General features: G+C 45.6%; 4 protein-coding genes and 2 long non-coding RNA genes across 6 annotated transcripts; 4 read left to right on the top strand and 2 right to left on the bottom strand.

Annotated features, from left to right (window-relative positions):
• Positions 1 to 2,290: 2,290 nt before the first annotated feature.
• Positions 2,291 to 4,235, top strand: LOC117644251. Its single transcript, XM_034383532.1, has 3 exons — positions 2,291 to 2,421; positions 3,752 to 4,090; positions 4,209 to 4,235. The coding sequence occupies exons 1-3, from the start codon at positions 2,359 to 2,361 to the stop codon at positions 4,233 to 4,235; spliced, it is 429 nt and encodes a 142-aa protein (XP_034239423.1). The 5' UTR covers positions 2,291 to 2,358.
• An 8,023-nt stretch (positions 4,236 to 12,258) lies between these two features.
• Positions 12,259 to 14,725, top strand: LOC117644472. The gene is made up of 2 exons (XR_004587666.1): positions 12,259 to 12,378; positions 14,533 to 14,725. It is a non-coding gene; the product is annotated as an uncharacterized LOC117644472 (long non-coding RNA).
• Positions 14,726 to 16,161: 1,436 nt separating this feature from the next.
• Positions 16,162 to 24,854, bottom strand: LOC117644468 (translation initiation factor IF-2-like). The gene is made up of 11 exons (XM_034383976.1): positions 24,723 to 24,854; positions 23,390 to 23,674; positions 22,590 to 22,940; positions 21,321 to 21,458; positions 20,220 to 20,324; positions 19,235 to 19,514; positions 18,840 to 19,058; positions 18,663 to 18,740; positions 18,423 to 18,581; positions 17,571 to 18,011; positions 16,162 to 16,455 (listed from the first exon to the last, which is right to left on the bottom strand). Exons 2-11 carry the CDS (start codon positions 23,519 to 23,521, stop codon positions 16,256 to 16,258), a joined length of 2,103 nt encoding a protein of 700 aa, XP_034239867.1. The 5' UTR covers positions 23,522 to 23,674; positions 24,723 to 24,854; the 3' UTR covers positions 16,162 to 16,255.
• Positions 24,855 to 25,327: 473 nt separating this feature from the next.
• On the top strand, positions 25,328 to 39,875 carry LOC117644470 (DNA (cytosine-5)-methyltransferase 3C-like). The gene is made up of 7 exons (XM_034383978.1): positions 25,328 to 25,466; positions 31,294 to 31,517; positions 38,309 to 38,461; positions 38,546 to 38,705; positions 38,791 to 39,024; positions 39,101 to 39,248; positions 39,331 to 39,875. Exons 2-7 carry the CDS (start codon positions 31,452 to 31,454, stop codon positions 39,743 to 39,745), a joined length of 1,176 nt encoding a protein of 391 aa, XP_034239869.1. The 5' UTR covers positions 25,328 to 25,466; positions 31,294 to 31,451; the 3' UTR covers positions 39,746 to 39,875.
• A 20-nt stretch (positions 39,876 to 39,895) lies between these two features.
• Positions 39,896 to 46,954, bottom strand: LOC117644469. Its single transcript, XM_034383977.1, has 10 exons — positions 45,527 to 46,954; positions 45,231 to 45,350; positions 44,417 to 44,518; positions 44,088 to 44,177; positions 43,694 to 43,795; positions 43,181 to 43,282; positions 42,576 to 42,620; positions 42,414 to 42,467; positions 42,110 to 42,331; positions 39,896 to 41,411 (listed from the first exon to the last, which is right to left on the bottom strand). The coding sequence occupies exons 1-10, from the start codon at positions 45,536 to 45,538 to the stop codon at positions 41,016 to 41,018; spliced, it is 1,245 nt and encodes a 414-aa protein (XP_034239868.1). The 5' UTR covers positions 45,539 to 46,954; the 3' UTR covers positions 39,896 to 41,015.
• On the top strand, positions 45,787 to 50,720 carry LOC117644471. The gene is made up of 8 exons (XR_004587665.1): positions 45,787 to 45,878; positions 46,315 to 46,436; positions 46,527 to 46,607; positions 46,743 to 46,875; positions 46,946 to 47,633; positions 48,096 to 48,276; positions 48,367 to 48,473; positions 48,553 to 50,720. It is a non-coding gene; the product is annotated as an uncharacterized LOC117644471 (long non-coding RNA).
• Positions 50,721 to 70,044: the final 19,324 nt, after the last annotated feature.

The raw sequence follows: 70,044 nt of genomic DNA, 5'->3' as shown, positions 1-70,044 counted from the left end.
TTTACATTCCCCTCATTGATATCGTCGCCCATCGTTGCCTTCCAGACCTTCTCCACGTACCCCGACAGGCTGGGCCGGTCACTCCCGGTGTGATGGTTAGTGCTGAACCAGTTCAGCGTGGTAGCCATGTTACTGTTTCAGCACTCCCCACCTTCCTCGACGATGTCGCAGCGTCTATGGCGTCCTTATGGGTCTCATACACTCTCATTCCAGGAACGTGACATCACGTTAAAACGAACGTGACAAACTGTCACGTTCGTTTGAGCATTGTGTCACATTCGTTTGGGTGTGAATTGGCCGAAAATCAGCTCGTTCACATTCAAACGAACGTGACACAATGCTCAAACGAACGTGACACTTTGTCACGTTCGTTTCAACGTGCTGTCACGTTCCTGGAATGAGAGTGTAGTACTCCGTGACCGCATTATCGACAGTAGTGACAGTGGACGTGTCTCCGCAGCTTTGGATGTCCATCCGGACATGATAACAGCCGCTGCCTGCAGCTGCAGAAAATTCTTTCTGATCGGATGTATCCTTCATGTGCGCCCAAGCAGCTGCATAACACGCCGGCTTCCCAACTGTCATTCCTGCTCCGACAAGGACGGGTAGCTTTAGGGAATCGTCAAGCGCAGGATCCACACCTGCCGCAATCCCAAGCTCTGTCTTCCCGTTGACAAGCAGGCGATTCATTTTGCGGACAGATGTGTTCCTAATTCACCAACAACGAAAGAGAGAACTCACGGTTTGATGGGTGTCAACAAAAAGTTGTGAGCTAAGACCAAAGGAATGTGTTTTGGCCGGAACTCCAGGAACTCATGTAATATGTGTGTGTTCATCATCAGAATCCTGTGTCGATGTTTGAGGGTGCTAACTTGAAGAAGTCTGGCCTTGACTCTGTTAAGGACTGCAGAAAACTGTTGTTGTGTTCCGAGCCCTCTGTTGAGTGCTATTTACGTAAGGCTAATGCTTAGGTCTTTTGAGTCTTTTGAATCAAAGGGCGTGCCTAAAATGGACCTGCTGTTGGATCGGCACCAATTAATTTCCCCGGTGACGTGGCATTTCTCGACGAAGTGGAGAAGGATATGTGTAACCGTCACGAATCCATAGTATACTATCTCCGAACAGCATAAGGTTTCGTGAGCTGCGGGCCCCGCCAAACAAGCTTTTGGTTGTCGATTGTCAACGACAGGTGCCGTGCCCGCTCAAGCTCCTCCTTTCTGTGGGTTTAGACCTCAGGCCTTTCACCAAGGTTATGACCACAATGCCAAAAAAATCAGTTGTTATCTACATATCATGAGTTGGCTTTTTTTTTCAGAAACAATTTGTTTTGAAAATTAAAATTACAAATGATTGTAAATTGTTTTACAATGATGTTATGAAAATTCATATCCGTTGTTTGCGAGTTCATTTTAGGGTAGTAAAGCAAAAGGACAACTTGGTGTTCATGTATATGAACACCTATCCGGCCTTATGCCAATTTTTGAACCGATTCTTCTTTTGATCAGCGGGTTTCGAACCCAGGATCTTTGACTTGTGGTGCACGCCCACGCTCTTTACCGCTGTGCTACCACCACGCCCCACGGGAGGCAGAGGTTCAGCTGCCTGGTGACTCTGCAAGCGCCCCTTGGCTACGCCTCCTCAGCCTGTTATGAAATTTACAATCGTATTCGGAAAATTGCGGTCGTGTGCTCAAAACCAACATTGTAGTTTCGCAATTTTCAGAACACGATTTGAAAATTACCAACAACTGTCATCTAAATTGCTATGAAAATTCAAAACTTTTAACAGTGAGTTTGTTGTTGTTATTTCCCGTATGAAATATCGTTTCCCCTACACTGTGGCAAAAAGGTACGGAAAATTCTGTTAATTTTTTTGCCAGGATTCTCCGTAGCCCTCTTATCAATATTCTCCGTAGGCTCTTACAGTATTCTCCGTAGGACCTGGAAGACTGTATAGTCCTGCGGAGAACACTGTGAGGTCCTACGGAGAAAACTGTGCGGTCCTACGGAAAATACTGTAACAGCCTACGGAGAATACTGACATGGGGGCTACGGAGAATTACCACAAGCTGGTTACAGAATTTTCCGTAGCTTTTTGCCACAGTTCAATATTAGAAGTGGTTGCGCCTGGGCACATTTGTTTTGTTTGTTCATATTTCTTCTCAGTATTGTTACATCGCGATATGGGGCCGTCATGCTTTGGTCAAACTTGCCAGAGACTCGTAAGTCACGAACTCTCGCTGTTTCGATAAAGCCGGTCACGATGCGCCAAGGCCTTGCCACGTGTCATGATAAATAAGCTGCCGAGTCGCCACCCGGTGTTGGTTCCTTGAGGCCAAGAGACTCACTCGTCAACACCATGTCCAAGACAGCACTCGCTCTTTTCGCCGTTGCGGCTTTCGCCACCCTTGCTTCTGCACAGGTAGGAGGGTCAAATTTATTTAACGTGTCCCAACTTCTTGTATTCAAAAGCTCCGATTGTGACCAAATTTGGCAAATTTGCTTAGGGTACAGACGATTTTAACAAATCTAGGTTGCGGGCCATTTCACGCCAGACCACCGAACCCCTAAAATTGCGTATCGCTTTCTTTTGTTTCGCTTGACTGCCAGGGACCAAGACCCTGAAAACCCAAACCCAGGGATCTAGAAAAATATCCTACAGTAGGAATAGAGCACTTCAAATTTCAAATTTTTACTCAAGTTTTTATCTCCTTATTCCATTTCTGTCTTTGAACGCCAGTGTGGGTTTTACCTAATGTTTCCTTTTCTATTAGGGATTTAAGTGGGTTAAACACTCTACTGTAACTTACGAAAATTTGTCAAAATTACTGAATATATTCTCTTTTGAAAATGCGTTGGCATGGATTCGGACCATTTTTTGTTGAATGAAGGTAGTTATTGGTCCAACAAATCCCTGCAACTAAACCATTCACTTTGAGATGTCGGAAGTGACACTTTTGTTTGAAAGATCTAAGCACCGACATGTCGGTCGCGACAGTATTCTTCTCGTATGAAGGTCTGGTTGCCAAAATGACAGGAACATGAAAAAAGTTGATTCACTGAGAAGACAGGACCCATGTGCCACTAATTTCGAATGCATTGAGTATTGCATTGGAGCCAAGAGGGCGAAAACAACGTCCGGGTTTCCCCAGGCGCACCCTGCAATAACAGGCCCAAATTTTTTCAGGATGCGCCTGGGAAACCCGGACGTGTCTTTGCCGTGAGTTTCAAGATAACGATTTCAATTTCAACGTGAAGCACTAGTACACTGTGGCACAAAGGTACGGAAAATTCTGTTTATTTTTTTGCCAGGATTCTCCGTAGCCGTCTATTAATATTCTCCGTAGGCTCTTACAGTATTCTCCGTAGGACCGCACAGTCTTTTCCGTAGGACCTGGAAGAGGTACGGAAAATTCTGTTTATTTTTTTGCCGGGATTCTCCGTAGCCGTCTTATCAATATTCTCCGTAGGCACTTACAGTATTCTCCGTAGGACCGCACAGTCTTTTCCGTAGGACCTGGAAGACTGTGCGGTCCTACGGAAAATACTGTAAGAGCATACGGAGAATCCTGACAAGGTGGCTACGGAGAATTACTACAAGCTGGTTACAGAATTTTCCGTAGCTTTTTGCCATAGTGTGGTATTGACAAAATACCTTCGAAAACAGTTCAACACGCGCTAGCGCCCCTTCGGAATGGGACCGTCCCTTTTAAATCATAGGGATTCTTTCCTTGGGCTGTTTCCTGTTCCAGAACTCCAAGTATGCAGCCGAACTAACCAAAGCTGGAGAAAACGGCGGCCGCGCTGCCCGCGGAGTTCGACCAAGACTGGGTCAGCACCAGCTCCAAGGTGCGCTCGAACCGCATCTCGGCGCAGAACGCACTGCTCAAAGGCTTGCCCTCCGCCGAGGCCAAGGCCGCCTTCAACAAGGCCATCGCCGCGCTGGAACAGACCGCCGCCAGGGGGCAGACGTTCCTCACTGCGTTCAGGAAGCAACAGGGCACGCAGTTCACCGCCCTGGCCAACAAATACCTGAACCTCGCAAAGGTGCGCTGAAAAAGAAATCTTTGAAAAGTAACGAGAAAGTTTGGGTAATGTGGCTGAGTGGAATCTAGACAGTGTAAGCACTCGCTTAAAAAGCCTCTCGTAAAGGGTCTCGAAACGGAAGGACACATAAAAGCTATATTAACGGCTTCTACGGATGCGCAGATGTTCTCTCACCACCAGATGCACTGATAGAGATTTTGTCGTAACTTAGCTACACATTTGATGCTATTTTTTGTAACGACAAGGTTTGTTGTGGGACGAATAGCTTGTTAAACCCTGGTCGTACTGGAACTATTGGATAATTTCACAACGGCATACTTGTAATAACACAAACAGCCCACCTTCAAAACCAAGTCGTTGACCAACAATAGTCGACGAAAAGTATTGTAAGTCGAAAAAGAATTTGTAGTAAATTTAGTTTTCGTGGTTCTACGTTTAATAGTAGTAGTAATTTCCATGTGACTAAAAAGATGCAGATTATCATAGTATATTTTCATTGAGCAGATGATGTCAAAATTTGCTTCGCTTTGGTTCATGGTGTATGTTCTGGAACGACTAAGTTTTCATACATCGGATTGTTTCTGAACAACCATGTTTTGAATGTTTGCATGCGCAGAAGCCGTTATTAGGGCATACTCACTGTGCTAAAAAGGTACGCAAAATTCTGTTAATTTTTTGCCAAGAATCTCCCTAGCCAGTCTTCTCCGTCGGACCTGAAAACTCGGGGTTGGCATCATCGGGCCTAAACGGATGTCCCAATGGAGGAGAGTACAAGCTTAGTGGAGGCCCAGTGGCCAGCAGTCTGCACGGCCTTTACATTCCCCTCATTGATATCGTCGCCCATCGTTGCCTTCCAGACTTTCTCCACGTACCCCGACAGGCTGGACCGGTCACTCCCGGTGTGATGGTTGGTGCTGAACCAGTTTAGCTTGGTAGCCATTATTACTGTTTCAGCACTCCCCACCTTCTTCGACGATGTCGCAGTGTCTATGGCGTACTTATGGGTCTCGTAGTACTCCGTGACCGCATTATCGACAGTAGTGACAGTGGACGTGTCTCCGCAGCTTTGGATGTCCAGCCGGACATGATAACAGCCGCTGCCTGCAGCTGCAGAAAATTCTTTCTGATCGGATGTATCCTTCATGTGCGCCCATGCAGCTGCATAACACGCCGACTTCCCAACTGTCATTCCTGCTCCGACAAGGACGGGTAGCTTTAGGGAATCGTCAAGCGCAGGATCCACACCTGCCGCAATCCCAAGCTCTGTCTTGCCGCTGACAAGCAGGCGATTCATTTTGCGGACAGATGTGTTCCTAATTCACCAACAACGAAAGAGACAACTCACGGTTTGATAGGTGTCAACAAAGCAGGCGCGGATCCAGGATTTCCGTTTAGGGGGGGCACTTTTGGCAGATGTGTATCACAGGTTGCCTACATACAGGGGCATGATCGCCGATATTGAGACGTTCCGCCGCATTGACCGTTAAAAGAGTATAGTGGGCCATTCTCGCAGCAAAGTACGCATTTGAATACTCTTAATCGAAGTGTGAGTGGATAGCAGGTTTTGAACAATAAACGTCGCGTGGTTTGCGGCGAGCAAAGCGAGCCGCAAGCTACTGACCTTTTTTAAAATTTTGGGCTGAATTTTTGTTTTTTTTAAAGGGTTTTTTATGTAAAAACAACAGAGCAGAGCGAGCCACAAGCCACTGATTTTTAAAAATTTAGGAGTGGCGTTTTATTGGATCTAGAAAGGTTCTTAAGTAACCCTACGGGTTTGTTTATGGGTTAAAGGATGGATGTAGTTATTGCCGGCGAGCGTAGCGAGCCGCAAGCTTCATACTTTCTCATAATCGAGGCTCAACTTTAACAAGAGTCCAAAGTTTTTAATCTAAAAAGCAAAGAGAAACACAGATACTTTGCGAGCGAAGAAAACCCCCAAGCCATGGGCCGTTCAAATTTAGACTGGCGTTTAGAAGAGGTTTCTTTTAAAAGACTAAAAAAATTTTCCCGATACCCGAACCAGCTACCCAGGTCCGCATAAAACCCCACCAATACTATTCTATATTCCTATTAGTTTCAAGGCTATGACTTAGACCGAATCGGCAATTACTTGTCACCAAGCCTGTTCCATGTTGCGAGCGAAGCGAGCTGAAAGCTCCGCACTTCAAATTCAAACTTTCCAATTTTTCCGCTTATCTTTACTCATTCTTTCCTTTTCTTCTCCTCTCCTCTTTCGTCCCTCCTCTCTTTCTCCCTTCTCTCCCTTTTTTCCCATGCGCGTCTGTTTTTTTGGGGGGGGGCACTCGCCCCCGGTGCCCCCCCCTTGGATCCGCGCCTGCAACAAAGAGTAAGTTGTGAGCTAAGACCAAAGGAATGTGTTTTGGCCGGAACTCCAGGAACTCATGTAATATGTGTGTGTTCATCATCAGAATCCTGTGTTGATGTTTGAGGGTGCTAACTTGAAGAAGTCTGGCCTTGACTCTGTTAAGGACTGCAGAAAACTGTTGTTGTGTTCCGAGCCCTCTGTTGAGTGCTATTTACGTAAGGTTAATGCTTAGGTCTTTTGAGTCTCTTTTGAATCAAAGGGCGTGCCTAAAATGGAGCTGCTGTTGGATCGGCACCAATAAATTTCCCCGGTGACATGGGATTTCTCGACGAAGTCGAGAAGGATATGTGTAACCGTCACGAATCCAAGTTGTTAGTATACCATCTGGGCGATTCCATGTCAAACCAACGAACGCTTGGAATTTCATCTCTCCGATTTTGATGAAACTTTTTTGGGGGGTAGGGGTCATCATAAAAAGACCCCCTGCCAAAGGGTTTTGCGATATCTCACCCCGTTTGGCTGTGGCAGGATATCAAAGTTTTAGCTTTAGTCAAAATCATGATATTTTCTTAAGTTTCCTCTTTTCTAACAGATTTTTTTTGGATTTTTTTCCATAGTGTTTTTTTGCGTAAAAAGAGCTGGGGAACACGATGAAAACGGTTTTGAGACGATTACGTGAAGTTTGGATGCCAAAATTTTCATTTTTCGTCATATTTTTTCGAAAAATTGCCATTCCCAAAATAGCTCATCTTCGATTTCGACCTAACTTTCACCAAATGATCTCCTAACATAGTGGAACAAAACCCTAAAAGGGTTTGGTCGGCCCGCCCATAGGACCTGAGAAACCGCAAAAACAAATTTTGAATAACAGGAAAAGTAGCGATATACACCGGCAACTTTGGCCCGTCCCGTACATTAAGAAACGTACGAATTTCTCCTATGTTTGACCCTGACGGGAATTAAATCTGAGTCTGGGGTTAAAATAAATGTCGTTTTCGTCATCAGCACCCTCAAAAACATCAGAAACAATGCAAAAACTCGAAAAAAAAGAATGTTCCAAAAATACCCCGCTGGGATTTGAACCCGGGTCCGAACTTCTCCGATTTGCTCGAAACTGGCACCATTGGTTTTCTCTCGTCGCCCCGATTCCAAAAATACCCCTACATGCCCTCCTAGCTGCATCCGTTGCCGAGATCCTCCTCGACCCCATGTAGACCATGATGCACCTGCAGCAGCGCCCCCGGGGCTCGGATCGGATTTGCTGCCACCGGGCGGTTGTTAGGGTCACCCAAGGAGGCTGCATACCAAATTTGGTCAAGATCGGACCACGGGAAGTCCTCGGACGAACGGACGAACGAACGAACGAACGAACGAACGGACGCACAGCATGCATCATACTATATGCCCGTCCCTCCGTCATTTTTTTACAAAAAATAAACGGGACGGGCCAAAAATCACCAAAATCGTGTATTTGAGGTGGTGGTGGTGGTGTGGGTTCTTGCTTGCGCTGCGCAGCCGTCTGTTCTGGTCAACATCGACTTCCCCGCTCGGCGTGCGAAGGAAAAACCACCCGCCAGGAGCGCCTGTGAAGCTCGGATAGGCAACCCGCAGGCCAGAGTGCGCATGTGCGTGCGTTGTGTTGCATACCTTCCATTACCATTACCACTAAGGGCTAGACCACACATGAGTTAACTGAACTTCACTTGAAAGGTTAGACCACAATCAATCGTGTGTACAAGTCTATGTATGTTCTGTTACAATGGTGAACAATTCATGTTGTAGAGGCGGAAGAAAAGGGGGGAGAGTTGAATTAGATAACGGTAAATACCCATTATTTACTCAATTTTAATTTTGTACGCAAATGAAAAAAAAAAACTTAATTTTTCAATTTTTTATAGTTGATTACTAGAAGTTGCCATCTTACTCTGATCTTGTCTGTGCTGGTTTATTTGGTGGAACAAAAATATGATAATTGAAATTTATTATTTTACCACTGTGGATTTTCCAACTGTTAAAATCTTGTTTTCAGGTTCATCTATTACTATTTAACGGACAATATTGAAGAGCCTGTGCAGCTTGAAAACGTTCTAGCAAAAGTTGATATTATTAAAGTACCAAATAAACCATATTGTGTGCTATCTAGCACAGACAAGATCAGAGTAAGATGGCAACTTCTAGTAATCAATTATAAAAAAAATGAAAAAATGAGTTTTTTTTTCATTTGCGTACAAAATTAAAATTGAGTAAATAATGGGTATTTACCATTATCTAATTTAACTCCCCCCCCTTTTCTTCCGCCTCTACAACATGAATTGTTCACCATTTTAACAAAAAGAAACATAGACTTGTACACACGATTGATTGTGGTCTAGCCTTTTCAAGTGAAGTTCAGTTGGTGTGGTCTAGCCCTTAGTGGTAATGGTAATGGAAGGTATGCAACACAACGCACGCACATGCGCACTCTGGCCTGTGGGTTGCCTATACGAGCTTCACAGGCGCTCCTGGCGGGTGGTTTTCCTTCGCACGCCGAGCGGGGAAGTCGATGTTGACCAGAACAGACGGCTGCGCAGCGCAGGCAAGAACCCACACCACCACCACCACCACCACCACCACCACCTCAAATACAAGATTTTGGTGATTTTTCAAAATTTGTTTTTGCGATTTCTCAGGTCCTATGGGCGGGCCGACCAAACCCTTTTAGGGTTTTGTTCCACTATGTTAGGAGATCATTTGGTGAAAGTTAGGTCGAAATCGAAGATAAGCTATTTTGGGAATGGCAATTTTTCGAAAAAATATGACGAAAATGAAAATTTTGGCATCAAAACTTCACCTAATCGTCTCGAAACCGTTTTCATCGTGTTCCCCAGCTCTTTTTACGTAAAAAAACACTGGAAAAAAATCCAAAAAAACTCAGCAAGAAAAGAGTAAATTTAAGAAAATATCATGACTTTGACTAAGGCTAAAACTTTGATATCCTGCCACAGCCAAACGGGGTGAGATATCGCAAAACCCTTTGGCAGGGGGTCTTTTTATAATGACCCCTACCCCCCAAAAAAGTTTCATCAAAATCGGAGAGATGAAATTCCAAGCGTTCGTTGGTTTGGCATGGAATCGCCCATCTCCGAACAGCATTAGGTTTCGTGAGCCGCAGGCCCCGCCAAACAAGCTTTTGGTTGTCGGTTGTCAACGACAGGTGCCGTGCCCGCTCAAGCTCCTCCTTTCTGTGGGTTTTAGACCTCAGGCCTTTCACCAAGGTTTTGACCACAATGCCAAAAAAATCAGTTGTTATCTACATAATATGAGTTGGCTTTTTTTTTCAGAAACAATTTGTTTTGAAAATTAAAATTACAAATGATTGTAAATTGTTTTACAATGATGTTATGAAAATTCATATCCGTTGTTTGCGAGTTCATTTTAGGGTAGTAAAGCAAAAGGACAACTTGGTGTTCATGTATATGAACACCTATCCGGCCTTATGCCAATTTTTGAACCGATTCTTCTTTTGATCAGCGGGTTTCGAACCCAGGATCTTTGACTTGTGGTGCACGCCCACGCTCTTTACCGCTGTGCTACCACCACGCCCCACGGGAGGCAGAGGTTCAGCTGCCTGGTGACTCTGCAAGCGCCCCTTGGCTACGCCTCCTCAGCCTGTTATGAAATTTACAATCGTATTCGGAAAATTGCGGTCGTGTGCTCAAAACCAACATTGTAGTTTCGCAATTTTCAGAACACGATTTGAAAATTACCAACAACTGTCATCTAAATTGCTATGAAAATTCAAAACTTTTAACAGTGAGTTTGTTGTTGTTATTTCCCGTATGAAATATCGTTTCCCCTACACTGTGGCAAAAAGGTACGGAAAATTCTGTTAATTTTTTTGCCAGGATTCTCCGTAGCCCTCTTATCAATATTCTCCGTAGGCTCTTACAGTATTTTCCGTAGGACCTGGAAGACTGTATAGTCCTGCGGAGAACACTGTGAGGTCCTACGGAGAAAACTGTGCGGTCCTACGGAAAATACTGTAACAGCCTACGGAGAATACTGACATGGGGGCTACGGAGAATTACCACAAGCTGGTTACAGAATTTTCCGTAGCTTTTTGCCACAGTTCAATATTAGAAGTGGTTGCGCCTGGGCACATTTGTTATCATTTGTTTGTTCATATTTCTTCTCAGTATTGTTACATCGCGATATGCACTGCAAACTGAATGGAAAGACATTACGCCAAAATGTGGCGAGACAAAAAGTCTCGCCACATTTTGGCGATACTTTCATGTCTCGCCACAATATGGTCAGATTCAAATGTCTCGCCAATTTATGGCGAGACTTTTTTGTCTCGCCAAAATATGGCCCAAAATTATTTAAATAGGGTAGGCAATGCATGGATTCATAGCAAAATACATAAACTACTGCATTATTCACAAAATTTACGAGAAATCATTTCTGATCACCACTGATAGTTGTTTTACCCACTGGGGACTCTCAAGAGTAACGCTGTTTGTTTCGCTCATAAAACCCAAAAGGTGCGTCTTCACATAACAGGGCCGCTCACATTCAGTTTCATTGAAATCAGATTGTACTCACAATAATCACAGTAGCACTGTGGCTATGAAGAAATTTGCAGGCAGGTTGAGAGTTTATTCATCCAATAAAGATTGTCTACAAACATGTAGGGTTTTAGTACTGTACAACTTAGCCCAGAGAACAGATGGTGCAGACTGTTGATGAACTTAACATTTTGACAGTTCTCCTTTTTCACACGCAGTTTGACAATAGCTCGAACGATTAAAAGACATCTTCGCAAACAGATAACCCAGTTGGCAACAGTCGTCATTGCTCGAAACTAGGAAAAACTAAATTATATCGTTGCAAGTCAAACAATCGCTCAGAGGCTGGCAGCCATTTTAGAGGCTATGTTTTTTTTTTTGGACAGAAGAGGTTATGGGCAGTTATGGGCGTGACGATTTAGATTCAGATTCGGGTTGGGAAATTATACGCATGACCCAAAACCCGTATTCGCAGTCACATCCTCACATCTCGTAAACAAAAGTAACCTGAGGAAATGGCCGCTGGTTATCATGTTTTCCTCCCGACTTTGCATCAATAAAATTAAGTTTTTTCTAGTTTGGAGCGATGACGACTGTTGCCAACTGGGTTATCTGTTCGCGAAGATGTCTTTTTATCGTTCGAGCTATTGTCAAACTGCGTGTGGAAAAGGATAATTGTCAAAATTTTAGTTCATCAACAGTCTACACCATCTGTGCTCTGGACCAAGTTGTACAGTACTCACAGCTACATGTTTGTACACAATCTTTATTGGATGAATCAACTCTCAACCTGCCTGCAAATTTCTTCATAGCCACAGTGCTACTGTGATTATTGTGAGTACAATCTGATTTCAATGAAACTGAATGTGAGCGGCCCTGTTATGTGAAGACGCACCTCTTGGTTTATGAGCGAAACAAACAGCGTTACTCTTGAGAGTCCCCAGTGGGTCAAACAACTATGAGTGGTGATCAGAAATGTTTTCTTATGAATTTTGTGAATAATGCAGTAGTTTATCTATTTTGCCATGAATCCATGCATTGCCTACCCTATTCAATAATTTTGGGTCATATTTTGGCGAGACAAAAAAGTCTCGCCATAAATTGGCGAGACATTTGAATCTGACCATATTGTGGCGAGACATGAAAGTATCGCCAAAATGTGGCGAGACTTTTTGTCTCGCCTCTCCAGAGGCGTAAAGTCTGACCTTTGGATTTGTAGTGTGGGGCCGTCATGCTTCGGTCAAACTTGCCAGAGACTCGTAACTCACGAACTCTCACTGTTTCGATAAAGCCGGTCACGATGCGCCAAGGCCTTGCCACGTGTCATGATAAATAAGCTGCCGAGCCGCCACCCGGTGTTGGTTCCTTGTGGCCAAGAGACTCACTCGTCAACACCATGTCAAAGACAGCACTCGCTCTTTTCGCCGTTGCGGCTTTCGCCACCCTTGCTTCTGCACAGGTAGGAGGGTCAAATTTATTTAACGTGTCCCAACTTCTTGTATTCAAAAGCTCCGATTGTGACCAAATTTGGCAAATTTGCTGAAAATAGGGTACAGACGATTTTAACAAATCTAGGTTGCGGGCCATTTCACGCCAGACCACCGAACCCCTAAAATTGCGTATCGCTTTCTTTTGTTTCGCTTGACTGCCAGGGACCAAGACCCTGAAAACCCAAACCCAGGGATTTAGAAAAATATCCTACAGTTAAGGAATAGAGCACTTCAAATTTCAAACTTCTTACTCAAGTTTTTATCTCCTTATTCCATTTCTGTTTTTGAACGCCAGTGTGGGTTTTACCAAATGTTTCCTTTTCTATTAGGGATTTAAGTGGGTTAAACACTCTACTGTAACTTACGATAATTTGTCAAAATTACTGAATATATTCTCTTTTGAAAATGCGTTGGCATGGATTCGGACCATTTTTTGTTGAATGAAGGTAGTTATTGGTCCAACAAATCCCTGCAACTAAACCATTCACTTTGAGATGTCGGAAGTGACACTTTTGTTTGAAAGATCTAAGCACCGACAGTATTCTTCTCGTATGAAGGTCTGGTTGCCAAAATGACAGGAACATGAAAAAAGTTGATTCACTGAGAAGACAGGACCCATGTGCCACTAATTTCGAATGCATTGAGTATTGCATTGGAGCCAAGCAGGGCGAAAACAACGTCCGGGTTTCCCAGGCGCACCCTGCAATAACAGGCCCAGTGGCGCCAACAGAAATTTTAACAGGGGGCGCGAGTGTTCACAGGGACCCACCCACCCCTCGAGACCCCCCCCCCCCTTTATTTTTTTTCGCAAGCGTATTTTCCGTAAGAGATACTTTAGACGGCCTTTTACAGTTAAGTCTACTTTTGCGAGCGAAGCGAGCTAAGAGCCAACGCTTTCACAATGCTCCGTGCAAATCTTTTTGTAATTACTTCAACTAACGCAACACCTTCTACTAAAAGTTAAGAGCTAAGTGAGCATGATGCCAACGTATTCAAAAGCTCTTTTTTATGTCCGTCATTGGGTCGTTTTTATCGAAGCCGCAGTTAGGAGCCTCCCTGTGCTAGGGAAGCTAGCTTCTATACACTTCAAAGTCCTGCATGTTCTTCGAAGTGTGGAACAGACTTTAGAAATTGTGCGGGAGGCCCTAAGATGCGGTTACCCGAATTGACCACACGTGGAAATGCGGCCAATACCACATTAAAATCTTGGTAAATACCACAGCAAGTGGTCAGACCCTCCCACCTCAAGAAAAAAATCTCATTCAACGAACGTTAATGAAAGCAGATGATACTCGTTTGGTTTTCTTCTACGGGGTAGTATGGGCTCATTCCAAAGATAATATTTAAAAACTGAGTCCTTTGTGCCGTGGCCTGCACCGCCGCGCCATGAGACTAGGGCTTGGCCGCGCCGTGCCCGTTGGCCCCATCTGCGCTGTAGCGGGGAGGGATTGTCAATGCTGCGCGCAGGCCGTCGCGCGCGAGGAGGGGGTGCCATTGTCGAATTCCGCGCAGGCTGCGCCGCAGCGACAGACTCATCAGCCCGCCCCGGCAGCCAGCCCCTATTATATTGTTAGGATACGCACTTGGTTTTTGGACTCTCGAGTAAAAGCTAGCTGACACCTTTATGTGTCTTGTAGTTGTAGTTTTAGGTATGTTTTTGTAAAGGTATCATCTGCTAAAAAGATGGTCTTGACCACGCAATAAGCGTCTTATTATCCGAAGAAGCGCCCAGCTTGACGCGCTGTCCAGGCCAACGCCGCGTGTTGCCAGCACACGGGACAGAGTCGCAACGAACTGGCTCTCAAACGAACATGTTTCTGAGGTCTGGTCCGAACTTGCTTTCGGGCGCGAGAGCAAGTCCGGACGGCGCATGTCCTAGGAAAACAAAAACTAAATAAAAAATAGTTTTTTCTATTTTCCGAGTCGCAACGAACTGGCTCTCAAACGAACATGTTTCTGAGGTCTGGTCCGAACTTGCTTTCGGGCGCGAGAGCAAGTCCGGACGGCGCATGTCCCAGGAAAACAAAAACTAAATAAAAAATAGTTTTTTCTATTTTCCATTTAATTTTTAATTTCGAAAATTATTTATTAATTAATTTTTATTTTGTTCTTGTTGCTGTCAGGGCAGGTACCTTCGGACCTGCACTCGGCGGACTTGTTCCTAATTTAAGAAAATAATTCGAAAATAGAGACTGGACCCATTTGGCCTTCGCTTGCACTCGATGGGACTAACTTCTGACTCTCCGGCAGCAGAGACGCTAACTTGCTTCCGCACGGACCTGCCCTCATTATAGAATAAAAGTGGAATTTAAAATACAAATCAACCTTCCCTTCGTTGTTTCGCGGTGTCCTAACGCCATCCTCCTGACCCGTGGGGGTGGGAGCGAAAATCGGCAGCAAGGGGTATCGCCGCCACCGGTCACCGCAGCCTGCACGATGGGTTGCCTACCCACCGGGCTGGACGCCGGTTCGCCCGCGTGCAACCACAGGTAAGGCGTTGAAGCAGTCACGGGGGAACTCCTTGGTGACTGACAACGACAACGTGCACGAGCACTTGGAGCATCACTCGCTACCAAATCTCGCACTGAAAGTGCGCGTCTCCGCAACTCAGAGAGGCGCAAAGCCTTTCTGAACAATGGAACACATACAAATTGAAAGTCCGCTTTCAGCACAGATGAAAGTTTTTTTTTTTTTTTCAGACCCTTTTTCGTGTACATTTCATCAGGTATGATTCTCATCAGGTATAACGCTCTTATTTTACCTATCGCCGATTTACATGAAATCTCATCAGCTGTTATTCTAATCAGATATAACCCGTAGCATTTTTATAAATATTCGCGTGGCATCAGATACAAATCTCCTAAATAAAATTTCCATCAGGAATAATGTAGTTGTTCGCCCTTACAGATAGATACTTTGGATTTTCAGTGCATCAACACTGTCAATCCAATGGCAATACTTTTGGTACTTTTTTAGGCGATACAATTAAGTATTGGCAATGAACGGCCTTACAGAAAAGTGTTGCCTTCAAAACGGCAATACACAAATGTATCGCCAAAATTTGGCGATACTTCGGAGTATTGCCACAATTTGGCAATAAACGTTGAACAAATCAAGGGGACAAGTTCTTAGTTTAATGCCGTGGTTTTGGCGATAACAAAAAGTATCGCCAAATATTGGCGATACTTCTATGTATCGCCGTTCTGAAGGCAATACATTTCCGTAAGGCCGATTATTGGCAATACTAAATTGGATCGCCGAAAAATGTACTTCAGTATCGCCTTTGCATTATTTGCAGTGAATTAAATCAATGCGCTCAAAAGCGGAGGCACACCTGAATCACCACCATACTGATATTCAGGGAACAAGACGCCATATTCAAATCTATGTGAATCGTGTCACATTCTTTTGGTGAAGTTCTAAGGCACGCACAAATAGACTATTCTAGTCGTCGTCGACTGAAGAACAAGAAGAATCACAAACCGGAAATAGAGTAGGTAGGGAGTAGGTAGTGAGCCTGTTTTAAGGAAGTAATGCTAACAAATATATTTCTTTCTTTTGCCAAAAAGTATTTGACACAAGCTTAATTGATTTTGAAAGAGTGTTGAATCGAAAAACTTTATTAATGATGTACTCGGACGGGTGAGTGAGGTTAAGTTGCCGGCGCCATTTCCGGTTTTGTGATTCTTCTTGTTCTTCAGTCGGCGACGACTAGAATAGTCTATTCAACAAAAATATCAATAAACAGCAGACAAGCAGAACGCAACATTTATTTCTGTGCCTCTTTTCTATGAGGCTGCTATATAAAAAAAATCACACCGATAAAAATAATTATCAAATAAAGAACTAATCATCGTTAATTGGTCGTTCGACCATATTCCGAAAATTTCTTCGGCAGTAAGGGCACTGCGGTCCTAGTCTTCTTGAGTCAATCCACCTCTGTAGACATTCGCGGTGGTAAAAATGTCCACATGAGTCTGTTTGGACTCTGAGGATGTAGTTGAGAAAACTTTCGTAGCATATTGTGCAAATATCATCTTCTTCAACTGAAATCAGACACAAATATTTCAGTTTAAAGTTGCCTTGCATGTCAGCAAAACATAGCACGCTTACACTGAGAATCCAAACGCTATGAGTATAGCGTCAATTGGTGCAATGCAGAAGCATTGCACATGAAGTGGAATGCCTCCCATTTCCCATGCATTAGCATAGGGCCTTTTCGGGAAGCATTGCACCAAAGGTGCAATATGGCTGAGGCATTGCACGTATGGTGCGATATCACAGCGCATTGCACCATACGTGCTATACTCATAGCGTTTGTAATCTCAGTGATATTCTTATGATGAAACGATCAGTGGAACATACGCTGAAATGAGAACATACGTAGTACGATGAAATTTAGCGTAGCGTAATACGATAAAAACATGCATACCATATGTAAAATCATACGTTATGCGATGAAATCAAGCATACCTTACGTAGAAAGTTATGCCTTTTACGTACTATGTGCAAAATTTCAGCGTACCTTACGATGACAAATCATCGTAATACGTATAAAAACGATCGTAACAAATTGAGTGTGTTGCCGCCTACCCTACAGAGACTCGGCCGATCCTCCCTCAGAGTCTCTCTATGCACGTGTCGCACCAGGGCGTCGAAGTGGCCAAGGAGATCGTGAAGCGATGCTCGCGCCTTCGGTGCAGGGGTTACGCACTTCTTCGAGATTATGAAAACCCCAGGCCTTTGTTTTCAAAACGCTTTGCACATATGGAAAGAGCATGAATTGAAGGGTGCATTAGGCTAATGGCCTTCCTCGATACTTCCTGTTTTACCCATATTAAATTGAAGGGTTTTCACCGAAAAACATGAAACCTCTAGGATATTTGGGAAAAATCTTGGCCGCACCATCCCAATGTAAAAATTGCCTCCCTTGTGTGGGCTAAATAGAGGGGACTCAGGAAGGCCACTAGGCCTAATGCACCCTAAATTTCATGCTCTTACGATCTGTGCAAAGCGTTTTGCAAACACCGGCCTAGTTTTCATAATCTCGAACAAGTGCGTAACCGCTGCACCTTCGCTCGAGCATAGCTTCACGCGCTTCCTTCGCAGAAGCCACCCCCTGGTCGCACCTTACATTTTTTAATTTTACCATAGAACTTACGTTCGACCAGCCTGACCATAATGGTAGCCGAGACACCAGACAACGCCGTGGCGACATCGACTGGGTCGCTGCCCGTGCTGACTGGGAGCTGCTGGTTTGCCAATAAGAGCTGCGCATGATTTACCCCCTCCACAAAGAGAAAATCATGCACTGCTCGTAGGTCGTCGGAGGGCATAAATCTCCGCTGCAGGCGGCGGCCGTCCGGCAGAAAGAACCGCAGAGTTAGGGCCATGCTGGTGTCGCGCGGCGGCTCAGGCCGCAGCCTTGAGGCGACTTCCCTCCGCAGGACCTCCACCTCCTGCCGGTGCCCCTCCCGTGCTGCTTCGAGGGCAACCTGGGCTGCTGCCTCTTCTTGTTGGCGCTCCTCGCGCTGGCGGTCAGCCCGGGCGGAGGCCTCATAAGCCGCATCCTGTTCCCTGATGAGGGCTCTTCTGGCTTGCACTAAACAAAGGCGGAAAAAGTTACTTGGATTAGCGACCAACCAACCGCGAACCTATATCACGGTGGCAAAAAAGTACGGAAAGTTCAGTTAATTTTTTTGCCAAGATTTTCCGTAGCCCTCTTGTCAATATTTTCCGTATGCCCTTAGCATTCTCCGTAGGACCGCACAGTCTTCTCCGTAGAGCCACACAGTCCTCTCCGTAGAACCTTACAGTTTTCTGTAAGTCTGTGTATAGTTCTACGGAGAACACTGTGCAGCCCTACGGAGAAGACTGTGCGGTCCTACGGAGAATTCTGTAAGGGCCTACGGATAATATTGACAGGAGGGCTACGGAGAATTAGCACAAGTTGTTTACAGAATTTTTCGTAGTTTTTTTGGCACAATGTAGTAATAGGAAAAGATTAACTGACATTCAGCGTCTGGAGCAGGGGGTGTGGGTGGCCGGGATAGTGGTTGCTGGGGTGATGACAGCGCGGGCCGGGGAGATGGCTCTCGGGGCGGTGATGGACTGGGCCTGGGACGCGGCGATGGAGTCCGCAGGGCGCGGTCATCCGAATCGTCCGAATCCTCTGTAAAAAGAGTCTCTTGTGAGACTTCTCCCTTTTTTAAACAAAGATTATTTTAACTGAGAGGGTTGCAAAGCACCGCACCTATGACAATTGACTCCCGGCGCTGTCTTCGCCGTGGCGGAGGATTGTCTGGATTTGAAGAGTCACTCTCTGATTCACCTAAAATTTTGAAAGATAAATAAGAATGAGAAAAAAATCGTGACCCAAGCGCGACCCCAAATACTCTCTTTCGTCTTTAATTTCCAGCACAATACTTACGAAACAGTCGCCTTTGTGGAACACCGCGTCCGATCGCCCTGCTGCCCCCTCTGCCTCTACTGCCCCGCGGCCTACCAACGGGCCGACGTGGCCGTCTTGGGGTATCACCGCGATGAAGGCGCGGTCGTCCACGTCCTCTCCGTTCCCCTCGTGGCTGGCCCCGGCCAACTCTACCTCCTCGACCGTGTCCTGACACGCACGCGTCTACCTCAGCTTGACCTAGGGACAAACACCAACAACCAAACATGAAACAATATGTACAGCCCCATATGTATGCCCTTCACGCATTTTCATTGTTTATACTGCTTTTTCAGCACTGATAATCGAGGAAAGGTAGTAAAAATTAAAAAGTCACGCCAAAAACCGGTACGACATAAAATTCAGCTGAGCCTTACTGTCCAGCATTGCATCCAGAGGTAATGGAGGAGCGAGCGGCGGTGCGGGAGAGGGAGACCGCTCGGGAACCACCACGGGTCGGCCTGGGGAAGGTGGCCGCGCCGATGGTCCCACGAGCACATCGTCCCTCTCCTGCCACGATGCTACGAAGATGACCGAAGAGCCAGACGAGGATCGTACGGATGCGGTTTCTTCCACCTCCTCTTCTACTATTGGCCGAGAGAGAGTGGGCGAGTGGGGCGATAGAGTACCAGTCTCCACGCATTCCGGATCCGATCCCTTTGAAAAGAAAGTAAAAATTATGTTAGGTCTGCCAGATAGCCAAGAAGTTAATTTTATTTATTCGTATACACTGCAAATCCAGTTGTACGGTACACACACTGGTAAAACTAAAGCGTAGTATTACCCTCTGTTTTCAAGCGTAATCAGATTACGCTTGAAATCAAGCGTAACAGGCCCAATTGCCAAGATTCCCCCTATCTAAATGCATGGGGGAGTTTCCAGAGTATGCTTCATTTCAAGCGTAACGTCTTCAAGCGTAACTCTATGCTTGACTCAAGCATAGAGTTACGCTTTAGTTTTACCAGTGTACAAACTGTAAAATGTGTGCTAAAATGTTCTACGTTTCGAAGCATATGTCATAACGTTACAGATCGTCCATCACATAAAGTTTGTCCGTCACGTTTTCATAAACTACTCTGCAAATCCAAGTGTGGGACAGTCTCACACTCGAGCTCACACTATTTGGCGTGAACCACGATGTCCCACACGTACAAGTATGAACCAGAACCACGTTTGTCCCACGCTTTCAAGTTGCAGCGTTTGTCGGGCCGCTACGCCACCCTTCACTACATAAGCGTGAACGCGTGAGTGCGATCTCCGCTACTGGCCAGCTGCACTGAGTGGCCTGTCTCTGTCACACAGCCAGCAGGCAAACAGAAAAGAGCCGATCGTTGTCGATCCATGCCGCGTTGCACAACTTACTTCTGTCACGTGTGTTGCATCAGAATCCTCAATGTCCAGCAGGTCCAGGAGCCCTTGTGGTATGGCAGGAGGCGACGGAACATCAGGGAGCAGGACTTCATTGGTCTGAAAAATACATTTGGATTCTATACACGAAAGTCGAGAAGATTGGAGCCACTTTCCTTTCAGGCCCGTCCCTTTTTAACAGAACTGAGAACTCAAAGGTGAGAAAGTAAGCCAACCTCGGGGTCAAAAAAAAATTCTCACCTTTATTCGGTGAGAAACAAAATTCTCACCCCTATAGCGGTGAGAATCGAAATTCTCACCCCTTCAGCGGGGAGAATCGGAATTCTCGCCAGTAAATGGTAAGAATGTTTTCCCACCTGATATAGGTCGGTAGAACAATTCATGCCAAAATTTGGCGAGAGTGTAGATTCCCACCTCAAGACGGTGAGAAATATTTCTCGCCAAAATTTGGTCAGCATTCTCGCTCTTGAGTTTTCAGTGAGAATACTCAGGAAACTGAAGAGTGTCTTATCGGTCCTATGCACTCACTTGCATGCCTGCAAGCACACTGAAATTTTGAACATGCCTGCAGGCATGCTCAAAATTTCATGCACACTAACACAATAGAGTGCCTTCAGGCACACTCAAATTATTCCGTGCTTTAGCATAGTGGTTTTGTCTACAATTTTTGGAAGTGCCTGGATGCACACTTAAAAATTTTGTGTGCATGCCAGGCACACTAAAAATTTCAGTGGGCTTGCATAGAGAGTGCATAGCAAACTCCTCAGTTTCCGAAGTAGTAATAAAGATGGAGGGGCATGTAGGGTAATGCATGGTGTGTGTGTGTGTCATGTGTCTGTGTACACACCTCCCGTGATCTAAATTTTCAACAATTTTTTTCGAATCTTTGGGTGACCCGAATAAACGCTAGGTGTAAGGAAATCTTGTGCAGTGTCCACAAAGGCTGCAGCAGGTGCATCATGGTTAAACTGTGGCTTAGCGGGAAGGTACAAAGTTGCTGATGTATATCGCTACTTTTACAGTTTTTTCATTTTTCATTGCTCTAGATAAGGACTTCATTTAGCAGTGTCTGTAGGTGTGCGTTGGAAAACTTACATCTGCCATTTCTGTGTCGTCACCGCCCAGCAGGTCCGCGAGGCCCTCCGGAATGGCCGGAGGGGACGGCAGATTAGGGAGCAGGGCCGGTGGAGACGGGAACGGCCCATCAACCGCCTCTGAAGGGATTTGATCAGCCTGAAAAATACATTTGCATATTGCACACAAAATTTAAAACGATTCCCCAGTTTGGGACAGGTATACACTAAATGGTCCCACATTTCAAAGCGTAGACCACTCTTATCCCACATTTGAGAACAAACAACTGTATTCCACACTTGTAAGTGTGGAACAATAGTGGGTGTGGGACTTTTTGGTCAACACTTTTTAGTGCATGCACTGTGGCAAAAAGCTACGGAAAATTCTGTAACCAGCTTGTGGTGATTCTCCGTAGCCCCCTTGTCAGGATTCTCCGTGGGCGCTTACAGTATTTTCCGTAGGACCGCACAGTCTTCTCCGTAGGACCTTACAGTGATCTCCGTAGGACCTTACAGTCTTCCAGGTCCTACGGAGAAGACTGCGCGGTCCTACGGAGAATACTGTGCGGCTCTAAGGAGAATACTGTAAGAGCCTACGGAGAATATTGATAAGAGAGCTACGGAGAATCCTGGCAAAAAAATTAACAGAATTTTCCGTACACTGTTAGAAATTAGCTCCGAAATTTCATGGAGAAAAACCCTATAACCACGTACATGGAGACTCCATTCATTTTCCATCTTTTTTCGGAGAGATGATGTTCTTCGGAGCATTACTTGGGTCCTGATGGGAGGTAAAATGCATGTCTTTTCTCAGAATGGTTAAAAGAGGGCTTCGCTGAAGCTTTCTATAGTCTGAAATGGTCATAGAAGGGACAATCTTTTTCGAGCTCATTTGACTTATATCCTGTAGCTTTCCCATAATATTATGAAAACTGAGGTAAACAAGTAGGGGTTTGCCTTTCCCTTATTTTGTAACTGGTTGCAAACCTTTTTTCGTGTTTTCGTGATAGTGAGGCATGCATATTTGTTCATAATTCCGAAAATTTTCGGAGAAAGACCAGAATTTGCATTTATGGAGAGCTCCATGCGAAAGTTTAGGAAAAACTCCATGATTTTTCCATTTTTTTTTTCGGAATTTTCTGACCGTGTACCTTTTTGCCACAGTGTACCAGTCCCTCAATTGCATTTGCAGTGTAATGGTCACCTGACTCGCAACCGACACTTTTGACAGGGGCGACTATACCTGTCTCTTAACATGTATCGTGAAACATCTGCACCACGGACTACTTACTATGGAAACCTCAGTCGGCAGAAGAACGGGCATAATGGAATACTGCTGGTTTCCCGAGAACAAAGCCAACACGTGCTGCACCATATCCCGCAGGTTTCGCATCTGTACTAGCACGGCCACACCATCAGCATCCAAAAGGCCTGTCCGGCGGTTGCGGCAGTGTGAGTCCACAATGTTAAACCATTGCCCCCCGGTCTGCCTGTGGACTGCTATGGAGTAGCCAGACGTAGTCAAGATTCCGGCCTCGAATACTTCGAAGAACGCCTCCAGCCCTTGTTGTAGGTCCTGAGAGATCCCTCCTCCCCTCAAGAGCCCGTGGACGATGTTATTGGCGTCGACTACGAACGGAACCTAACACAAATATGGAATTAGTCTGAAGAACACTGTAAAAAATGTCTTGTCAATGCCGTTAATTTATTACTAGTTTTCACTGTAGGTCAATTCACAGCGTTTACTGTGATCTGCTCACGCGATTCACTGTGATCTGGTTCGCGGTGTTCACTGTGATGTGGTCCACAGTAAACACTGTGACTTGAACGCCGCTGAGCACCGCAGTACGGCAAATCAGGCTCTAATTCACGGCGTTTACTGTGGCCAGATCACAGTGAACACTGTGACAGAGATCACAGATAACGCCGTGAACTAGTTCACAGCAAACGCTGTGAATTGCATGACAGCAAACATTGGGAATAAATTAACGGCATTGACAGGACATTTTTTGTGCAGTGAAGACCCTTGCACTTCCGAGCACTAGCACTGCCAGCAGCCACCACATGCCAATGCGGAGCAAGCAAACTTACCCTCTCTGCTCCTAACGGCACAATGTTGTGGAGATCCTCCGGACCCAGATAGCCTCCATCGCGCCCGGCCGAAAGATGATACAGGGCGTCCCCGGCCCGCACGCACATGTCCACCACACCGCCGTGCCACATTAAGTCTGGATGAAGCAGCAGCTGCACGCTGGCTGCCGCAGCCACGGCGGTGCACTGCTTGCCAGCGCTGAACGTGCTAAACTGCGGGCTGTTTTGAGCCAAACTTCCCGCAACAACAACTTTGGATGCCACTGCCGGCTCCAACCCAAAATCCTGAGAAAAAAAAAAAATTTGCCATCGAATCCACCTAGTCGAATCGATAGAGGAATCTACGAGAACAACATAACAAAAATTTTAATTTTTTTCGTCGAGCCGTTTTAGAAAACGTGGCGTTCAAAGCCCGTAATTTTAACTCTTTTTCAAAACGGTCCAGTGACCATGCTGAATGTCGGATAAAGTTGGCATTTGTGGCGTTCGACGCAAAACTAAATATACCTCCAAAAACGTACTGGTTTTCTTTTCACGTCGGTTAATCGGTCATGGAGATTTCTGGCCTGTTGAAATTTTGGGGTATTGGTTGATTCAAAAAGGTTTCAAGTCCGTTTTTCTTTTAAACAGTGAATTATATACATGGGAAAATGCACTCCAGTAGACGTTGGAGACCACTCTTTCAGCTTGGTAAAGCTGTTTTGGGATACTCATTCCGAAAATTTGTGACCGAGCTAGGCCCGCCAAAGGGACGCCATGCGACGCCTGCTGGGCGCGTGGGCCTATGCTCTGCAAACTCAACAGTGTACTCAGTACACTGTGATCAGCATTTACTCACAAGCACACCCCCACGAGAGTGTGCTCAGATGAGCACACTCCCAAGAGAGTGTACTCAGAGGAGTACACTCTGATGAGAGTGTGCTCAGAGGAGTACACACTGATGAGAGTGTGCTCAGATGAGTACACACCTAAGCACGCCTGGCAGTATATGCAGCTGGAGGTGTGTACTCATCTCAGTACACTCTCGTGGGAGTGTGCTCATCTGGGCACACTCTCGTGGGGGTGTGCTTGTGAGTAAACGCTGATCACAGTGTACTGAGTATACACTGTTGAGTTTGCAGAGTGCTGCCAGCAGGTGGTGGGAGGTTTCGGCGCGTGGCGCGCGGCGGCACTACATTGAACGTAACTTTGGCAAGACGTGGCCAAATAGAAAAAACGAGGTGGCTCGATTCTACACCAAATTTCCTATTCAATGGTGGATAGGGTGTTGCCTTCAGACTCGCGAATTGTGTTGAAAATAAATCAAACAAGACGTTTGATTTAGCATTGTTACCTGTCGCCCTGGTCTTAGTGGCGGTGCACGGCCTCCTGGTGGTGGTGGAGGGCATGGTGGTGGTGGAGGGCCTGGTGGCGGTGCCGGGCCTCCTGGTGGCGGTGGTGGAGGACCTGGTGGAGGTGCCGGGCCTCCTGGTGGCGGTGGAGGACCTGGTGGAGGTGCCGGGCCTCCTGGTGGCGGTGGAGGGCCTCGTGGAGGTGCGGGGCCTCCTGGTGGTGGTGGAGGGCCTTGTGGAGGTGCCGGGCCTCCTGGTGGTGGTGGAGGGCCTTGTGGAGGTGCCGGGCCTCCTGGTGGAGGTGGTGGAGGGCCTTGTGGAGGTGCCGGGCCTCCTGGTGGTGGTGGTGGAGGGCCTTGTGGAGGTGCCGGGCCTCCTGGTGGTGGTGGTGGAGGGCCTGGTGGCGGTGGAGGAGGCGGAGGAATGTTCACGTCATTGGGAGGATCGTCGGGCAGCGGTGGGGCCCAGTTTGGTTGCAGCGGAGGGGGTGGCTGCGCCATTTCTTGTGGGAGCGCCCACTGCTGGAGATGACGCAATACGTTTTCGTTGGTGTACGCCGCCGCGTCGAGGAACTCCAGGATGGGTTGACCTCCACCCAGCAGTCGCTCGTAGCGCCGCATGCGGTATTCGTTGTTTGCGCTGCTGGTTGTGCGGAGCCTGGTGGTGTGCTGGCGGTTCTCCAACCTTTCCAGCACCACCACAGTCTCCGCGTGTGCCTGTTGAATCATCTCTGAAAATTTTAAACGGTAGGTATATTAGTTGAGCCGAGGCCTCGTAGCTTGTCTGAGTCGTAGTCTGTAACAAGACGCCGGGAGATGTCAGGGAATGGCGGGGGTACGGTCACGGCCAAGGGGCAAACAACTTGAATTTTGGTGTACATTTCCCTTGAAATAACGTGAAATAACGTGAAATAACGTGAAATAACGTTGAAATAACGCTGAAATAACGCTGAAATAACGCTGAAATAATGTTGAAATAAGGGTGAAATAACGTGAAGTAACACGAAATAACGTGAAATAACGCGAAATAACGTGAAGTTACGCGAAATAACGCGAAATAACGTTAAAATACCCTTGAAATAACGTTCAAATAACGTTGAAATAACAATGAAATAACGTGAAATAACGTGAATTTGAAATAACGGTGTACAAATTTTGACCAAGTTGTTTGCCCCTCGGTCGCGGCGACCTGCAAGGGGACACCTAGGGAAATTTCTCGGTACGATGCCAAATTTTTTCTCACTCCGCTTTTGAGGAAATTCGCTTCACATGGAAGCATTTTGGCTCACATGAATGCTTCGGTCGTCTCAAATTTCGACGAGACGGAGTCTCATGACGAGACGGATTGACGTAGACGGGTGCGGTTTGCACTAGATTGTACCTGAGTCTTTGCTCTAGGAGTCCTAAAGATATAAGAAAGTTTGGAAGAACCTCGTCCAGTGAACAGGCCGAGAGCGGGAAGCTCACTATGAAGAAATACCGAGAAACTTGGCCGTTTTAAGACCTTCAACAGTCCATCCCGTACGAAGTATGACAGCTAGATATCTCGCCTGGAGATTAAATTAAAGCTCTTTAAGCGCACTAAAGGTGATACAAAAATAAACGGGCTCCGACAAGAGCTGCGAAGAGGACAGGCGAAAGATGTCCAATTTGGTCGATTTGGTGCAAAGTTCCGAATTTCGACCTTCAAACGGTCATTCACTGGTCGAGAGTCAAGCTAGAAAGCTCACCGACGTTTTAAAACGAAGGTATTGAATGCCTCTAGAAGCTGGTTGGGTTTGAAGTACTATGAAGTTCAAAAAAGCCAGTGAGCAGCCGAAAATTCTCGAAAATTTTAGCGGGAAAAAATGGTCAAGTTCCCCGATGGCACCGACAAAATCGGTCTCATGACGAGACGGATTGACGTAGACGGGTGCGGTTTGCACTATATTGGCATGAGACTTTTCTCTAGAAGTCCTATAGATATGAGACAGTTTGGAAGAACCTCGTCCAGTGAACAGGCCGAGAGCGGGAAGCTTACATTAAGGAATAGCATGAAACTTGGCCGTTTCGAGACCTTCAACAGCCCGTCCCGTGCGAAGTATGACAGCTAGAGATCTCGTCTATGGCTTAAATTAAAGGTCTTAGAGCGCACTAAAGGAGATATTAATATGAACGTGCACCGATGAGAGCGGTGAGAGGGAGATGCTTGAGTTGTCCAATTTGGTCAATTTCGTGCAAAGTTCCGAATTTCGACCTTCAAATGGACATTCACTGGTCGAGAATCGAGCTAGAAAGCCCCGTGACGTCTCAAAATGAAGGTAATGAATGCGTCTAGAGGCTGGTTTGATCCGAAGTACTGTGAATTTCAAAGGAGGCAGTCAGCAACCGAAACCTCTCGAAAATTTCAGTGGTTCAAAATGGTGACATTTCCCGATTTAACCGAGAAAAACGGTCTCAGGACGAGACAGGTTGACGTAGACGGGTGCGGCTTCCACTGAATTGTACTTATGACTTGTCTCTAGGTGCCCGAAAGATATTAGACAGTTTGGAAGAATCTCGTCCAGTGGACAGGCCGAGAGCGGGAAGCTAACATTTGGCAAAAGCGCGAAATTTGGCCGTTTTCAAATCTTCAACAGCCCGTCCCGTACGAAGTATGACAGCTAGAGATTTCGTCTATGACTTAAATTAAAGCTCTTGAAGCGTACAAAATGTGATGTAAAACTCAACGTGTTCTAACGAGAGCTGTGAGAGGGAGAGACAATGGATGCCCAATTTGGTCGATTTGGTACAAAGTTCCGCATTTCGACCTTCAAATGGACATTCACTGGTCGAGAATCGAGCTAGGAAGCCCCGTGACGTCTCAAAATGAAGGTAATGAATGCGTCTAGAAGCCTGTAAATAAAGAAATACTCGCTTTGTGACGGAGAGCAGTCAGAAGTTGAAAGAAGGCAAAATTTTCAGTGTTGGAAAAATGGGGTGTTTGCCGATTTGATCGGGAAAAATGACGTTATAACGAAACTAAGTGACTTGGATGGGCCTGGTTTGCATTAAATCGTAGTTAAGACTTGTATCTAGAATGGTGACAAAAGAGCAGACGGCCGCAAAGAATCTCGTCCAGTGGAGAGGCCTTCGACGCGATACTCATATTAAGCAGAAGTGATGATTTTGGCCGTTTTCCATCCTTCATCCCTCCGTCCATTACGAAGTATGACAGCTAGAGATCTCGTCTATGGCTTGAATTGAAGCTCTTTAGGCACACTACAGGCAGTATTAAAATGAGGGTGCTCCAACGAGAGCTGTGAGGGTGAGAGGCCGGAGATGTCCAATTTGGTCGATTTGGTGCAAACTTCCGAATTTTGACCTACAAATGGGCATTCACTGAGACCAAATCTCATGCCTGATTGGAGGATCACCTCTAAACTAAAAATGCCGGGGTGAGACCAGTGGCGTTGTTGTAAAATTTTTAAAGGCCACACTCTTGTCCGAGATGCTTGTATGGTTGCCTACACTCTAAATATGGGGTGACCAGCAACTGGGCGCCTTTGTCGCCCGCCCCACTTTTTAGGGTGCCAAATGTCGCCCAGTTTCTGGGCACCTTTGTCGCCCAGTCTCGGGGTGGACAAATCATACAGTAACCGGCTCTCTCCCATGGTAGAGCATGCTCAGGTGTCTAGATCCTGGGCGACTAAGGTGCCTAGATTCTGGGCACCTTCGGCACCTCAGTCGCTGCTGAGCCATGGGTGAAGGCAGGTTTCTTAATGGTTTGTCCACCACGAGACTGGGTGACAAAGGTGCCCAGGAACTGGGCGACATTTGGCACCCTAAAAAGTGGGACGGGCGACAAAGGCGCCCAGTTGCTGGGCACCCCATATTTAGAGTGTACCTACAAGCGAAAGAAAGTTACTTTAACGAAAATATATTTTCGAAGTCATTTTTGAAATTGCAGTAGTTTTGTCTGTTTCATTACTTTTTTCCTGGCTTTCACTGAATCCTTTAAAGCATGAGTTGCAACTATACCTTCACGTACGGTGCTATATATGTGTATATGTGGGATTTTCGGTGCGTATGGCGCCGTATGGCCTGGGAAATTTTAAAGGGCATTTGATTTCGCATAGAGGCCATACGGCGTATGGCCCGGTAACCCCTTCAAAAACACCACTGGATGAGACACCCCAAATGACGCCCCCATTTGCCCCCATGGCAGGACTACTTCCCCGGCCGTTCCCCGGGAGCACCACGGGCGTTCCCCTGGTGGTCGCCGACTGTGCCCCGGCCGATCCTCGACATCACTTGGTCGGCGTTACACTTGGTCTTGTTACAACTTACCGATCACAGCCCAAGTGTTCGGGTTCGGCTGATGAGCGTACCGCCGGAAGTGGAAGTGGTTCGTCTCACAGCTATTGTTGGTAGCATGGAAGCGCCCACAAAAACTGAGCCGTCGTGGACGAATAATGACCAGCCAAAAATTGTAGTAATAGATGAGGAGGGGGTAGATCGCAGTATAGAGCTGTTCGGACCTCCGCCGCAGCTCGGTCCAAACCAACGTAAAGCCCTCCCCAATCCGGTCGCCCGGCAGCCGGGGCAGGGTGCACAGGCGTCGCAGGAATCTGAGGGCGTGTTCGGACCCAAGGATGACAGCCCGCAGCCCTAGGCGACCGACCGCCTCATGCACACACACAATGTGGTGGAAGAGACAGCCACTCTGCCTGAAGTGTGGGCTCGCCGGGGAGAACACGCGCCTCCACGCGTTCATTTGCGCGAGCTCAAAATCAGAGACGACATTTGTCGCACATAGGCCGAGTTCCCGGAGCTTATGTAGTACCCAAAGGTACGCCTCCTCTAAGCGGCTAGTCATCATGACGTAAGCAACGGGAATCACCTGTTAAGAGAAAACGCATAAAAACATTGCTGACTAAACGCAGAAAAACATTATGGCCAATCAAACACATCCTTTTGGACAAGGGCACTTAAATCGGACAAAAAGCGACTACACTGCAAACCTAACTGTCTACTAAGTACACACTTACATGCTTGCAAGCACGCACTTACAAACGCATGCTTGGCCAAGTACACACTTACAAATGCATGCTTGCAAGTACACACTTACAAACGCATGCTTGACGCATAGAGTTATACGGCGTCAAGCATGCGTTTGCAAGTGTGTACTTGCAAGCATGCATTTGTAAGTGTGTACTTGGCCAAGCATGCGTTTGTAAGTGTGTACTTGCAAGCATGCATTTGTAAGTGTGTACTTAGTAGACAGTTAGGTTTGTAGTGTAGTGGGGCATTCCATGCCAGATCATCCGGGACCGCAAATTTGAAGTCTTGGATTTTGATGAAACTTGGTGGTTTTGTTCCTTAGGCACCTCGCCATACTCAAGTAATAAATACCAACAACGAGTTTAAAAGTCACCTGTTTATTACTTTAGTACACGGTAAAAACGGCTCCTGGTTTTCCCAGGAACTCCCTGGAAATCGCCTATGTTTCTACCATAGGCTTCCTGGGAAAACCAGGTACCGTTTTAACCGTGTATGGCGAGAAGGGAAATCAAGCAACAGGTTGAGATTTGGTTGAAAAATAAAATTTCAAAAAAAACATTTTAAATCTTTGTACACGATATATTTTTTTTGTTTAACCAAAATGAGCGAAATTTTTTTTTTTTTGTCAGTCCAGGGTGCCTAAGGGACAAAACCACCAACTTTCATCAACATCCGAGACATCAAATTTGGGGTCCCGGATGATCTGGCGTGGATGCCCCTAGTTCAGCGGTTCTCAACCTTTTCCGGCTCGCGACCCCAAATTCTTAGCCAAATATTTCCGCGACCCCCATGAAAAATTTTGCAACCCCACGGGCTGACTTTAAGCAGCCTCTGCGACTGATCCGAGGCGGTATTTCGTCCTCCCTCGACGGGCAATTGGTCTTTGAACCTTCCTTTTGCATGCCTTCGTTACGGAGTGCGATTATCTGCCTTAGTTTGAGAGCAGTATTGCCGCAAAGTTGATAAAAACACGATTTTTCAGACATTTGTGACCGTTTTGATCAACTTTGCGGCAATACTGCTCCCAAACTAAGGCAGATAATCGCACTCCGTAACAAAGGCATGCAAAAGGAACGTTCAAAGACCAATGGCCTGTTGAGGGAGGACGAAATGCCGCCTCGGATCAGACGCAGTAGATGCTTTAAGTCGGCCCAAAACACGATTTTTCACAGACATTTGTGACCGTTTTGATCAACTTTGCGGCATTTAAGCAGTCACTGCGTCTGATTTGAGGCAGTATTTCATCCTCCCTCAACGGTCAATTGGTCTTTGGACCTTCCTTTAGCCTGCCTTTCTTACGGAGTGCGATTATCTGCCTTAGTTTGCGAGCAGTATTGCCGCAAAGTTGTTCCCGCCAGTGCTCGGCGTGTGGGCCAGCCGGGAAACCACCGCGACCCCAGGCGACCCCAGCCAGCTCGCCGCGACCCCTCGAAATTTTTTCGCGACCCCATTTGGGGTCGCGACCCTAGGGTTGGGAACCGCTGGCATAGGAAGCAGTGATCTGCGGTTCAAACATGACGATTATTGCAAAACACTTACCATGTTGTTGTAGTTGGTGACCACGCAATAAAATTGGCCAACATCTGGGGTGAGCCCCGCTGTGATCTTGAAGGTGCCGTCGCCAAAAATGAATCCCGTGAGAGTGAGCCAGTTGATGACGTTCAGGAACGCGAACACCAGGCTCCTCATACCAGGCGGGCCCACGATACCATGGTACAGCTGTTCCTCTGGCTGGGTGGTGGATCGCCCGAAGTGGAGCCAGTTATCGTCGGTAAGGTAAGCGTGCGTCTCCTCTACGCTGCTGGGGTTTGGAGGGCGCTCATCCTTTCGGCGTTCGTAGACGTTACGCCGAAGGTTCACCTCATCCAGTCGCACCCGCAGCGTTGGTGGTGCACTGTAAAGGTTGCGCATATATTGATGGCAATGTTTTGCCGGCCCCCGTCGTTCCGTCTGCGACCCTCAAAGCCCCTATGGGAAGTTGCCAAAATTGTGGGTCCTTTTGGCTCCTAAAAAAGTAAAAAAAATATCTCGTTCTTAATTTTTTTTAGCATTTTTCCTGTATTCTAGGGGTCATTCTAAACGCATTTCCGAAGGAGGCCAGTATTTTCTCGCACTTTGATTTTTTCCCTATACTTTACATGGGGGAATGGCACGGAAGTTACCGAAAATGTGCATGGCACGGAAGTTACATCATCAAACAAACCGTGAAAACGGACCAACCGGTTCACCAAATCGAACAGGTGTCTCGCCTAAAGTTGAAAAGACGTAAAAGCGCAAAATGGCCAGGTGGACCGAAATCGATAGGCCGAGTAGCAAGCTCGCAATTGATGACACGGAAGGTTACACATAAACCTGACACATGCCGGATTTTTACCTTTGGTGGTCAAGCTAGCCGAAATGGAGCCCTCCAGCGAAAATCCGCCTACCGCACTGGAAAGAGGAAACCGTGCTGCTGATTCTGGACGTTGAGCCGAACTTTTCCCGCTACAGGTTCGGCGCTGAGGCGCGAAACTAAAGTTGACGATGTTTGAAAACCAGTACACGGTGGACATTTTTTCATCCAATAAAGCAGGAGGTGAGAGTCACTGGAATAAATTGCTATCCAAGAATGTCATAAAGGGTTGCCAACAGAACAAAAGGCTGTTCGCGGATTTGCTCTCCGACAAATAGTTCAGGAGATTTTCGCCTTGAAACACGGACTTTTTGGACAATGGACAGCACGGAAGTTACATTTTGCCCAGTTTTAGCCTGTTTTGACAGGGAAATACTTGAAGTGCATGCTCGGTTAGTGTGTGGGATAGTAGGGGATATGAAGTCGAGTCATAGGAATCAAACCGCAGGTCGATACGTCGAAAAATAAGGAAACTGTGGCCCAAAGACACAAAAGGACCCACAATTTTGGCAACCTCCCCTATAGACACTTCTAGCAGGGCCTGAAGTGAAGAACAAGAAGACGAACAAAGACCGGAAACAGTACAAGAAATTGGGCCTTTTCGGGGTTTTTGGCAGGTTTAAATCAAATTGTGTTACAATATTAAGATTCCTTGAATTTTGGGATTGAGAATAAACATTCGTCATCAAGAAATAAGCGTAATTTGGCAACTGTTTCCGGCCTGTGTTCTTCTTCTTGTTCTTCACTCCAGGCTCTGCGAGAAGTGTCTATTGGGGTTAAAAGGCCCGCTAGGAGCAGCACCGTCGACCCCCAATGTGCAAAGCTGAGCGGCGAGTTTGAACTTGCGGTGTGCTTGCGGGGTTGTGTCTTCGTAATAAGGAAGACCAAATGCCAATTCTTATAAACAAACACTGAAATTGAGTTAAACATTGAAATTTCACCCTCCTCAAAGCGTAAAAGTCTAAAACGAAGCACGATCCACACCCAATGCCAACACAACCAAGTTCCAACTTGCCGCTCACAAAGCACACACACAAAATCTATGTGTGTACTCAGTACACACTTCTAGGTGCGTGCTTACAAGCATGCACTTCTAGGTGTGTACTTGCCTAAGCACGCACCTAGAAGTGTGTACTTGAATGAGTACACACTTATAAGTGTGTACTTAGTGAGTACACACTTGCGAGGTGCATGCGCGGCATAGGGAAAACGCAAGCACTTCTATGTATGTACTCACTGAGTACACACTCATAAGTGTGTACTCATTCAAGTACACACTTCTAGGTGCGTGCTTAGGCAAGTACACACCTAGAAGTGCATGCTTGTAAGCACGCACCTAGAAGTGTGTACTGAGTACACACAGATTTTGTGTGCAACTCATTTGTACACTGGCGGAAAAAATTAAGGGGACACTTTTTCAAAGTGACCTCAAATCTCGAGTTTCAGAGCTAGAAGGCTGCAACTTTCACACAAGTTGCCTTCAAGTGTCCTGAAGACGCGTGCAAAGTTGCACCGACGAAGTTGGACCGGGAGGGGGTGATTCACCCCCCCCCCAGTAAATTTGAAGTCCCAAAAACGCAAATTTAGAAGCGGCCAGCCTGGCTCTCGGAGTTCAAAAGAATCGGAAAACGGTACAGAGCGATTGCCCTTGACGTCCTCTACAAAATGCGACCCCCGGGAGACCTCTAGGACAAACCCACCCCCTACAACCCCCATCCCCCTTCAAAATCCACAATTCTTGAGGTACAGCCTTGAGATCGGGCTGACGTCATCCTCTTGGTCACCCTGATCAAGAGGATACCGCGTCTGAGCCTGTGCACCCCGTAGTCACCCTCGGAGTGGCCGAAACACTTCACCCCCTTTCAACCCCCTGCGATTTGAGGAATTTCTGCTTTTCGGATAGGGATGAAACTCACCAGGGTTTTGGTAGACGTGACCCTGAACAGCTTCGAAAAGGTCCCATGTCGATAGCTGCCCTTGGAACCACGCAAAGACACCCCCAAGTTAGGGGTGCACAACCCCCAAGCGGAGGGGTTGAAAACAGCCGCGCAGCTGGGTGGACCTTCCAGACAGCCAAAGCCATCGGGTACATGCTGTTTAGCCCTTGAATTAAGGTCTCTTCACAATTTTTAGCCTAAAAACTGTGTTTCGACGAAAAAACAACCCCTGTGTTTGCGCCCTTGTAGGGGCTGAATCAGTAGGGCTACGGCCATGCCGACCGCAGCATTGGATGCGCCAAGGCCTCCTTATGAGACACATAAAAATTCAGAATTTTCCAATCACGCGTTTGCAGACAGCGCAAGTTTCGAACTCCTGCTCACGGTCCTGCCGGGAAACGCTCTCAAAAGGTAGGCAACCCATCGGGCTTCGATTTCAGTTTTTCCGCTTTTTTCATGATTCAGGTGATCTGATTGGTTCAGCTTTTGATTTTGATCAATCTCTAACCCAGCAAATCGAATCCGACCCGCTGAATCATGCAGTAAAAGAATCACTTACATCGAAGCCCGATGGGTTGCCTACCTTTTGAGAGCGTTTCCCGGCAGGACCGTGAGCAGGAGTTCGAAACTTGCGCTGTCTGCAAACGCGTGATTGGAAAATTCTGAATTTTTATGTGTCTCATAAGGAGGCCTTGGCGCATCCAATGCTGCGGTCGGCATGGCCGTAGCCCTACTGATTCAGCCCCTACAAGGGCGCAAACACAGGGGTTGTTTTTTCGTCGAAACACAGTTTTTAGGCTAAAAATTGTGAAGAGACCTTAATTCAAGGGCTAAACAGCATGTACCCGATGGCTTTGGCTGTCTGGAAGGTCCACCCAGCTGCGCGGCTGTTTTCAACCCCTCCGCTTGGGGGTTGTGCACCCCTAACTTGGGGGTGTCTTTGCGTGGTTCCAAGGGCAGCTATCGACATGGGACCTTTTCGAAGCTGTTCAGGGTCACGTCTACCAAAACCCTGGTGAGTTTCATCCCTATCCGAAAAGCAGAAATTCCTCAAATCGCAGGGGGTTGAAAGGGGGTGAAGTGTTTCGGCCACTCCGAGGGTGACTACGGGGTGCACAGGCTCAGACGCGGTATCCTCTTGATCAGGGTGACCAAGAGGATGACGTCAGCCCGATCTCAAGGCTGTACCTCAAGAATTGTGGATTTTGAAGGGGGATGGGGGTTGTAGGGGGTGGGTTTGTCCTAGAGGTCTCCCGGGGGTCGCATTTTGTAGAGGACGTCAAGGGCAATCGCTCTGTACCGTTTTCCGATTCTTTTGAAATCCGAGATCCAGGCTGGCCGCTTCTAAATTTGCGTTTTTGGGACTTCAAATTTGCTGGGGGGGGGGGGGTGAATCACCCCCTCCCGGTCCAACTTCGTCGGTGCAACTTTGCACGCGTCTTCAGGACACTTGAAGGCAACTTGTGTGAAAGTTGCAGCCTTCTAGCTCTGAAACTCGAGATTTGAGGTCACTTTGAAAAAGTGTCCCCTTAATATTTTCCGCCAGTGTAGTTTTGGTCAACCATTTTAACCAAATTTTTACGGCAAAAAATAAAAAAGTGCAGATATCAAAAAAGATGTCATCATGGATTTGGCTGAAAAATTTTTTGTAGCTTCCTCTATTAGTGTACTAAGAGCCTGCAATCCCCCATTGAGGGCCCCATGTACAGGAATGGTACAAATAAATCAGGAACGTTGAAATTTGGTTTTTTTTTCACTGTTTTGGGCTAAATTGACACTCTGAAGGTTCCGTCTCTTGTTTGACCTTAACGCTTGGGTCCCACAGTTGAAGGAGCAATTGATTACTTTCAGAACTCTCATTAGGCAACATCTCAGGCCTCTCCTCCCTTGATTCAGAATTTTTGCAGCTGGCCATGATATAAACTAATGGAGTATTTACCTCAATCCCTCCAATTAAAGAAAATACAGGAAGCTGCAGAATGCAATTACTCTTGCAAATTAAGGGGAGGTTCTGGTGAAAATCTTGCCATTTTCCAAATGGATCCCAGTGTCATAATTTCTTCGGAATCTAAAATCTTTCTTCGAGGAGACTAAAATTTGATTTTTGAAGGCACATCCCAGGCTCTGAACCCAGTCGAAGAGTCTTTTTGAGCCTATTTTGGCTGTATCTTAAAAAATCTCCTTGCGCATACTATTTTATCGTAAAAGGTTGACCTTGACATTTTTCACTTCTTCGATTCCTTTTCAAAACATTCCGGCATGCATAGCTCAAAATCTCTGTTATATTATTAACTGTAAGCTTTTTAAGCTGAAAAGTCCCTAAAATTTGTCTATTTTGTACAGTTTTGATCAACTATAGTGAAATGATTGGTAAGAAAGCTTGCGAATGAAAACGTTATTTACATTTTGAGTTATGCATCCCGGCATCTTTTAAAAATGAATCAAAGAAGTGAAAAATGTCAAGGCCAACCTTTTATGACAAACTAGTATGCGCAAGAATGTTTTTTAAAGTTATAGCCTAAATAGGAGTATCCTGTATTTTCTTTGATTGGAGGGATTGAGGTAAATACTCCATTAGTTTATTTCATGGCCAGCTGCAAAAATTCTGAATCAAGAGAGGAGAGGCCTGAGATGTTGCCTAATGAGAGTTCTGAAAGTAATTGATTGCTTCTTCAATTGTGACCAAAAATTTCATTGGTTCAATGACCCCCACCTTGACAATATGTTTCAACCAGTAACATTCTATACTTTATAAATAAGAAATTTTGATTTGTTGCATGCATTTTTTTATCATCTTAGGTGCAGTAAATTTAAATATCTAAACATATCTTTTTTTTATAGGGAGGTCTTCCTCTATCTTTATGAAACAAAACCCTGAGCATGGCACAGACTGGGGGGAGCATGCTAAGGGAACAAAGAAAAATATTTGAAGTAAGTTCTTAGAAACTAAGTTTTTCAATTTGGAGACTGCACTACCATTTTCAGAACTTATGCATACCATTTCTCTGTCTCTATTATGATTGTCTTGATGTGCAACTACCAATTTACATAAAAGGTAATTTTGTATTTTGCCTTGAACCCTCCCTACTACGTAGTGAGCCTCCTCAAAGCACAGCCGCAGTACTGCCATAAGGCTACGGGACGTGGGGAATACCGCAAGGCATTTAAGTGTAAACTTACCTCTGAACACGGTGGGCTACGACGTCCCTGACCATCCTCAAAGGGCACTGCATCGCTGCGCGCAGAATGTCCTCCCGGAGACGAAGCAGGCCGACGAGGTCCGGGTCAGCAACACAAGTGTGTGCAGTCACGACATGCATATTTCTCCCGTCTTCGTCACTGTGCGCCCTTCCATGGCAGGTAGGCCGAGCTCGGCATGTGTAAGCCCAGCCGCCGGACGCCAGCTGCTTAGGGACTCTGTGGTAGCTAAAACCATCTCCACATTCACAGTACCACAGTAGACTCCCGTCGCGTTCACCCACAAAATGTCGTGCGTGGTGCTCCATCGCGCAATCCTTCGGCCTCACCACGGCCGAGCCGAGGACACACTGATTGCAACTGCGTAGTGTTTTCCTGGAGCTCACTGGAGTCCCAGGAGCGGAGACTACTAGGGGCGGCGAGGGGGGAGGCGGGGGTTGGAGGGGACGGCAAAGGCGGGAGGCTACTCTCCCCCGTACGGGGTGAGGCGGGGGCTGGCGGGGCTCCGGCAGATCTGCGGGTGTGGGGAGGGGCAGGGTGACGAGATGGTGGGGGGTTGGCCCTATGAAAAATTCAACACTCTTCTTGAACTGTTTTGAATCCTAAAGTCCCTTACAGTGAATACATTAATTTGTGTGCATTGTATCTGCTTGCTTATATTTTTCTCTTAATATTTTCATGCTGTTCATGATTTGAAATATCTTTTAACACTTTATAACCAATGTGGAAAGTGGACACCTAAAAAGTTGAGTCCAAATGCAAGTTCTTATTTGATGCTTTGATGAAAAAGAGAGGTTAAAATGAGCCTCTAAATGTGTGAAGCTTTTGCTGAAATTGACAAACGGAAATCCTTCTGTTCTGTGTAGGACTGCTACAGAGGCAAAACAGAGGGTAGGTGCAGTTGGTTAGCAGAATTTTGTAACTGCGTCTTTTGGTTCAGGTTTGGCATCAAAATCAATATTATTTGGTTATGTGGCGAAATCCACACGAATTTTCAATCAAACTCGTGCATAAGGAATGCCTTTTACTGTCCTTTTTAGCAGGAAGAGGCACGTTTTTTTCTTATTTCTTCTGCAACTACAGAGCTTGCAACCCAAGGTTACAACATGCCTCGCTACAAGAAAGGTGGAGTCCGTCGTAGGTTCAAGAGACCTGCCAAGGGCACTCGTCACTATGGAAGTCAATCATGCAAGGTTATATCTTTTACATCTGCTGCTTGTGTTACTAAAGTGCCATAGGCTTGTGTTGAAATGACACGTGTGCTTTTTGTTTGTTAGTTGGCTGCTGCAAATCCGTCTATGGCCGTTGATTCAACAGAGCCGTCTCAGCGTCAGGAGGAAGCTTGTGAGGACCATAATGGATATTTTTTAGGATTCAATACCAACAGTTGGTGTCAACCCATCAGAGTGCTTTCTCTATTTGACGGAATTAGTTCAGGTACCGTTCTCTTTGGTCATGATTCTAAGTAAAATTGTAAATGTTATACTTAATATACAATATGGATTTTATTATTATATTACAGGACTCTTGGCGCTTGATTCTTTAGGAATAAAAGTCAGTGAATACTTCTCTGCTGAGATTGACAAAGATGCAATTTCCATTCAGAGAAAAAGATTTTACGGCAGAATCACAGAGATTGGAGACGTAGAGGCCTGTACTGAGCTTTTATTGGACCAAATTGCACCTATACATCTTTTGATTGGTGGTTCCCCATGTAATCAACTGTCAAAAGTCAATCCGAAGAGAAAGCTATTTGGTATAGAAAAGATTGTTTTTTTTATTTTATTGTTTGTTGTTTTTTTGAACTAAATTGTAATGTACTTTGTTCTCAGCCCCAGGCTCAAGTGGAAGGCTGTTCTTTACCTACGTTAAAATTTTAAATTACTTAAAAAAAAAGGCAATAGAAAATAATCATAATTTTTTCTATCTGTATGAGAATACATCAAACTTGGACCGTTCTACCCTCCTCACAATGACAAAGTAATTCTATAAAAATGAAGTTAAATGTCAATAGTTTCTATCTTGTTAAGTATTGGACTAATCAATCACAAATTTTTCGTAGGGCATTCAATGCAGAACCCCAGGTGGTAGATGCTCTCAGCTTTGTTCCGATGAGAAGGAAAAGGCTATTCTGGCACAACTTAGGTAAAAGTGATGTTGATCTGGCTTCCATGGAAATTCCACCACTGGAAGATTTCCTAGATCCAGGCCGCATAGCTACTGTCAACATGGTTTGTACCATTACAACAAATAATGCATCTCAAAAGAAGAAGGATAAATGTCCTGTTGTCAACTTTGATGGGGAAGAATGTACCTTAAATGTTAATGAACTGGAAAGAATATTTCATTTAGGTGAGGGCTTTACAGATAATGGTAACTTGTCCATTTCTAGACGGAGGAAACTTATTGGTAAATCTTGGGTTGTTCCTGTCATTGCTTGTCTATTGAACCCTTTACTTAAAGTGCTACAAGTATAAATGTTAAAGATGAGAAACATTTTAAAAGGAATGTGGTATCTGTTTCTTTTTCTGTACAAAAAATGAAAGCTGATACTCTTTTTATACTGTCCCCTGCTCCTCCTAAAAGTCAGATTTGTAAAATTGTAATAAAATTAAAACAGAAAATTATTGAAAAACAGTTATTTGTTTATTTTTTTCATTTTTAAGTTAATGTATATTATTTGAACATCACTTGCAGGAAAGACTGAGGTTTTACTCAAGAATAAATGGTTTGTTACATGTATTATTTGACTATCACTCACAACGTCCCTTATAAGATTTACATTTTCATACCTCGTATTAAAAATTTCTATACACCATTAACAAAGTTGCAAAATGAGAGCATTTTTTTTCATCAGTACATCATGACAATGAAGCAGATTTAATCTTATACAATGGCTTATCAAAGCCACTACATCACCCACTACAAGCCAAGAAAATTAACAGTTAACACGATCATAACTCTGGCTGCCTCCTAGAAGAGGTTCAGAAATGTGTACGCTGGCATTCTTGTAGTTGCAATAGTAGAAATGTTTCGTCAAGATTATTGTTCATCGTAACATGAAGGGCTTCAGCATACATCTTGTCTACAAGTTGAAGGTTCTTCCTGCCAAATTTGGAGTCATTATCTGTAATCTTACTAGTTTTCCTCCCTTAATTTTGCAACCTCTGTGAAAAGTTGAAACTATTCAATTTTTGTATTTCATCATCATATTCATAGAGAGGCTTTAGTTTGATTCCAGGATACTCCAAAACACTTTTACCATCCCTTCCCGCGTTCCTGAGGCCCTCTGAGAGCTTTATATTGAGTTTGCGATGAGTTTCGGGCTCTGACCATTAAAGCCTGGCCTCTTCGAGACTTTCTCAGACAAAAACATTTCCAGTACTCACAATTTTTGTACAAATTTGACAAATGATGGCCCAAAAGCTTCAGGGAACAACCCTCTAGATGATTAAGGCCAGCTCTCAGCTCTGGCTGTAAATGTTAGAGATAAATTAATTTGGTCCTATTTTAGGTGGAAGCAGTCTGCTTTCAGCCAAAACTTCATTGAATGTTGCATTGTTTGGACCACTGCGCAGCAAAGCACCCAGCTTCCATTTTAGTTATGTTTTCCTTCAAGCCCTCTTTTAAACCTTAATTTGATCTAAGAATAAAATCTGTATGTTCAAATTTGGCCTCACAGGACCTGTAACAAGTTTATGAATCGCTAGAGGTTTCCGGATTCTGATACACATTGCTTAGCAGTTCCTACAATTTTGGCCCAACTTTGACAAATGATGGCTTCAAAGGTTCAGGGAGAAGCCCTCCACATGACTGGAGCCTTTCTCTCTGGAGTCTGTCGATCCCAAGAATTTCAATGGATGTTAAAGCCACCAACAGTGCATGCCTGTTGTGTGGTTTTCCTTCAAGCCCTCTTTTCTCCCATAAAATTGAGACCTGAACCAAGTCTGCAAATTTGTTTGAGATAAGAACAAGTACCACGAGCAGATTGCAAGGTGAGGGTGGAAGCTTCATTTCCTTCCGCGACAGTCTCTCAGATGCTTCGGATTTCAAGCCCCACAGATTGTGCTTGTGTTGTCTAGTCCATTTCTCATCATAAATGTCATGTTCTTGTTGCCTGACAGAAGGCAGTTCTCTCCAAACCTGTAAATACATAAAAGAATAGCTCTTCTTACTTAAACAATGCAGATTATATTTACAAAGTTGGAAATAAAACAAATTGACATAAATAACACTCCAAAACAATTTATAAGTCTATAACAAGGAAGTCTATACCAAGAAGCAATCAAACAAAGCAGGGGAAAACAATTGGTTATATCTATTCTTAGTCAGGCCTTTATAAGCTAATTACATCCTGAATTTTCTTAGTTAGTATGGTGAGATAGAAAGCCGAATTTTGGCGTGTGGCGAGAAGGAAGTACCTAATGATCCTGCTAAATCAAGTTTAGAGTCAAGACCAAGAATTTAACCAGCTGCCATAAAAGTCAATGCTACTCTGATAATTCTGTTACCAGCTGACTTCAGGGGATGGAATGGGCTTTCAACTTCTTAGCCCTGCTCCTTGCCTTCAAGCGTAGAGTATCAAGGAGCCTGCTGCACGAATGGCACATTCTCCTTCTAGGCCTGACTAATCTGCAGCATTGCAAGGACCGCAGGGTTAGAGAGTATCTGGCTTCCTGGTATGGATTTTTATCTATTTCCCCTCTCTTGCTGGACTGCCAAAGGGATTTGTACTTGTCATGGTACACCCCCGTACAGATTTCCAGCTGCCGGATAATATCTACAATACTCTCCATTCCATCAACAAAGGCAGAAATGTCATGCTCATTGCAAAGCTTTACCATCTTCAGACAGGGAACAAAATTTGTGATGGGAATAGGGACACAGTGCACACTTAAATGGACGTCTCCACAAGTGTTGAAGAAAATTCTGCGTTGGGTACACTTCTCGAAATTTCTTGAGAGCTGCATGGAGTGGATTCCTTTTCCTTCCAAGAGACAAATCCAGTTGGGTTTGAGGCGCATCCGTAGTGCTTCTGCGGCACGAGCCAGCAGCTGGTCTGTCTGTTGGCAGAGAATGCAACTCAATTCAAGATGCAACTGAATAACAAATTATTTGCAATTCATGTAGACATGTGATACTTACTGGGTGATGTGAATTGTCTGGCCTCCCTTTGACTGGAGATATTGCAAGAGGATCCTTAAAAAGAAATAAAAGCACAACACTCAAAAATGGGTGTTGATATTTAAAAAACAAAACAAAAAAAAAACTATGCTACTGCTCTGAGTTAAACATGTCATCGCTTACTTTTTGTCTCTTGTAACTGTTGTTCAGGGGATGACTGACAGGGACCTGGAATGGAAGAATGAATAAAATGTAAGAATAGAAATAACTTGATTAACAAAAATCTGTCTCAATTAGGAAGCTGCTTTCAGAACACTGCCAACTGCAGCTTGCAAAACATTCTGAGAAATTGAATTAAATGAGCTGGTGGTCGCCACACAAAACTATTTTTCATTCTGTCAAAATGTGTCCAAATATCTGATAATAATAAAACAATTCAAACTTGAAAGACACACTCCTGGACACACTAAATAATGTACATATGGTTGTCATATATTCATTCTTTAAAAGAGAACAATGAGTTAAAATTTGTACGAGAAGTTATGAGGGGTGATAGCAGATTTCTTAAACCACATTAAAATAGCAATATGACACCACTTTAGCTTGTGGTCCAATGAGTCCAACACAGTCAGATGTTACCGTCAGGGCTGGGGCTCAACAAACAGAGCTAATTTTGTTGCCGTCCAAGTGGCACATATATATCATACATAGACAAATGAACTCTTGAGTATTGCCTGTCAAGAGAAATAACTGGACACTGATAAAAAGAAAGAGAAGTTGAAACTTACCATGGAGTCCTCGAATAGAAATTGCGAGGCAGTAAGGCTCATCTCAGAGTTCCGTTGATTGTCCACAGAAGTTATGGGTTCCTCTTCAAATGAATGTGAGTCCTGAAACAGGGAAAGACTGAATCCAACCTCTACACTACAAGTCTCCTTTCACTGACTGAAAGTTGCCGACAAAAACCATTTCACTACAAATTTGAGCTGTTGGTTGTGTCAAAGGCTCCGGTGTCAACATACCAAACAAATTTTGTTTCCGTCAAAATGTGTCCACATGCCTCTACATAAAATAAAATGCTTTCAATTGGCCAGGGACTTTCCTCAACACAGAAAATAATAAGCTTTCAGGCTTCAAAAAAGTACGATGACTAAAATTTCTTTTTGACCAGTTGCACTGATTTATAATTCATGACAAAAATTGGCAACATCATTCCAAATGAATGCACCCTCAAAACTTTCTATGGGACCCAGGTAACTAGTTCTCTACACTGTTATGACGAAAGAGAAGTTGCTACTTACTAAACTCTCCTCAAATGTGAGTTGGGATGTAATGAGGCTCATTTCAGATTTAATCGGACTCTCCAGAAAGGTAGCGGACTTCTCTTTGAAGAAATCTGGGTCCTGAAACATAAAGGGTAGAAAGACAACAGTTATCAAATGGTACCATCAAAAAGCGTCAAAATGTCTCAACATAACAAAGACAGTATGTATTTGGCAAGCACACAACTAAAAAAAATAAATTAAATCAGACTCCTCTTGTTTCAAAGGTCACTTAATAATTTCAGAAAAGAATTGAAGAGGCTTCTATGACATGGTACAAACAGGACATTCAAAATGTATGCAGCGACAAGTCTAGACCACAATAACCCCAGCTCCTTTACACTGTTGCAAAGAAAGAGAATTTGAAACTTACCCATGTTTCTTGTGACGCATCGACACTCATCTCTGAATGCAGTGGGTTGTCTTCAGAAGTTATGGGCACCTCGTCAAACGAATGTGAATACTGAAACAAAGCAGGGACCAAAACCAACAATAAACATAAATTGACAGGTGCACATTTGAAAAAAAGGGACGATAACTCCAAATTTTAGTCAACAATTTGAATCAACTAACATGACATGACAAACATGGGCAAATAACATTCCAAAAGTATGCAATGTATTTGACGGAAAGAGGCAATGCATGCTTCTCTTTATCATAAAAATTATGATACAAAAAGGGAAGAAGAAGGCAGAAACTTACCAAATTCTCTTCAAATGAACACTGTGACTCGTTGAGGCTAATCTTAGAATCCAACGGTTTGTCTACAGAACAACTGGGCTTATCTTTAAATGAATGTGGTTCCTGAAATAATAATAAACAAAGGTCAACTGTTATGATTGTAGTTGTAGGCACCTCTGACAAAGAAGACTTTTTGGCCGTGTGATAATTTTATGAAGGTAGTGCAAATTGTCATCAGAAACCTCTGGCGCTTCCAGATCATTGAGAGGAAGCAGGATGTCACCTTTTGAGTTGGTGGTAAAGACACAAAAAAATCATTTCAACGGTCAAAAAGCTTTCAAATGTCTTAATGCAAACAGACGATATGAATATGATAGGTTGAACAAGTCCTGTTTCAAAGCATTAACGGTGAATTAAAGTTTTGAGCAAACATTTATAAAAACTGACTTGACCTGATGAAAATCAAAAAGAACATTTCAAATGTCTCCAGCTGCAAACCGACGACGCACTCTAATGTATGGGAGGCAACGATATCAATATACTTTTTCATATGCTTTGAGAGGAAACATTTGTAGTCAGGTTTTGCAGATGGTGTGCACCATTTCATAAACATAAGACTAACCACAATATTTTTGAGTCCACTGTGGAATATTTATTCCACATCTTCGATGCAAATGCCTTCAATGAAACACTCAATCAATGATCACAGAAAATGTACTCGAGTCATGGGCTACAGTTTAAATAAATCAAGGTCCTGAATACAAAAGAAAATACAGTAACCAAATTCAAAAGATTGAAACAAAGATAACATTGGGAAAACTCTTGGCAAACTTACATGGTTTTCAACTTTGACTTCTGACTTAAGATAAGTGTGACAGCCGTTTGTATCATTGACTGGTATGCTCTGCAGCTTCTGGGGTCGATAAATAAATCCTTCAATGTGTCCTTTAAGGTCCTGAAGAAAGACAGGGAACCAAAGACATGAATCAAAAAAGCCTGTGCCATAGGTTAGATGGACCAAACCTATCATAACCAAATATAAACACAGGCTGGCGTCTATCAAAACGAATCGCGAAGGTCAGCGAAACGATATGAATGAATGCCGAATACATTTGAGCATTGAAACCTCACCCTTAAATGCATCCTCGTCAATATGTGTTTTCGTTTTGAAGTTGTTTTCGTGGTTGTACAGCGGGCGAGCAGAAGACAGCAGATGATCGGAGGCAGACTCTCGCCACGTCAGACACCAGCGCCACCAACCAGAAACGGTACTCGGCCCGAACTAATCACGGTTTACAGTGTCTGTCAAAACACGTTCAAATTTGAATTATGATGTGAGATTTTGAAGAGAAAAAATAACTTCTGCTCCGTATCTGTGACTTCCAGTTAACGACAGCGATCCGAGCGCGCATTAACTTTGGGAGAGCAGTCCTCAACTTCGGTCAACCTTCATATTTAGTCCAGTCCGTGCCTGCCGGCAGAGGTACGTTTGTTATTTGCATTTAGATCATTGTGAACCCCAGTTTTCGATGTGAGCAGGACTGAAATCTGGTGCTCAATGAAATATATTTGTTTGGTGGCCTTTGCTCTGGCTCCAGCAAGTCGATTCCTTTCTTTCGATTCGAATGTTTGGGTGACCTCTAACCTCTATGTTATTGATGCACTTGAAGTCATTGAAACTGTCATCCTAGTGAAAAGTCGTGTCTGTGGGGTCGCCTTTGATTTTGAAGTTGCCCCGGCAGTCTCAAATTCTACCATTTTTAAGTGAGGTTCATTCTGTTGGAGTTTGTTAGTTACAACTAGTTGTTTTGCCAGTGAAGACTGCACTTTTAAATTTCATTTTGATAAAATGCTTCTCCATCTTTAGAACTCCTCGACTGTTTTTGCTGGTTTTCTTTATTTGTTTTCTGCCATTTCAGATGCTGTATCAATTGGAATGACATCCTGTGGAGTGTCTCTGAGTGATGGCTATCTTGACTTGTTCGAGAACTTTTCATCGGGTCTCTGCAGAGTTGCACATTTTTGTGCGGGCTACTTTCTGGTAATAAAAACCTTATGTAGACTTTAAGAATTGGACTTTCCCTGTGGGGAGCTTTCTTTGTAATTAAAGGCTTGATTTGTTTCATTATAGGAACCCCGCTGGATATAACGTTACATAGAATGTGGTTGTCCTTGATGATGTGGTTTCCGCACTGATAAAGGCTGCATTCAGGTATGACTTGAACTCTGTTTTTAAAAAAGTTTATAGTATTTATTCTGTAGAAAAATTCTCATTGTTTTGAAAGACTTGAGGGCTTCCAGCTTGACAATACTTTGTCTATTGCAACACTGTGCTTTTCATTTTCAGTTTAGATACAAATCAAAATGTCAGTGAATCAATGAAGTTAAGTGATTTAGTGGCTGGTAAAAGAAAGAAGATAGAGAGTTGAATGCGAGCAAGGCATATGTAAAGCATGAACTTCATCTGCAATTGACTGAGTGTAAGTTAATGGAGGCCTCCAAGAGAGTGACTAGATTCTGTCGGAAACTAAAATATCTTTCCTTTTTAAGGGCTCTGCACGTCAGCAAGACTGGATCCCTCCAAACAGGATAACTTCTTCACTGGAACAACACTGCTGCACCATTCTTTCTGCTGGCTGCAAGGACTGCGAAGGAGGACATGAGTGATGGAGCGGCAGGCGGAATGTGACCATATCCTTTTCCAGTCTGATGATTTTGGAGGCAATTTTTGGGGTTGATTTTTAATTATGATAAGCTTGGCAGGTCAGAGCTGGGGAGTCGTTTAAATGCTCACCGTAGGCATTGGTGGAGGGAAAGCAGCGTCTCTTATGAACTGCTGCCACAGAGTGGGATATAAATTATTTCTTCTAAATCATAGGGGAACAGGCATTGTCAGTTTATGACAGCATTAGGATGACGCTCTCTATGGACATGGAGGTCGACTCCCATGCTTCGACAGATTTTCTCACCGAGTAGCTGAAAGCCTTCAGTTATCTCACCGAGTAGTCTGTGCCAAGCAGTGTTCATTTTGAGTTGTGTAGGCCACTTGAGTCAGTTGAGATTCAGGTGGAGAGTAATGGGAGGGGCTTGTGGGACTAGTTTCATGGGCGGCACATATAATGTCATAGCTTTCATTGCCTCCATAATTAGTCTGGTTTCAAGTCTGTCATATTTTGTCTGCGCCTTTGGACCAGTCACTTATTTTGGCCCTGTACTAGTCAACAATTCTGCTGTGATGGTATGTTCCAACCTTCATCTTCTGTGAGAGAATCAAATTCTGACCCATGAACAAATTTAACTCTTTTTTTTTGGTGCTGGATTTTTGCCTTTATTTAGCTTTTTGTCCCCTGTAAATTGCAAGGTGGGCTTGCCACCTCAGAGCTTGTTGTGGTGGTTGTGCTAAACGGATTTCTTATCACTGCTTGTTAATTGCTTAGTAGAGCAAGATATTAACTTTTTCTGCAGTTATGAAAAGTAAGCGGATGAGAGAATGGTTTTTCACAGTTTTATAACGATTTAAAAATCAACTGCCTCTTCTGCCTCAATCAAATTATTACTCTCAGCTTGAGGGGAGTGCAGAGAGGGAAAGCAAACATAAAGCAATTATACACTGTTGTCTAAAGGTTTTTAATTTTGGGGAGCGGCAACATTTTAGACATTTATAAGATTTTTTTTAAAACTCCACTGTAACTTTTTTCAGGATTTAATCACTTGTGTAGTCTGTGTGATGAGATTTCCTCCTGCATTTTCTCCTGGTTGCACAAGGCCTCTGATTTGGGGCACATTTCTGTTGTGAGTTTGGAAAAAGGTCTGTGTGGCACAAAGTAAGCAAGTAATGTTTGCCTTGAATTTTGAGTGAGGTGAATGAGAGCACTTATGAGGTAGATATTTATTTTCATTTATCTCTCAATCGTATTGTCGTAGTGGGTCAGACTAAGAATTTATTTCATCTCTGTTTTTTTTATTTTCAGTTTTATTATTATTCACAATTTCACTGTACTCCTTTGATTTTGTGGCTGGTCTAAGAGAGCTGAAAAGGTTGACAGGAAGCAAAAACTTGGTCTCTTATAGACTGAGGGTAAGTTGATGGTGACTTTGGTGGCATGCAAGGGAGTGATACGATTCTCTTTGGAACTCTCATCACTTTTCTTTTTTAGGGCTCTGCTTGTCTGTATGACTGGATCCCTTCCAACTAGAACAAGACTGGCTGCACCTCTTTTAATCTTTCTGCTGGCTGCAAGGACTGCGAAGGAGGACATGAGTGATGGAGCGGCAGGCGGAATGTGACCATATCCTTTTCCAGTCTGATGATTTTGGAGGCAATTTTTGGGGTTGATTTTTAATTGTGATAAGCTTGGCAGGTCAGAGCTGGGGAGTCGTTTAAATGCTCACCGTAGGCATTGGTGGAGGGAAAGCAGCGTCTCTTATGAACTGCTGCCACAAAGTGGGATATAAATGATTTCTTCTAAATGATAGGGGAACAGGCATTGTCAGTTTATGACAGCATTAGGATGACGCTCTCTATGGACATGGAGGTCGACTCCCATGCTTCGACAGATTTTCTCGCCGAGTAGCTGAAAGCCTTCAGTTATCTCACCGAGTAGTCTGTGCCAAGCAGTGTTCATTTTGAGTTGTGTAGGCCACTTGAGTCAGTTGAGATTCAGGTGGAGAGTAATGGGAGGGGCTTGTGGGACTAGTTTCATGGGCGGCACCACTCTAAAAAATAATATAGGATTTTGTAACGATTTTGATACAAAATTCTGTAACACGTCAGTCTGATACAAAAATTTGTATCCTTGATCCTAAATTCTGCATCACGTCAAGAATGTTACGAATTTACGAATCAGTGCTTCAGAATTCTAAAACTGATACAAAATTCTGTACTTTTTGTTTCAATATTCACAATCAGTGATACAGTTCCATGTAAAAATGCGATCTTAATGCAAATAACTGTAACTGATACAGAAAACTGTAACATGTTGTTACAAGTTTACATATCGTCTGATGCAAAATTCAATAACGCAAATTTAAGGTCAAATTAGGAGCTTAATTTTTTACATCACAGTTGATCGGGCGAAAAGTCCTAACGTAGGGCATGGTACTTAAGAAGCTTCGGGCCAGGAACTCTAACTGTCGCGCCGCAGGGCTCGTTTCCCACCACTACCTGGGCATGCAGCGTGCCCGCTCGGTGTGACCGACAGTCTGAGGCGTGCCTCCCCATGCGGCGCTGTGGCGCAAGCGGTAGCATGCCGAGCTGGCAATCCGGGGGACCGGGGTTCGATTCCGGAGAACGCAGTTCGATTTCTCCGGGTGTTCGGGAGTACAGGAGCAACGGAGCGAATGTGTAGAAACGAACGACCGTTATACGATTCAAATTTTGTTTTTAAAACGTCAAATTTTTATGATTTTAGCATTGCAGAATTCTGTAACCGGGAAACAGTTTACCGTAACGCGTGATACAAAATTTTGTATCAGTGTTGATACAAAATTCTGTAACATTTGTAGTTGAAATTACTGCGTAACCATGTTACAAAATTTTTTAACTTTCATTGCCTCCTTAATTAGTCTGGTTTCAAATATGTCATATCCTTTTCCCGTCTGATGATTTTGGAGGCAATTTTTGGGGTTGATTTTTAATTGTGATAAGCTTGGCAGGTCAGAGCTGGGGAGTGGTTTAAATGCTCACCGTAGGCATTGGTGGAGGGAAAGCAGCGTCTCTTATGAACAGGCAGTGGCAGACTGCGCTTGTAAATGAAACCAATTTTTCATACTTGGTGTGTCCGTTCCATGTTCTTAAGTGGCCATTTCAAAGTGGTGGCTCCACCCCTTACCGTCCGTTTGCGAGGAAAGGCGTCACTGCAGTGCATAAACATTTGCTCTGTGGTGCATGCACCCTTCCTCACGATCGCGGGTCTGACACTTGCTGCGTGCACCACACTGCGAGGTGAGGTCCATGCGCCTTCTGCCTGGCGTTTTCCTGGGTGCTTATCACCCCTTCTTCCTTGGTGAGGGAGGGCCGCCGCTGCAGTGCATGCACTTGCTCTGTGGTGTGCCGAGCCCTCCGCACCGGCACGGATGCGGCGTGCTGCGTGTGCCAGCTTGCTGGCCTCCAGCAACGACAGCGTCTTTAGAGCTCCTGTCCTCGCGACCAATTATGCAAGCAAAAATGCGGATGAAGCGTGCGGTTTTGCGTCCCCACGCGCGTGCCGATCACCCGAGCAGGGGTACCCGTTCCCGGCAGGGGTGGCCTTGCTGCAATGGTGACACGCGTGTGGGAGGTCGTGGCGTGCGGCGGCCTGCGAGGCGTCGTCTGCCTAGAACCACCCAATGCGACCATTTTGCGTGCCAATCATACAAGCGTGCGGTTTTGCGTCCCCACGCGCGTGCCGATCACCCGAGCAGGGGTACCCGTTCCCGGCAGGGGTGGCCTTGCTGCAATGGTGACACGCGTGTGGGAGGTCGTGGCGTGCGGCGGCCTGCGAGGCGTCGTCTGCCTAGAACCACCCAATGCGACCATTTTGCGTGCCAATCATACAAGCGTGCGGTTTTGCGTCCCCACGCGCGTGCCGATCACCCGAGCAGGGGTACCCGTTCCCGGCAGGGGTGGCCTTGCTGCAATGGTGACACGCGTGTGGGAGGTCGTGGCGTGCGGCGGCCTGCGAGGCGTCGTCTGCCTAGAACCACCCAATGCGACCATTTTGCGTGCCAATCATACAAGCGTGCGGTTTTGCGTCCCCACGCGCGTGCCGATCACCCGAGCAGGGGTACCCGTTCCCGGCAGGGGTGGCCTTGCTGCAATGGTGACACCCGTGTGGGAGGTCGTGGCGTGCGGCGGCCTGCGAGGCGTCGTCTGCCTAGAACGACCCAATGCGACCATTTTGCGTGCCATAATCATACAAGCGTGCGGTTTTGCGTCCCCACGCGCGTGCCGATCACCCGAGCAGGGGTACCCGTTCCCGGCAGGGGTGGCCTTGCTTCAATGGTGACACGCGTGTGGGAGGTCGTGGCGTGCGGCGGCCTGCGAGAAGTCGTCTGCTTCGAACCAGCGTTACACCCCCCACCCCACTGCAACCCATTTGCGTGCGTGTGTCCTCGATCCTAGAAGGCAGTAAGGTACCCTACGTCGCCTCGGTGACGACAATTGCGATGCACCCTTCGAGTGCTGAGTCCGTGCAACTCCTTACAATCTCAACTGCTACTTTGCTGCGTCTTTCAAGACGCTGAATTCTGTGGGTCCGGGTGTGCTCGGCACCACTGCTTCTCTGTCCCCACCCTCCTTTCAAGGAGAAACCCGTCCAGCACACTGACGTCGACGTGCTGGGCAAAAGAGTATAGGGCTATCGCGCTGAGAGAAATTCGTTAAAATGTGCCTACAACGCGTCCAGACTTAACTTAAAGTCTAGTCGTGGGCGACCAACTTTTATCCGTTGGCACGAACGATTTTTCTCAGGGCGGCAGAGGCGTGCGAAAGGGGGTTGGGGTCCCCTTCAACTTCGCTCGTCTCTGTTGGCGATTTCTCTGAAAAACGAGTGGGCTGACTACCGCAAGGTCACTTGGAAACGTCAGCGAAAGCAGTCAGGGTGTCGAGCAACCTGGGGACCAGTCAGAAACTCAGCCTCTCACGGCGCAGGACGAGACAGACCGAATCCAGCGCCAAAACCGTGGAGGTAGACATCCCCTCGAACAAGAGACCCTCCCGTAACTACCTTAAACAAAACAGAAGTGGGTCGGCGGCACAGCGCGCTGCTTTCTCGCCGCGAGGCGTTGCTTGGCCTCGCTGCGGGCGTCGCCGCGTGCGTGCCACCTTTAAGCCCATGAACAACTGTTCCCCACGACCGGTGGGTAGTTCTGACCGTATTACGAAGAGAGCGGAAAAAAGTCCACCAGAGAGGTTTTTTTTTGTAGGGTACGAAAAATGAGCTGCTCGGGAGACCACCCTGATAATCGAGGAACGTGACGTTACGTTCATAAGATCGTGAATCGTGTCACGTTACTTTGAATACTGTGTCACGTTCGTTTTCAACGTGTGTTGGCTGCGCCCAGGCGCCAACTACTGCCGTCACACCGAAATGAACGTGACACGGTATTCCAAGGAACGTGACACGATTCACATAGATTTGAATATGGCGTCTTGTTCCCTGAATATCAGTATGGTGGTGATTCAGGTGTGCCTCCGCTTTTGAGCGCATTGATTTAATTCACTGCAAATAATGCAAAGGCGATACTGAAGTACATTTTTCGGCGATCCAATTTAATATTGCCAATAATCGGCCTTACGGAAATGTATTGCCTTCAGAACGGCGATACATAGAAGTATCGCCAATATTTGGCGATACTTTTTGTTATCGCCAAAACCACGGCATTAAACTAAGAACTTGTCCCCTTGATTTGTTCAACGTTTATTGCCAAATTGTGGCAATACTCCGAAGTATCGCCAAATTTTGGCGATACATTTGTGTATTGCCGTTTTGAAGGCAACACTTTTCTGTAAGGCCGTTCATTGCCAATACTTAATTGTATCGCCTAAAAAAGTACCAAAAGTATTGCCATTGGATTGACAGTGTTGATGCACTGAAAATCCAAAGTATCTATCTGTAAGGGCGAACAACTACATTATTCCTGATGGAAATTTTATTTAGGAGATTTGTATCTGATGCCACGCGAATATTTATAAAAATGCTACGGGTTATATCTGATTAGAATAACAGCTGATGAGATTTCATGTAAATCGGCGATAGGTAAAATAAGAGCGTTATACCTGATGAGAATCATACCTGATGAAATGTACACGAAAAAGGGTCTGAAAAAAAAAAAAAACTTTCATCTGTGCTGAAAGCGGACTTTCAATTTGTATGTGTTCCATTGTTCAGAAAGGCTTTGCGCCTCTCTGAGTTGCGGAGACGCGCACTTTCAGTGCGAGATTTGGTAGCGAGTGATGCTCCAAGTGCTCGTGCACGTTGTCGTTGTCAGTCACCAAGGAGTTCCCCCGTGACTGCTTCAACGCCTTACCTGTGGTTGCACGCGGGCGAACCGGCGTCCAGCCCGGTGGGTAGGCAACCCATCGTGCAGGCTGCGGTGACCGGTGGCGGCGATACCCCTTGCTGCCGATTTTCGCTCCCACCCCCACGGGTCAGGAGGATGGCGTTAGGACACCGCGAAACAACGAAGGAAGGTTGATTTGTATTTTAAATTCCACTTTTATTCTATAATGAGGGCAGGTCCGTGCGGAAGCAAGTTAGCGTCTCTGCTGCCGGAGAGTCAGAAGTTAGTCCCATCGAGTGCAAGCGAAGGCCAAATGGGTCCAGTCTCTATTTTCGAATTATTTTCTTAAATTAGGAACAAGTCCGCCGAGTGCAGGTCCGAAGGTACCTGCCCTGACAGCAACAAGAACAAAATAAAAATTAATTAATAAATAATTTTCGAAATTAAAAATTAAATGGAAAATAGAAAAAACTATTTTTTATTTAGTTTTTGTTTTCCTGGGACATGCGCCGTCCGGACTTGCTCTCGCGCCCGAAAGCAAGTTCGGACCAGACCTCAGAAACATGTTCGTTTGAGAGCCAGTTCGTTGCGACTCCATGATTATAATGGAAAAAAATTATGAAATTACGATTTTATCTGTAAATTTACAGTGAACTTCTGTCATTTTACTAAGTTATTCGTGAGGATTACAGTCATCATTGCACAACATCTGTTAACCGTGCACAGAATATTGACAAGAGGGCAACGAAGAATGGCCACACGTAAACAGAATTTTCCGGAGCGTTTTTGCACATTGAATGCTTACGATAACGTTTTTATGCCCTTCAGAAATAAGTTATGGATCCCAATCGCAAGCGTCGACCGAGTTATGTCCGACGCATTGTAAGTGTAGATCACACAGTGTCAGACGGCTGGAAGGTGGAAGGTGCTTCCACAGGAAACAATTTGTGATTTGCCGAAGAGCAGTCGACACTTCAGTTTCGAACACAACTGGTCGACACTTGCAAGCGTAGGCCAGATTGGTCTACGTCTACAAGTGTCTACTTGTCCTGCACTTGGATTGGCAGTGGAGAATAAGGTGACCACATTTTAGGTCTCAATTTAGTGAATTCACCTCACGTTCGATTTCAGTGCACAAGTAGAGTTGAAGGGAACTTTGGTGTCAAGGTTCACGGCTGAGGGTGGCCAACTCCAGATTCTAACGAACGAATCCATATTTTTTCAAAACTTGAATGGGACGAGAATCTGAAGGACCGTACCCAGCAGGCACCCTCATTCACCCCTTAACCTATTGCCGCTTAGGACGACGCACATGGAATACTCCTCTCCCCCTTTCTCCTTTTCTTCTTTTTTTCCTTTCCTACTCTTTTCCCCTTTGCCTTTCCCCCTCCCTCACCCACCATCGCGACCACCCACCCACCCCAAAACAGGGTCTGCGGCCGCAGACCCTGCACCCACCTGTTGGCGCCACTGAACAGGCCATTTTTTCAGGATGCGCCTGGGAAACCCGGACGTTGTCTTTGCCGTGAGTTTCAAGATAACGATTTCAATTTCAACGTGAAGCACTAGTACACTGTGGCAAAAAGGTACGGAAAATTCTGTTTATTTTTTTGCCAGGATTCTCCGTAGCTCTCTTATCAATATTCTCCGTAGGCTCTTACAGTATTCTCCGTAGGACCGCACAGTCTTTTCCGTAGGACCTGGAAGACTGTGCGGTCCTACGGAAAATACTGTAAGAGCCTACGGAGAATCCTGACAAGGTGGGCTACGGAGAATTACTACAAGCTGGTTACAGAATTTTCCGTAGCTTTTTGCCATAGTGTGGTATTGACAAAATACCTTCGAAAACAGTTCAACACGCGCTAGCGCCCCTTCGGAATGGGACCGTCCCTTTAAAATCATAGGGATTCTTTCCCTTGGGCTGCTTCCTGTTCCAGAACTCCAAGTATGCAGCCGAACTAACCAAGCTGGAGAAAACGGCGGCCGCGCTGCCCGCGGAGTTCGACCAAGACTGGGTCAGCACCAGCTCCAAGGTGCGCTCGAACCGCATCTCGGCGCAGAACGCACTGCTCAAAGACCTGCCCTCGGCCGAGGCCAAGGCCGCCTTCAACAAGGCCATCGCCGCGCTGGAACAGACCGCCGCCAGGGGGCAGACGTTCCTCACTGCGTTCAGGAAGCAACAGGGCACGCAGTTCACCGCCCTGGCCAACAAATACCTGAACCTCGCAAAGGTGCGCTGAAAAAGAAATCTTTGAAAAGTAACGAGAAAAGTTTGGGTAATGTGGCTGAGTGGAATCTAGACAGTGTAAGCACTCGCTTAAAAAAGCCTCTCGTAAAGGGTCTCGAAGCGGAAGGACACATAAAAGCTATATTAACGGCTTCTACGGATGCGCAGATGTTCTCTCACCACCAGATGCACTGATAGAGATTTTGTCGTAACTTAGCTACACATTTGATGCTATTTTTTGTAACGACAAGGTTTGTTGTGTTGTGGGACGAATAGCTTGTTAAACCATGGTCGTAAGGGAGAGTGGGGTAATTCCGGACGCTTTTTTTCTTTTTGGTCTTTGAGCCTGAATATGCTTGTTGGGACAAATGTTATTACAGGAGAGTAAAGTATGGACCTTTCCCTTCAAAATGATATACATGAAAGCTGAATCTCAGTAACGGTAAGGGAGATATAGGCGCCTAACAAAAGCCCTGCACGTGTCCGGAATTACCCCAGGCTGGGGTAATTCCGGACGACCTATGGGGCAATTCCGGACGACCTTATGATTTGACACTACTCGAGCTTACTTTCGCCTGTTTTGATGTGAGGCAGGCTTTTAAAAGGTGTTCAAGGACATTTGCTGCGAACTAAAGTGTTTGATTATTACTCAAAGCATATTATAATGAATAGTTTATTAAAACCCCTAAATTGACCACAATTTCTTGAGAAAAGCTCTTAAACATAGCTGCAATGTTATTTTTCGTTCCTTCTTTATTCTTCTTAACGGTGTGGATGTATGTCCACAATTTTGAACCCACTACCTTAACATTATGCGGGAAATTGAAGAAAATAACGCTTCTTGTCCGGATTTACCCCACAGGTAGTAAAAACCTTTGATGTTCAATTGTAAGAAAACGGCGAGCCATACGAGCACTCCGGAGACGTCAAAGTAAAGTCCAAAGACCATATAATATTGTAATGATGTTGGCACCCCGTAGTTGGCGGCCGTGCGCCTCCTCTGTTGCTATGACGACCATGACTGTTACCCGCGGTCCCTACCCTGTCCTGAGCCTCTCCTAGACTACCAATACATCCTCCATGCTGACCTCTGTGCCCTCCTTCATGCTGCCCGAATCCCCGAACCCCCCATCCTTACATTGGTGTCAGAAGTGGGATGCGTGGATTCGCTGACTCTGCAACGGTTTGGGCTTCAATGGACAGTGCTCCGAGTTTCCCCAAGGTAGGGTTAGGTAGCCCGGCCCCGGCAAGCAAGTCCTGCGGCGTCTCAGCGGCCGCTGCGCTTGGAGGATACCCGCCACACTGGGCCCGGACACCCCTCGCGCACGCGCTGCAGCTGCGCCGCCCCTCTTCGAGAAGAGCATGAGCGTGATGACGTCGGACGCGGTTCCTGTTCATGAGTTAGACCGGTATGTCCCTGCCCCTACATGTTGACGATGCGTGGTTGTGCGGAGTATTCTGTGGCCAGGTCATCACCGTGTCGGCTGGCAGTCGTCGGCAACGCTGCCCGAGTCTGTCCAAGGGAGACCCCGCGCGCCCCCCACGCCCCCGCGCGCCTCCCCGCCCCGCCCCTCCACGCCCCAACCCCCGTGGGCCTCCCCGCCCCTTCACGCCCCGCCGCTGCGCTCTGCCGCTGCGCCCTGCTGCACCGCGCTGCCTGAGCCCCCGGATGACGACCACGACGATGTTGGAGTAGATCGGGGAAGGGCGAGTACCCCCCGCAACGTGCAGCGATGGTCGACGGAGATGGTCGACGTGGCCGTGTCGGCGAAAGGGGTGTGCCGTGATCGACAGTGGCGTTGCCAAGGTGCGCCTTCCACTCGATTTCGGGCCCGAGGCCGGTGGAGAGCGACCTTCGGGACTCACTTGCTCGCACGCGCCCCTTGGACCTAGTCGGACAGGCAGTCGGGGACGGGATGATTCCCCCGCACCGTAGTTGTCATCGTGCTGGGTGGACGGTGGGCTCCCCCATGCACCGGACGCTCAGTTCGCTGATGTCCGCAACGTCTGAGGTATGCGCCCCCAGCTGCCGTTGGTTTGACGGCGTGTTTGGCGAGGACGAGTGCCGCCGTGCTGTGTTCCGTGGGGGAAAGTGGAGGCGTCCGCTGGCGCTGTGTCCGTCCATCGTGGGAGCACCGAACACTCCTGCTCGATCTCCCCTACCCATGTGATTTGACCCTGTGCGCTAGCGACTTGCGTTGCCCTGCCCTGTGTTGTGCGCTGTACTTGTGCGCGTGCGCTGCGTTTGTCTACCCCCTGTCCACGTCTAACCCCTGTGACTGACGAGGTACCTCGGACTTGACTGCTACGCTTTGGGCCCCGACGGTTGACTGCTACGATGTTGCCTTGTTTTCTTGTGACCCCATCCGCAGCCCAGCTCTGGGAGCACCGTGCTCCTGCACCTTGTGCCCCTGCCCTTCAACCATCGCCCTCACTTCATTGCGCGAAGGGGAAGGATTGGAGTGGCCCTGAGTGATTCTGGGTTTCTTCGAGTGCTGGAGCGCAGTCGGCGCGTGCTACGGCCGGACAACGCCTGTGTCTGCAAGTTGGGCCGCGTCGTGACGCGGTGGTGGTGGACAACGCGAAAAGGTGGTGGTAGACTTGGGTAGCCCTGAGCGTTTTGAGACGTTACGTGCGTAGTCCGTTTAACCGTGGTGCGTGCGCGCGCGCTCCGAGCGAGTCGACGTGTATGGTGCGCCAGTGCGCGCCGAGACACAGTCAAAGCTTCTGGAACTTGCAGGAACAACTCCCCTGCTGCCGCGCCCCTGCCTCACGAACGAGTCCTGCCCGCTGGAGGAGTCTTCCCGAATTCCTGGTCCATCTCGAGACGCCCCGCATCCCGCTTCCCTGCCACGCTGCAACTGGCCCGAGTGGTCTGCAGAAGTCCCTGGCCGACCCGCCGATGGATCTGGCCTGCGCTAAGTCTGCTAAGTCCACGCTATGCTTCATCGAGACGTACTTCCCGGCCCTTTTCAAAAAGGGGGGGTAGTGTAATGATGTTGGCACCCCGTAGTTGGCGGCCGTGCGCCTCCTCTGTTGCTATGACGACCATGACTGTTACCCGCGGTCCCTACCCTGTCCTGAGCCTCTCCTAGACTACCAATACATCCTCCATGCTGACCTCTGTGCCCTCTGTGATAAAATTTTAGTCATGGGACTGAACTTGACGGCATGGTACGATAAGTACATGGATATACGAGGTAAAGATGCAGCTTTTGCCTATTTTTGATGGTACTCAAACTTCGTGAAGCGACTACAGCCAAACGGTTTGACCTCTTACCTTGGCGATTTGGAATTATCATTTTTAACTGATTATCTTCCTCTGCTAGGCGGGCCTATGAGTTATCTTTACTCAAACCCAGTGAAAATCGAAGTGTCCGGAATTACCCCGTGTCCGGAATTACCCCACTCTCCCTTACTGGAACTATTGGATAATTTCACAACGGCATACTTGTGATAACACAAACAGCCCACCTTCAAAACCAAGTCGTTGACCAACAATAGTCGACGAAAAGTATTGTAAGTCGAAAAAGAATTTGTAGTAAATTTAGTTTTCGTGGTTCTACGTTTAATAGTAGTAGTAATTTCCATGTGACATAAAAGATGCAGATTATCATAGTATATTCAGGGGGTGGTAACACCCCAAAGCAGCAGTGAGGCGAAGCTCTCGCTCCGATCTTGCTCCGTGCAGGGGTCACGGACTTCTTCGAGATTATTCAAACTAGGCCATTGTTTGCAAATCGCTTTGCACATATCGAAAGAGCATCACATAAAGGGTGCATTAGAGTCATTGGCAATCCCTTAACTGCTACTTCAGCCCTCGAAAAATCAAAGTGAAAACACCGAAAAATACAATAAGTCTAATAATTAGGTAAAAAAACCTCGGGGACGCCATCTTTGAGTAAATATTTCCGCGATTTTCTCTTTTGTACTAAGTAAAATTGGAATTTTGGGAAGGTCAATGCGTCTAATGCACCCTAAATTTGATGCTCTTTCGATCTGTGCAAAGCGTTTTGAAAACAATGGCCTAGTTTTAAAAATCTCGGAGAAGTCCGTAACCCCTGCACGAAGCGAGAGCTTCGCCTCACTCCTGCTTCGTAGTGTTACCGCCCCCTGGTATATTTTCATTGAGCAGATAATGTCAAAATTTGCTTCGCTTTCACACTTAAAACTCTACAAAGAAATGCTCTTTGTAATACGAAGAAAACGGCGGCTTCGCAGCCTGCGAAGGAAATCGTTTGTAATACGAACGATCTTCTTTGTAATACAAAGGAAAAATTCTTCGTAGCCTACGAAGAACTTCTTCGCAGCCTGCGAAGGATTTTTCCTTTGTATTACAAAGAAAATCGTTCGTATTACAAACGATTTTCTTCGCAGGCTGCGAAGCCGCCGTTTTCTTCGTATTACAAAGAGCAGTTCTTTGTAGGAATTTATCTGTGTTGGTTCATGGTGTATGTTCTGGAACGACTAAGTTTTCATACATCGGATTGTTTCTGAACAACCATGTTTTGAATGTTTGCATGCGCAGAAGCCGTTATTAGGGGGGTAAAATTCAAGGGGATTGACACAACCTGAACCTCATGTCGTCAGAACTTGATGAAAGTTGGCTCAAATGTTACCCCCATAGGGGTAAGTAAGCCCACAAAATTTGAACCCTCTAGCTCAACTAACATGGGCGCAGTGAGCAATCTAATTTTCGCCTGAAATTCATTTTCACCTTTTTCAGCAAAATGCACATTTTTGGAAAAGTCGTCGCGCTGGCCGCCCCGACGGCCTTTCCTCCGCCTGATCGACGTTTCTAGACTCAAAATTGTCTGGGGAATCCGAATCTGGCGTCGGTTTTCCGATAGCGTTCCGATAAAAATCCAAAAATGGCACGTTTTTACGGAAATTTAGTTATTTTAGGGGTTCACGCGACAGGCCGTATCCACTAGCCCCCAATCCAAACATGCCCGTTTCAACTTTTTTTCAGTTAAGGGACACCATAAGCTTAATTTTAAGATGGGCCCCGATATTGTGTATGGGTCTCGTTTAGGAGCTAGCCCTATGCCCAACTTTTGACTTTTTCCCTAAAACTTGTTTTTCTATGAAACCTTTAAAAAGGCATGGCCTCCTCAAAAAACGTCCTAGGCGGCAAATAAAGTAGTCTAACGGACGCAGAATTTCCCGAGGATCACGATGCTGCACGTGTATTTGAGTTTTGGGGCCTCAAACACAGTCAAAACTCCAAGAAACAACAAATTTATGTTAAATGCCACAAAATGTTGAACGGCAATTATGACCCTTTTCCCCGTCGCAAGGCCGCTTTGCCGTTGCCTAATCGGACTCCTTGGAGTTTCCACTTTGAGAATAAGCAGGAAAGGGTCAGCAGCCCACACTGGAAACTGCGGACTTCCCCGTAAGGGCGAGGCACCGCGCCGCCCAGGTGGGCAACCAGTTTGACGCACCCCTCGGCCACAGGCGGTGCAGGTCGCGCGCGCCGCTCGGGAAGGCAACCAGGCATTTGGTCTTTGGACCTTCCTTTAGGATGCCATTGTTACGGAGTGCGATTATTTGCCTTAGTTTGTGTGCAGTATTGTCTCAAAGTTGATCAAAACCGTCTTTAATGATATTTTTGAACGTTTAGATCAACTTTGAGACAAGACTGCTCCCAAACTAAGGCGCATAATCGCACTCCGTAACAAATTTGTTTAAGGCCTTAAGGCATGCTAAAGGAAGGTCCAAAGACCAAATGCCCATTGAGAAAGTACAAAGGCCCGCCACGGATCAGACGCAGTGGCTGCTTAAAATCGGCCCAAAACCGCGGGGGAAACGACTTTGGTTCTCCGGTGTACAGCAAATTGGTAATCCGTTATCCGGATAACCAGAAATTTCGAAGTATACTTCGAAATTTCTGGTTATCCCCGGATTATAATCCGGGGTAATCCGGGGAAATTCTGAGGTAATCGGGCGTAATCTAATGGTAATCCTTGAAATGTTTCGATGTAATCCGGAGGTAAGCCGCGGGTTATCCGGGGTTATCCCTATTCGATGTACACAAATGGCCACAGGGCCGGGCCGGGCGGGCCCGCGCTTGCGCCTAGAGCCGCCGGCGCGCTTCGCACCCACCTATCTCAGACACCGTTCAAGGTGCCGAGTTGGTTTTGTGCTCATTTTTTTACGAAAAGAGGCAGGCTACAGCCGTTAGAAAAGGTCATTTTCCAAAATCCAGCGAGGAAAAAAGTTACGGGCCAATGAACAAAACTTCGAGCTTTTGTGAAAATAAAATTCTAACTTTGTCGACCTAAAAGTCAAAAGCATTTCATCTACGCTAAATCTGAAGGCAGTTTTGGATTCCTTGTTAAATTTTACGTCGGATAGCATTCTTCGAGTGTTGAAATCGGTCCACTGAAAACGTAGCTACGTCAAAATCGGACTAACGGCAATTTCCTAGAATTTCCTTGAAAAATAGTCGATTACTGGAATCCTAGGGGACGAACCAATTGCCTCTCCAGCCAAAATTGTTACTATACGTCCATACTACAACTGTGCAAAAGCTCAATATCTGGTCATGACGTACAGCTTTTTTCCGTTAGGCCTACCGGCGGCGCGCGCGACCTGCACCGCCTGTGGCCGAGGGGTGCGTCAAACTGGTTGCCCACCTGGGCGGCGCGGTGCCTCGCCCTTACGGGGAAGTCCGCAGTTTCCAGTGTGGGCTGCTGACCCTTTCCTGCTTATTCTCAAAGTGGAAACTCCAAGGAGTCCCATTAGGCAACGGCAAAGCGGCCTTGCGACGGGGAAAAGGGTCATAATTGCCGTTCAACATTTTGTGGCATTTAACATAAATTTGTTGTTTCTTGGAGTTTTGACTGTGTTTGAGGCCCCAAAACTCAAATACACGTGCAGCATCGTGATCCTCGGGAAATTCTGCGTCCGTTAGACTACTTTATTTGCCGCCTAGGACGTTTTTTGAGGAGGCCATGCCTTTTTAAAGGTTTCATAGAAAAACAAGTTTTAGGGAAAAAGTCAAAAGTTGGGCATAGGGCTAGCTCCTAAACGAGACCCATACACAATATCGGGGCCCATCTTAAAATTAAGCTTATGGTGTCCCTTAACTGAAAAAAAGTTGAAACGGGCATGTTTGGATTGGGGGCTAGTGGATACGGCCTGTCGCGTGAACCCCTAAAATAACTAAATTTCCGTAAAAACGTGCCATTTTTGGATTTCTATCGGAACGCTATCGGAAAACCGACGCCAGATTCGGATTCCCCAGACAATTTTGAGTCTAGAAACGTCGATCAGGCGCAGGAAAGGCCGTCGGGGCGGCCAGCGCGACGACTTTTCCAAAAATGTGCATTTTGCTGAAAAAGGTGAAAATGAATTTCAGGCGAAAATTAGATTGCTCACTGCGCCCATGTTAGTTGAGCTAGAGGGTTCAAATTTTGTGGGCTTACTTACCCCTATGGGGGTAACATTTGAGCCAACTTTCATCAAGTTCTGACGACATGAGGTTCAGGTCGTGTCAATCCCCTTGAATTTTACCCATACTCCAACCTTGGCCTGCGGCGCTAACCAGCCTTCGGCAGGCTGCTTTCCTAGGCAGACCGTCGAAATGGGCGTGATCCTCTCAAAAAATAGCATTTGGTCATTAAAATCTACACCAATGTGCTGCAACTTTCGGTCGGGGGTCCGAACGGGTTCTATTTTCGTCATCAGCAGCCTCGAAAACATATGAAACGATATGAAACTTGACAAAAAGTTGAAAGTACCCAAAAAGTTGTCTTTTTTCTGCCGTTTTTTAAGTGTTTATTGGCCATTATGACCGAATGGATTGAGATAGAAAGCTGAATTGTGGTGTGTGGCGAGCCAAGGACATACCTTATGACCCTGCAAAATCTCAGCCAGATCGGCCGAGCCGTTCAGGAGGAGTAGTGCACACACACACACACACACACAGACAGACAAAACTTTTCAACCCCACCGGAGTAAGGGGCTTCGCTATCGCTCAGCCAATAATTAAAATAAAAAATTGGCTGACTAGGTTAGTTACAATGCTTTGATTCAAAATATTCGTCAAGGTTATAGAACTCTTAGCTCACCTACCATTTCTTTTCGAATGCTGGTTTCTGTCGTTTCGTGTGTGCATTATAACAGACACAGCAGCCGATCCGGCCATTGTGTGGGCATCTAGGCTTGCAGTTTCACTCATGAGATTGGCGATGAACGATGTCATCCCTGACTTATCCTGTTTGAACATGCGCAACAGCCGCTGCAGAAATCCAAAGAATTGGGGTCGCACCAAATAGATGACCCCACCCAACTCATGTGGGTCGGAAAATAAGGGACTGCGCGGCACTGGACTGCCGTCCCCGCCGAAATTCACTTGAAGGGTGTTCAGGATACTCGGGGTTTGGGCCAGCCCTCCGGGGATCATCCTCCGGCGCGTGAATCACAGTATCAAAGGGGTGGGGCGGGTCTTGGTCCGGGTAGGGAACTCGGCCTACGGGCATCGTCCTGAGACAGTACACTGCATTCCTCGGCTCAATCCGAAGAAAGTGAGGAGCAGTTTTCTGCAGCCCTCGCACAGTGGCGTTAACCAGTTTGGCCGAAGGTGGTCTGATGTTGCCAACCCTCACGACTAGAATTTGAGTCATCTTGGTTACCTGCAAATGAAAAACGTTTAACGTTAACTCTCTAGGTGAAGGATGCAGGTTGCATATTTTTCTTGGACAGTTTAGAGGAGAAACTTACGTCTCTGAGACACGCCCTTTTGGACCGCCCTGCTGCCTCACCAGGGCGCCGCCTCATCCTCGACAACCCCCACACTGACGCGAGAACCACAGCTGGTATCAACTTGAATTTAAACTGAATGACTTTTGTCTTAGAGACAAAGTCAGCATGTACGAATGCTGTCTTGCAGTGTGTGCCGTGCCCTGCAGGGTGTGGACACACAACAATCATGGGCGCCGTCTTAGTCCCCTTCCTCTTCATGACTGAGTTTTTGAGCACCAGCTCGGTCACGTGAGCGCAGTTCAGCACAATAACACTGCAACAGCCAACAACAATGTTTTTCATACAGTTGCTAAATGCATGACACATTCATTCTACCACAATATCAAAGATAACAGAGCGATTCTCACGTTTCGGGGTAGTTTCGTTTCTTCTGACTCCTGTGCCCAAACGAGCGCAGATATCGACATGGGGTTTGTTTCTGATGTTAGGGAGGGCCATTGCCCACTAAACGCACACATTTCGAAAAGTTCACGTTCGTTGGTTTGGTCTACGTAGCGTTTGGAATACCCTAAATGTAACTTCCGTGATTGTCCAAAGAGAACATACTCGAACTTTCCGCCCCCAGTGTGGCGGTGTGGTTCGAAAATGCTGCCAACTGTCGATGGGGATTCGAAGCTTGGCATGTCTCGAGCTAATTTCGACCGAAGACCAATACGCCAGACTTCTTTCAAAGGTACTTATGCTGCAACGAAAAATGTCCTCCGTATATTCAATTTCACTACACAAATTTCGAAAAGGCAGCTCTGGACTTCTCCCCAAGCCAAACTTTAAACGTTCCATGACACAAGCCATCAAAGTGGAGTCCCTGGGATATAATTGCATGGGTCGCGGAAATCTAAGATGCTGTACACGGTCTCAAAGCGGGCTAGAGCATTATAAAATGGCGTGTATCAACAATTACCTGTAACTTCCGTGGCACCCTTTACCCAATGTTGCAGCAGCACTAGGTGAAAAAATTTTCCGCTTAAATGTCGGGCTTAGAGTATCATTTGACCCTGGAACGACTTTTAAGCCACAGCAAGCCCGAGTCAGCCGTTAAAGCCGATTTTCACACTTTGTAACTTCCGTGATAACGTAATTTCCGTGATCAACACACCCACGAAAACGTATGGGAATACCTTATGGCTCATGTTTTTAGGAAGGTAGTACAAGGTCTTTACTATAAATACCATTGCCATAACTCTAGTATCATCCAGGACCCCAATATTTAGAAAAACTTAATTGGATATTTCTCACTTTCGGCAAATCAGAGACGCCAAAACTACCCCGAAACGTGAGAATCGCTCAACAGTACTTCAGACATCGTCTGCTGACTCGCGCCATTTCTTGAGGACGAGCGTCCGGACTAGTAACCACGTTCACTGCAACGCGTCTCCGGGCTGGGACGGTGCTTGGCTCGGTGCTTGGCGGCTGCATCATCGCCGGTGCCAGTTGGTGATCTCCCTTGGACCAGAGAGGCTGCGGTGTGGCAGGCTGCACATCTCCATGGACAGGGGGGGTCCCTAAAGGGACCTCTTTCTTAACGTAAGGAATGCCCATGGCTACGCTGTCTCACACAGCATTTAATAAATGATATTTTTAAACGCTGTTTTGGTCGTCGACAAATCGCTAACAGAAATGAGTGGTCATTGGACAGAACAACCTATTTTCAATGGGTTTCCCATGTGACTTACACACTAAATGTCATGGGACTTTTTTTGTCCCATGATTTATGCAATTTTAAGCACATCCGACGCTGATACAATTTTTGTTCCCGTCTGGCGACACATTTTGTCTGACGCCTGCTGCAAATTGTACTTTCACTAGACAATTTGTCCCGCCTGGCTGACACAAAATTGCATCACCACCGGATGTGCTTAAAATTGCATCATTCATGGGACAAAAAAAGTCCCATGACATTTAGTGTGTACGTCCTTATGCCCAACGGCCGCTGAAATTAGCGTGTAAAAAAGGTCGCTGTTGAAATAGGAGAGACTCTAAGGTCACGAAAAGTTTTGGCATGGAATTTCCCGGAAGACGGAATCAAAAAGTCGAGCCTGAAAACGGGAAGACCAGGTTTCAGCCAATGTCATGAAATTTTGTGCCTTGACCATTGTCTGATCGTTACCACGATATACAGACACTGGTAAGACTATCGCGTAGGATGAAGCCTTTCGTGGAGCGTACAAGAGCTCATCCGCTCCTTTCCTCCTATTTAAGCACGGGAGGAATCGCCTTGAAGTGAAGTTGTGCGCCTCGGAGGGCGTAACAGTCTTCTGGCGTAGTTTCACGCCTGAATGTAGTGTACAACTACACTTAAGTTGTACCAGTGGACAAACCTTTCTGGGCCTCTGCTTCCAAAACAGCCATCCTGACAACGTAGTCTATTCTGTTATCAACGGTATTCCGCTGCCGAGCACTGTAAAAAAATATCGTGAATTTACGAAATATTACTACACGATATGTTGAGTTGCTGTTGACAGACATAACTTTTGACCCACATAACTGTAAATCCACATAACTGGTGACAGAAATAACGGATATATTTCTGAAATAAAAAGCATTTATTATTTAAATTAAAATTATAATTGCTACAGACATAACATTTTACAGAAATAACCAAATCGCATATACATATAACTGTTGACAGACATAACATTTGACAGGCATAATATTTGATAGACATAACCGTCGACAGACATAACTTTTGACAGACATAACTTTCGACAGACATAAGGGGTGGTCGCGGCAGGGGTGCTAGGAATGATCCGTCCGCTTCATCGAGTAGTGAAGGAAATGAAGAAGAGCAAGAGCTGCCCGAAGGATTCATGGATGAAGCTGAAATAACAGCACGGCGGACTCAGCAGCACGCGCTTCAACAGGCTGCGAATGCCGATGCAAGGGCAGCTGCTTCCAGTTAGGCAGAGGGGGAAGATGAGCAGTGCCGCCTCTGCTTTGACGGCCCTAGAAACCACGCTGCAGTGCCGTGCGGGTGCGGGCATCGCATCTGCTGCAACACCTGCGCGAGCCGGGTGGACGAGAGCGCCACGTGCCCACTGTGCAGGAAGGAAATTTTGATGATGATTGAAATTTTTGACTGAGTTTAATTGAGTTCTATTTCTTCTATTTCTCCTCTATTTAATTCAATTTTTATATATATATTTTAATTAAAAGTTTATTTCTGAATAAAGTTATGTGAATTTAAAGTTATGTGTGTTTACAGTTTTTAAACACAATTAATCCTCTTTTATGTCTGACACCAGTTATGTCTGTAGCCAGTTATGTCTGTCAACAATTATGTGGATAAACGGTTATGTGGATCTAAAGTTATGTCTGAAGCAGAACTCCCGATATGTTTCATAAAAAAGGTTATTGTTTTGTCAATTTACAAAATGTATCGCAATTATACAAAATCATTACAAAATGTATCGTAATCCTACAAAATCACTTCGTAGAGAGAGGGAAATCTTCCCAAATTGGCGAATTTACAGACAATATCACTACGAAATGTTAAGTTCAGTGAGGCTTTACGAAATATTGTCCAAAAACAACGAAATTTTTTTGGGTAATTTTCTTTTGCGAAGTTGTCGTTTATATATGAAAACATTTCGTAAACTTTTTGAACTGAAACAGTTGTTGTTACGAAGAAAAAAAATATTTTTTTGGAAGATTTTTTTACAGCACGCTCGTTGAAGCTGAAAATCTTGACAATGGGCCGAAAACATTTCGAAAATATACGACATGTGTCGTATATAAACGACATTTTTGTAAAATTACGAACAGTTCGTAAAAGAAAATTCCCCAAAAAAATTTCGTTATTTTACGAGAAAGTTTTTTACAGTGAGGCGTCGGATCGTCGGAGGAAACAGAATGTTCTGGGAACAAAAAGAATGTGAAATCATTACCTTTTTTGGATAGGTTTTAGGCAAGGTCGATACGAACACTTTGAAAAGACAACGAAGTAGTTCCTTCAGGACTACTTTGTTGTGAATTTGTTTTCTCCATTATTTACCACTTTGAGTTCAACGATTCGAAAAAGTAGCCAGCTATTTCAAATATCTCTGTTACATTGTTACATGAACCACAAAGAACTAAACCAAGAAGAATGGTCGGTATAAAACAAAACTGTGTGCGTGGACGGAGTAGAATTTGTTTTTTTTTTTTCGACATAAATTACCAAAGTTGGGTGACGAGAAAGGGCGCTTACATGCATTAGTCCATGTTACATGAATTACTCTCTTAAGGGTTCATAACACAGACCTTTAGAACTTTATTTCGGTAATAAAAGAACATTCTACATTAAAATACGGAGTGAATTAAATTTATTTTGGTGCAAATTTTCGACCCACACTTCGCCTTAACTTCACAATTTGTGGTTGAAGTAGACAATGAAACAGCCGGCTTTCCAGCTAGCCCATTTGCTTGAAATTGGTTGACTGAAAAAAGAGACAAATCTGTGTTACACTCTCCATTCGACAACAAAAATAAAATAATCATCTTAGTTAAAACACACAAAAGCCTGCCCTACTCGTTGCTGCACCAGTGCTATACATACCGTCAGAACTTGCAGGAAAACATACTGCTTCTCCCAGAAATGCCACATGACCAGTGGAAAGATGGCACTGTACCACCTTCATCCAATCGCAGAAAGCTTTCTGAGCCAGTAAGTCTCAAATGTGCTTCAGGACACTCCTCCTTCTGTCAGGAGCGCTGAGGCAGAGGATGTTCATTAATTTAAATGTATCACTGGCCTTCGCCCCTAATTCACACTGTGGCAAAAAGCTACGGAAAATTCTGTAAACAGCTTGTGGTAATTCTCCGTAGGCCCCTTATCAATATTCTCCGTAGGCTCTTACAGTATTTTCTGTAGGACCACACAGTATTCTCCGTAGGACCGCACAGTGATCTCCGTAGGACTATACAGTCTTCGAGGTCCTACGGAGAAGACTGTGCGGATTTACAGAGAATACTGTGCGGCCCTACGGAGAATACTGTAAGAGCCTACGGAGAATATTGATAAGAGGGCTACGGAGAATCCTGGCAAAAAAATTAACAGGATTTTCCGTACCTTTTTGCCACAGTGCAGGCATCCAGACATTGACTACGTCTTTGCCGAGCAAAGTACTAGCATGTCCAAAGAAGTACTTCGGCTCTTTCAGGTGAGGCCGCCTACCAAGCACATTTCGCATTTAGGAAATAGGCCTGAAATAAAATTAGTCCACCCGCTGGAGTTGGGTTTGTGGCTGACATCAGATTCTTGATAAGCGCTTCTGAATGCATAGTAAGAGGGACATTCCACGTGAATCCAACGACGGTTTGGAATCGAGGTCCTCGGATTTCGACCTAAGTGGTATCAATCGATTCTGTATCGGCCCCTGACTCACCATGTAAATTTTTTTGAAAAAATTTTGAACGGTTTAGTTTTTGCACCAGTTTTATGGTTTTAAAAGTTTTAAAATAGTAAAAACAAAAATTTTTTTTCAAAATTTTTTTTAGGTGTTCTTTAGGGTTTAGGAATGAGGGAAAAGCATTGAAAGTTGTTTGAGAACCATCTGGGAGGTTTTAAGGGTAGTGAAACCGGTGAATTTTGGTGAAAATTTGACAAATTTCACCGTTCTGAAAATACGTCATCATGGATTTTGGCCAAACTTTTTTTTTCTTTTCCTCTACTATTGGTGCATACTCCCTC

This window comes from Thrips palmi, unplaced genomic scaffold (assembly GCF_012932325.1).
Source record: "Thrips palmi isolate BJ-2018 unplaced genomic scaffold, TpBJ-2018v1 HiC_scaffold_18, whole genome shotgun sequence".
Classification (NCBI taxonomy): domain Eukaryota; kingdom Metazoa; phylum Arthropoda; class Insecta; order Thysanoptera; family Thripidae; genus Thrips; species Thrips palmi.
This window is presented reverse-complemented; position numbering and strand designations above follow the sequence as displayed.

Excerpts from the sequence above, each read along its gene's own strand:
- LOC117644251 (XM_034383532.1), top strand. The coding sequence starts at position 2,359 with ATGTCCAAGACAGCACTCGCTCTTTTCGCCGTTGCGGCTTTCGCCACC. Across the intron at positions 2,422-3,751 it reads CCACCCTTGCTTCTGCACAG|AACTCCAAGTATGCAGCCGA; the intron begins GTAGGAGGGTCA and ends TTCCTGTTCCAG. Across the intron at positions 4,091-4,208 it reads AAAGTAACGAGAAAGTTTGG|ATGTTCTCTCACCACCAGAT; the intron begins GTAATGTGGCTG and ends ACGGATGCGCAG.
- LOC117644468 (XM_034383976.1), bottom strand. The coding sequence starts at position 23,521 with ATGTGGCACGGCGGTGTGGTGGACATGTGCGTGCGGGCCGGGGACGCC. Across the intron at positions 19,515-20,219 it reads ATGCAACACACGTGACAGAA|GGATCGGATCCGGAATGCGT; the intron begins GTAAGTTGTGCA and ends TTCTTTTCAAAG. Across the intron at positions 19,059-19,234 it reads TCTGGATGCAATGCTGGACA|GTCAAGCTGAGGTAGACGCG; the intron begins GTAAGGCTCAGC and ends GTTTGTCCCTAG.
- LOC117644470 (XM_034383978.1), top strand. The coding sequence starts at position 31,452 with ATGGTACAGCTGTTCCTCTGGCTGGGTGGTGGATCGCCCGAAGTGGAG. Across the intron at positions 39,025-39,100 it reads TCCGAAGAGAAAGCTATTTG|CCCCAGGCTCAAGTGGAAGG; the intron begins GTATAGAAAAGA and ends CTTTGTTCTCAG. Across the intron at positions 39,249-39,330 it reads ACCCTCCTCACAATGACAAA|GGCATTCAATGCAGAACCCC; the intron begins GTAATTCTATAA and ends AATTTTTCGTAG.
- LOC117644469 (XM_034383977.1), bottom strand. Across the intron at positions 43,283-43,693 it reads TCACATTTGAGGAGAGTTTA|GACTCACATTCATTTGAAGA; the intron begins GTAAGTAGCAAC and ends TCCCTGTTTCAG. Across the intron at positions 42,621-43,180 it reads TTCTATTCGAGGACTCCATG|GTCCCTGTCAGTCATCCCCT; the intron begins GTAAGTTTCAAC and ends CTTCCATTCCAG.